Source organism: Salvelinus alpinus, chromosome 12 (genome assembly GCF_045679555.1).
Source record: "Salvelinus alpinus chromosome 12, SLU_Salpinus.1, whole genome shotgun sequence".
Classification (NCBI taxonomy): Eukaryota; Metazoa; Chordata; class Actinopteri; order Salmoniformes; family Salmonidae; genus Salvelinus; species Salvelinus alpinus.
Genome location: NC_092097.1, coordinates 37,011,014 through 37,083,102, shown reverse-complemented (window position 1 = coordinate 37,083,102; position 72,089 = coordinate 37,011,014). Strand labels below are relative to the sequence as shown.

Below are 72,089 nucleotides of genomic sequence, written 5' to 3'. Positions count from 1 at the left end.
TCTTACACCCATAGCGACTGATTGATGAAAATCTAACAAAAGCTAAGAAAAGGTACAAATACAATGTAATAATGAAGTACTAACTGAAACATAACATTCGTGTGAGACAGTTGGTAGAGCATTGCGCTTGCAACGCCAGAGTTTTGGGTTCGATTCCCACGGGGGACCAGTAAGAAAAAGTATGAAAAATGTATGCAACCACTACTGTAAGTTGCTCTGGATAAAAGCGTCTGCTAAATTACTAACATGTAAATGTATTGATTCTGACAGGGATTATAGAACAGTGAAAATAATGACTGAGTTAGAAGACTAATTTAGAAGTTCCATGCTGTCTGTGTTCCATGTCCAATTCTGAGAGAGGAAGACAGGGAACACTGAGTGGCTTGTAGAGATGGCGGAGTAATCACCTTCTTTTACGCCCTGGCTAGCTAGCGCTCGGCTGTTCATTGGTTCGCTCGCTCGCTCGCTCGCTCCTCAAATCAAATTGTATATAGATGTCATGCTAGTGAGGGCCGAGAATCCACTCTCACATAGGTATGTGGTTGCAAAGGACCTCAGTGTCTTAACACTGAAATTTGCCATGGCAGGACACTCTGACCGCAGCCCAATCCAGATATCTGGCAGTGGCTTCTGATTAAATTACATTTTCATAGAACCGGTTGTTGCAATTTCGATGAGGCTCTCTTGTTCAGATATCGGTAAGTGGACTGGAGGCAGGGCATGAAAGGGATAACAAATCCACTTGTTTGTGTCATCCGTTTCGGGAAAGTACCTGCATAATTGCGCACCCAACTCAGGTGCTTTGCTACATCAAATTTGACATTATCCGTAAGCTTGAGTTCATTTGCACACAAAAAATCATACAATGATTGAAAGACCTGTGTGTTGTCCTTGTTAAAACCTCTTAGCGCTAGGGGTCAATTTCTTTTGTTTCTGTTGAAAATAACGTGCCCAACATAAACGGACATTTTCTCTGGCCCAGATCGTAGAATATGCATATAATTTACAGATTAGGATAGAAAACACTCCAAAGTTTCCAAAACTGTCAAAATATTGTCTGTGAGTATAACAATACTTATTCTGCATGCGAAAACCTGAGAATATGTAACCCGGAAGTGATATTCTTTTTTAAAAATCTGTGTTTCCTGGCCCGCCTATCCTCCATTTAAAGGGGTATCAACCAGATTCCTTTTCCAATGGCTTCCTCAGGCTGTGACCAGGCTGTAGCCATAGTTTCAGGCTTTTATTTTGAAAAATGAACGAGTTTTTTCAAAACTAGTCAAGTGTCCTCCGAATAGTTCCTGCGCGCGCGAGAGGAGCTCCCCATTTTTCGTTTGTCTCTTATTGAATAGGTAATGGTCCGGTTGAAATATTATCGATTATGTTTGTTAAAAACAACCTGAGGATTGATTATAAAACATTTGACATGTTTCTACGACCATTACGGATACTTTTTGGAATTTGTCGAACGGAACACGGCTTTGATTTTCTGAGCATAATGCGCAACCCAAATGGCGGTTTTTGGTGATAAAAGTCATATTTATCGAACAAAAATAACATTTGTTTTGTAACTGGGAGTCTCGTGAGTGGAAACATCCGAAGATTATCAAAGGTAAGCGATTCATTTCATTGCTTTTCTGACTTTCGTGACCAAGCTAACCAAGCTAATATAAGGCTAGCTTGTTGTAGCATTGAAAGCTACACTCACAAAAGCTTGGATTTCTTTCGCTGTAAAGTATATTTTCAAAATCTGACACGATAGGTGGATTAACAAGCTAAGCTGTGTTTTGGTATATTTCACTTGTGATTGCATGATTATAAATATTTTTTGTAATATTTTTGCATTTGCCGCCCTGCCATTCTAGCGGTTGTGTAGGAAAGTGATCCCGTAAAAGGGATCCGTAGCTGAGAGAAGTTAATGCAGACAGAGAAGAGCTCCAACTTCTTAATCATAGCCTTCATTTTGTCTCGCACATTGAATATAGGTGCGGAGAGTCCCTGTAATCCTAGATTCAGATCATTCAGGCGAGAAAAAACATCACCCAGATAGGCCAGTCTTGTGAGAAACTCGTCATCATGCAAGCGATCAGACAAGTGAAAATTATGGTCAGTAAAGAAAACTTTAAGCTCGTCTCTCAATTCAAAAAAACGTGTCAATACGTTGTCCCTTGATAACCAGCGCACTTCTGTATGTTGTAAAAGCGTTACATGGTCGCTGCCCATATCACTGCATAGTGCAGAAAATACACGAGAGTTCAGGGGCCTCGATTTAACAAAGTTAACCATTTTCTCTGTAGTGTCCAAAACGTCTTTCAAGCTGTCAGGCATTCCCTTGGCAGCAAGTGCCTCTCGGTGGATGCTGCAGTGTACCCAAGAGACGTCGGGAGCAACTGCTTGCACACGCGTTACCACTCCACTATGTCTCCCTGTCATGGCTTTTGCGCCATAAGTACAGCTACCAACATGAGCAGAAGCTACATTTGGCTACATACGGACCTTTAGTGGAATTCCTGTGAGAGAGTAACGGTTAATGTGATTGGATGTTAATTATTTGACTAGGCTACCTGTATTTGTGTTGTTATTTCGCTGAACTCTAGATGGTTTAATTTTATTTTTAGCAGTGAAACGAGGCTACTCAGGTGAGAGAAAAAAACTCACCCAAATGTATAGCCCTGTTGGAAAATATAAATGCACTGTTTGAAAATGTGAAGAAAAAAATAAGTAAAAAAATAAAAAACGTATTTTTTTGTAAATACAATTCTCGTCTGTGCTAGCAAAACAGTCCTGTAGCATAGCATCCGCGTCATCTGACCACTTCTGTATTAAGCGAGTCACTGGTACTTCCTGCTTTAGTTTTTGCTTGTAAGAAGGAATCAGGAGGATATAATTATGGTCAGATTTGCCAAATGGAGGGCGGGGGAAAGCTCTGTGCATATCCCTGTGTGTGGAGTAAAGGTGGTCTAGAGTTTTTGGGCATTAGTCAGTGAGAGCTAGCAGTGTCTGGAACAGGTTGAAAGGAGAGTGACTGTTGAGGCATACTTTTCCATTGCCAAGGGTCCAGTGGGACTGGGACCTGTTCCCACAGTTGGGGCATCTGTCATGTGATCTCATGTGACCCTTAATGCCCTTGGCTGTTCACTGATTATTAGATCTGTTTGTGCAGTCTTACCAACTCCTATGCTCATTGTCGTGCCATGAGTTGCCGGGGCGGCACAAGCAGATCTGGGGCCACATTTCCCTTCCTGTCCTGCCTAGACTTTGTAGTTTGCTACAGTTTTACTCCCATTTATACCCATATTATTTTTGCGATACTTATTGGTATCGAAGTGAGAACAATGTTTCTACTTCTGGATCCTACGACACCAGCCATGACAAGACCTCTACCAAGGCTTTTCCATTCAACGAACACCTCCAAAGCCCGCTGCCACACTCATCTCCTGGCCATAGTCACAAAGCTCTTTCCCTTTCTTTTGCACTACGTGCTCATAAAGACGCACTCCAGTCTCTTTTTCTCCTCATTTAACATCTGATTTACTTAACAAAATGCACATCTCAATAGGTGGTCCAGAGATGACATAACATAGCACAAGTGGGAGGGGAGCTTCCTATTTTGTCCTCTATTGTTCTAACAAGCAGGGGGAGGCCAATGACATTAGAGGGCACCATTAGACCAACTCCTTGAACGGCCAACTATTTTGTTCACATTTTTTTTTACCCTTATGTGTGAGTACATTACTGTATTTATACTTGGAATATTGTTTTTCAACAGGAAAAGTTAAAAAAAATTGCTGAAGTGCGTCTTTAAACTACATACTTTGCATGGTCTGTACCTTGTGAATTCACAATGAAGAGATGTGTTGAATGAAGGAAATTCAACATTGACGTAAGCTTGGGGACATGTTCCTTTTGGTAGGCAAATGTATGCTTTCCTGGTGTTTGTGTTTGAAAAACAAAGCTCAATGTTGATTTTTGTTATTTAGTCATGGGATTTAGTCTGTCTCTAAGTAACCCATGAGTAACTCAGAGTAACCCATGAGTAACCCATTCTAATTCTCTAAAAGGCCATGGAAATAAAACGAATTTGTTAACACTTTACTTGAATGGGATATACATTAGGCATAGCACCTTTATAAAAACATTCATACCACCTTCATGAGTGTTGCAGATCATTCATAAGTACTTTCATAACACATTTATTCACCATCATTCATGAATACTTTTCTAAATAAAAGTCCACTTTATTTATCCAGTGTAAGCCTTCAACCAACATTTGTATTTTAGAGCCACAGTACCCAACCCCCTAAGTGATACCCTAAGAACACTTATCTTAGCAGAGAACACGATGTAGGTCTAACATGACATTTACGATTGCTGCTCCAGGCCAGAACTCCCTCTAGGCCAGGTACTGTGCTTGCTTCAGATCTGCCTTCTCACGGATTGAAAGATCACTAGAGAGGATACAAAACAGTCACTAATAACCTTACAACTTTTGTTGGTTGTATTTTGGCTATACAATGTCTTCTCAACCAGAAAACCAGTTTATCAACCAGAAAATGATGTAATTGAGACATGTTCCCAACGGATGAAAGAGAGAACACTGCGCTCACTGGGAAAGGAAATGTCATGACCATTAGGAACTTTATGGTTTTATATGACAATTATTAGACTGTGATTTGATATGGGACATTATTAGTTTGGTCTCCATGGATATAAAGATATTGTGTGGGAATTTGAAAATGGTACATGCTCCATGGATATCAGAAGTCTGCTCAGCTGTGGGGGAAAAAGTTACAATTTCTGAATAAGTTAGTTTAGGTGAACATCTGATTTTTATTTATTTTATTTAACCTTTATTTAACTAGGCAAGTCAGTTAAGAACAAATTCTTATTTAACAAGGACGGGCTACCAAAAGGCAAAAGGCCTTTTTAAAATTTTTAAATAAATACAAAATAAATATAGGACAAAACACACATCACAACAAGAGAGACAACACAACACTACATAAAGAGAGACCTAAGACAACAACATAGCAAAGCAGCAACACATGGCAACACAGCATGGTAGCAACACAACATAACAACAACATGGAAGCAACACAACATGGTAGCAGCACAAAACATGGCACAAACATTATTGGGCACAGACAACAGCACAAAGGGCAAGAAGGTAGAGACAACAATACATCACACAAACTGTCAGTAAGAGTGTCCATGATTGAGTCTTTGAATGAAGAGATAAAGGATAAAACTGTCTAGTTTGAGTGTTTGTTGCAGCTCGTTCCTGTCTCTAGCTGCAGCGAACTGAAAATACGAGCGACACAGGGATGTGTGTGCTTTAGGGGACCTTTAACAGAATGTGACTGGCAGAACGGGTGTTGTATGTGGAGGATGAGGGCTGCAGTAGATATCTCAGATAGGCCTCACTCCCCCCTAAGAGGGTTTTATAAATAAGCATCAACCAGTGGGTCTTGCGACAGGTATACGGAGATGACCAGGTTACAGAGGAGTATAGAGTGCAGTGATGTGTCCTATAAGGAGCATTGGTGGCAAATCTGAAGGCTGAAGAACATCTAGCTGCTCGAAAGCGCCCTTACCTGCCGATCTATAAATCGGTGATATCATATATTATTTTTATTTTTTCAACTAGGCAAGACAGTTAACACATTTTTATTTACAATGGCGGCCTAGGAACAGTGGGTTAACTGCCTTGTTCAGGGGCAGAACAACAGATTTTTACCTTGTCAGCTCGGGGATCTCGCAACCTTTCGGTTACTAGTCCAAAGCTCTAACCACTAGGCTACCCTGCCAACCTATGATATCATAATTTATGATGCCAATTTTCAATCGAATATTCCAACTGCAATAGTAATGTTTTAAATTGTGGTTGTGTACATGTTGCTTACTACGCATTGGGTGATAAACATTTTATATTTAGGGTTTATGGATGCAGGTTATGGAACTGCTTCAGGCATTAATAAAGATTTTTACTTTTTTCAATAATATACAGGTTACTGAAGGCTTCTCACTTTCTGTCTCAATATACATTTCGGTACCTCAGGTTGTAAGCCTAATAGCAGCTGTTAACCCCAAATTGATGAGGTGAGGCCCGGGTTGATGGTCTGGGTGGATGTTCCAATTCCCATTTCAGGTAACTGCGATAAGCCTCCCATCTGGTTTGGAGTATAGGTTCTTTGAACCAATGCCTCTGATATGAGCCACACTGTGGCAGTTCTGTGTCCCTACAGTTGTTTAAAGAATTCACCTACAGTATAGTGTGATAAATCAGACCACCGCTTTCAAGCTGCACTTCAGCACTCTATGCATTTTAATTAAACACAGTTTAGTGAGTCAGGAAGTTTGGTTTGATATGTTAGGGTAAACAAACTGCTTCATGCACATCATATAAGAGAAATATAGACATTTATCGACCCACCTCTTTCAAGCTTCACTTCAGCAATAACATCCTCCTCCAATAATACCGTGGCAGTCCTGTCTCAGGCACTGTGTGTATTTCCATGCTGTTAAACCAAAGGTTATTTTTTTCTGAGCTATCTCTTTGGTTAAATGTTTGTTATGTGCACGGCATACACAATCAAGAGGAAATACATACTATAAAATGTACACATTGTTCTGTAAAAGTCTCACCTGTCTCTGATGTGGATTTGACTGAATTCATGCTGTGCGAAGGAACACCCATAAGCCTGTGTCACCACACACACCAACACAGACACACGCACACAAACAGATTCTATTTAGCAAGTGTATCTTGCCATTGAAACTCTGTACCAAAATAATCAGAGCAAAGACCAACAGGACAGAAGAGAGGATGACTGACGAAAGACAACAGAACAGAAAAGAGGATGACTGAACGTTGACAACAGAACAGAAGAGAAAATGACTGAACGTTGACAACAGAACAGAGGAGAAAATGACTGAACGTTGACAACAGAACAGAGGAGAAGATGACTGAACGTTGACAACAGAACAGAAGAGAGGATGACTGAATGTTGACAACAGAACAGAGGAGAGGATGACTGAACATTGACAACAGAACAGAACTGACGAAAGACAACAGAACAGAAGAAAGGATGAATGACCAAAGACAACAGTACAGAGGAGAGGATGACTGACGAAATACAACAGAACAGATGAGAGGATGACTGAATGCTGACAACAGAACAGACGAGAGGATGACTGACCAAAGACAACAGAACAGAAGAGAGGATGACTGACCAAAGACAACAGAACAGAAGAGAGGATGACTGACCAAAGACAACAGAAAAGTACAACAGAAGCATCTTTATCTGTCTTGTTTTTCTCCTCCGAGAGAGGCAGAGACTTAGAGAGAGATGTGATGAAGGAGATGAGCCAGTGTGTGATAACTACACACACACACACACACACACACATGCATGCATGCATGTAGACACACGTACACACACACACGCATGCAGACACACGTACACACACACACGCATGCGTGCATGCGCACACACACACTCCTAAGTACTGGAGCAGGCAGGACAGTGTGTTTTTTTATACTAGACAGACCATTTGCTATATTTCACACACTAAGACTGGAAAGAAATGAAGGTTTGGCTGGAGATACACTGAGGCGCCAAAGGTGTTTTTAAACATCCTCAGACAGAATGTTGAATTGTCTTTTCTACACTTGGATATACACTCCACGTGTAGCCTATGTCAGGCTCTGGAAGCAGTTTGTGTCACGATCGTTGTAAAGATGAGACCAAGGTGAGTAGAGTTCCACATAATTTTAATCACAACACAAACGAGGAAAATGGCTACCTAAATATGGAATTGAATATGGAACCATATCAGGCCAACATAGACATACAAAAACCCCTAGACATACAAAAACCCCTAGACATACAAAAACCCTAGACATACAAAAACTAGCGTACCCACCCTAGTCACACCCTGACCTAACCAAAATATATAGAAAAACCGAGATATCTAAGGTCAGGGCGTGACAGTTTGGGTCAGGTTGTGCATAACTATGTTACCCTGTTGTACCTGCTGTATGGCTCTCTTTGGTTGAATTGATGATAAATTCTATTACAAAATTAAATTCTCATATGACAGCAGAAGGACACCACATGGTGATATTACAGTAGTTGTATCTATGTGATGTCATACGTGATCTATCTATTTTTTTGTGGTGGATATTACAATGGCCTGTTGTCTAGTGTTACCAAACTCCACTGAGCATAAAGCCATCGTATGGTTAATTTCAAGACATCTGCAGGTGCGTGCGTGCGTGGGCGTGTGTGTGTGCGTGCTCGTGTATGCGTGTGTGTGTGTGCGTATGTGTGTGTGCGCGCATGTGCGCGTGTCCATGCGTGTGCATGTGTGTGCATGCGTGTGCGTGCGTGTGTGTGTGTGCGTGCATGTTCGTGTGCGTATGTGTGTGTGCATGTAGCTTGGCTTCCATTTCTATTTTCCACTCATGAGAGAAGGAATCCTGTGAGCTGAGGTCTAGCAGAGGTGGTGGAAACAGACAGGGGGCAGTTATCTGTGGTGCCAGTAACACATGGCTTCATCAAGCTACATTATTATTATTATTATTATTCTAAGTTCACTGAACCAAAAACAGATGGGAGTAGAGGATAAGCTGAAGAACACAGAAACAGACCACATTTCAACTACAGTTGTCATCTGATGTGGATTCAAGAGAGAACATCTACAGGTAATTGCATCTTTAGTGCACTCCATGCCTTTGCTTAAATCCTAAACATATATTGATTATCAAACTTCTTATGGCTGAGATCCCATTAACGGGATCGATATGACAACAGCCAGTGAAAGTGCAGGGCGACAAATTCAAAACAACAGAAATCTCATAATTATAATTCCTCAAACATACAAGTATTTCACACCATTTTTAACCATTCTTGTTAATCCCACCACAGTGTCCGATTTCAAATAGGCTTTACAGTGAAAGCACCACAAACGATTATGTTAGGTGAGTGCCTATTCACAGTAAAACACAGCCATTTTTCCAGCCAAAGAGAGGAGTCACAAAAAGCAGAAATAGAGATAAATGAATCACTAACCTTTGATGATCTTCATCAGATGACACTCATAGGACTTCATGTTACACAATACATGTATGTTTTGTTCGATAAAGTTCATATTTATATCAAAAAATCTCAGTATACATTGGCGCGTTCTGTTCAATAGTTCCAAAAACATCCGGTGATTTTGCAGAGCCACATCAATTTCCAGAAATACTCATCATAAATGTTGATGAAAATACAACTATTATACATGGAACATTAGATAAACTTCTCCTTAATGCAACCGCTGTGTCAGATTTTTTTTTTTAAATACAGAAAAAGCAAACCATGCAATCATCTGAGTACGGCGCTCAGAGCCCAAAACAACCATAAAGATATCCACCATGTTGTGTAGTCAACAGAAATCAGAAATAGCATTATAAATAGTCACTTACCTTTGATGATCTTCATCAGAATGCACTCCCAGGAATCCCAGTTCCACAGTAAATGTTTGATTTGTTCGATAAAGTTCATCATTTATGTCCTTTTGTTAGCGCGTTCAGTTCACAAATCAAAATTCATGAGGCGCAGGAGCAGACGAAAAGTCAAAAAGTTCCGTTACAGTCCGTAGAAACATGTCAAACGATGTATAGAATCAATCTTTAGGATGTTTTTAACATAAATCTTCAATAATGTTACAACCGGAGAATTCCTTTGTCTATAGAAATGCAATAGAACAGAGCTCGTTCTCACGTGAACAAGCGTCACGAGCTCATGGCACTCTGCCAGACACCTGGCTCAAACATTAGGTTCTAAAGACTGTTGACATCTAGTGGAAGCCTTAGGAAGTGCAATATGACCAATATCCCACTGTGTATTCGATAGGCCAAGAGTTGAAAACCTACAAACATCAGATTTCCCACTTCCTGGGTGGATTTTTTCTCAGGTTTTTGCCTGCCATATGAGTTCTGTTATACTCAAATCAAATCAAATCAAATGTATTTATAGAGCCCTTCGTACATCAGCTGATATCTCAAAGTGCTGTACAGAAACCCAGCCTAAAACCCCAAACAGCAAGCAATGCAGGTGTAGAAGCACAGTGGCTAGGAAAAACTCCCTAGAATGGCCAAAACCTAGGAAGAAACCTAGAGAGGAACCAGGCTATGAGGGGTGGCCAGTCCTCTTCTGGCTGTGCCGGGTGGAGATTATAACAGAACATAGCCAAGATGTTCAAATGTTCATAAATGACCAGCATGGTCAAATAATAATAATCACAGTAGTTGTCGAGGGTGCAGCAAGTCAGCACCTCAGGAGTAAATGTCAGTTGGCTATTCATAGCCGATCATTAAGAGTGTCTCTACCGCTCCTGCGGTCTCTAGAGAGTTGAAAACAGCAGCTCTGGGACAGGTAGCACGTCCGGTGAACAGGTCAGGGTTCCATAGCCGCAGGCAGAACAGTTGAAACTGGAGCAGCAGCACGGCCAGGTGGACTGGGGACAGCAAGGAGTCATCATGCCAGGTCGTCCTGAGGCATGGTCCTAGGGCTCAGGTCCTCCGAGAGAGAGAGAGAGAGAAAGAGAGAATTAGAGAGAGCATACTTAAATTCACACAGGACACCGGATAAGACAGGAGAAGTACTCCAGATATAACAAACTGACCCTACCCCCCCGACACATAAACTACTGCAGCATAAATACTGGAGGCTGAGACAGGAGGGGTCAGGAGACACTGTGGCCCCATCCGATGATACCCCCGGACAGCGCCAAACAGGAAGGATATAACCCCACCCACTTTGCCACAGCCCCCACACCACTAGAGGGATACCTTCAACAACCAACTTACCATCCTGAGACAAGGCCGAGTATAGCCCACAAAGATCTCCGCCACGGCACAACCCAAGGGGGGACGCCAACAGACAGGAAGATCACGTCAGTGTCTCAACCCACTCAAGTGACGCACCCCTCCTAGGGACGGCATGAAAGAGCACCAGTAAGCCAGTGACTCAGCCCCCATAATAGGGTTAGAGGCAGAGAATCCCAGTGGAGAGAGGGGAACCGGCCAGGCAGAGACAGCAAGGGCGGTTCGTTGCTCCAGAGCCTTTCCGTTCACCTTCACACTCCTGGGCCAGACTACACTCAATCATATGACCCACTGAAGAGATGAGTCTTCAGTAAAGACTTAAAAGTTGAGACCGAGTCTGCGTCTTTCACATGGGTAGGCAGACCATTCCATAAAAATGGAGATCTATAGGAGAAAGCCCTGCCTCCAGCTGTTTGCTTAGAAATTCTAGGGACAATTAGGAGGCCTGCGTCTTGTGACCGTAGCATACGTGTAGGTATGTACGGCAGGACCAACTCGGAAAGATAGGTAGGAGCAAGCCCATGTAACGCTTTGTAGGTTAACAGTAAAACCTTGAAATCAGCCCTTGCCTTAACAGGAAGCCAGTGTAGGGAGGCTAGCACTGGAGTAATATGATAATTTTTTGGGGTTCTAGTCAGGATTCTAGCAGCCGTATTTAGCACTAACTGAAGTTTATTTAGTGCTTTATCCGGGTAGCCGAAAGTAGAGCATTGCAGTAGTCCAACCTAGAAGTAACAAAAGCATGGACCAATTTCTCTGCATCATTTTTGGACGGAAAATTTCTGATTTTTGCAATGTTACGTCGATGGAAAAAAGCTGTCCTTGAAACAGTCTTGATATGTTCGTCAAAAGAGAGATCAGGGTCCAGAGTAACGCTGAGGTCCTTCACAGTTTTATTTGAGACGACTTTACAACCATCAAGATTTATTGTCAGATTCAACAGAAGATCTCTTTGTTTCTTGGGACCTAGAACAAGCACCTCTGTTTTGTCCGAGTTTAAAAGTAGAACGTTTTCAGCCATCCACTTCCTTATGTCTGAAACACAGGCTTCTAGCGAGGGCAATTTTGGGGCTTCACCATGTTTCATTGAAATGTACAGCTGTGTGTCATCCGCATAGCAGTGAAAGTTAACATTATGTTTTCAATGACATCCCCAAGAAGTAAAATATATAGTGAAAACAATAGTGGTCCCAAAACGGAACCTTGAGGAACACCGAAATGTACAGTTGATTTGTCAGAGGACAAACCATTCACAGAGCCAAACTGATATCTTTCCGACAGATAAGATCTAAACCAGGCCAGAGCTTGTCGGTGTAGACCAATTTGGGTTTCCAATCTCTCCAAAAGAATGTGGTGATCGATGGTGTCAAAGGCAGCACTAAGGTCTAGTTGCACGAGGACAGATGCAGAGCCTCGGTCTGACGCCATTAAAAGGTAATTTACCACCTTCACATGTGCAGTCTCAATGCTATGATGGGGTCTAAAACCAGACTGAAGCATTTCGTATACATTGTTTGTCTTCAGGAAGGTAGTGAGTTGCTGCGCAACAGCTTTTTCTAAACTTTTTGAGAGGAATGGAAGATTCGATATAGGCCGATAGTTTTTTATATTTTCTGGGTCAAGGTTTGTCTTTTTCAAGAGAGGCTTTATTACTGCCACTTTTAGTGAGTTTGGTACACATCCCGTGAATAGAGAGCCGTTTATTATGTTCAACATAGGAGGGCCAAGCACATGAAGCAGTTCTTTAAGTAGTTTAGTTGGAATAGGGTCCAGTATGCAGCTTGAAGGTTTAGATGCCATGATTATTTTCATCATTGTGTCAAGAGATATAGTACTAAAACACTTGAGTGTCTCCCTTGATCCTACGTCCTGTCAGAGCTGTGCAGACTCAGGACAGCTGAGCTTTGGAGGAATACGCAAATTTAAAGAGGAGTCCGTAATTTGCTTTCTAATGATCATGATCTTTTCCTCAAAGAAGTTCATGAATTTATTACTGCTGAAGTAAAAGCCATCATCACTTGGGGAATGCTGCCTTTTAGTTAGCTTTGCGACAGTATCAAAAATAAATTTTGGATTGTTCTTATTTTCCTCAATTAAGTTGGAAAAATAGGATGATTGAGCAGCAGTGAGGGCTCTTCGATACTGCACGGTACTGTCTTTCCAAGCTAGTCGGAAGACTTCCAGTTTGGTGTGGCGCCATTTCCGTTCCAATTTTCTGGAAGCTTGCTTCAGAGCTCGGGTATTTTCTGTATACCAGGGAGCTAGTTTCTTATGACAAATGTTTTTAGTTTTTAGGGGTGCAACTGCATCTAGGGTATTGCGCAAGGTTAAATTGAGTTTCTCAGTTAGGTGGTTAACTGATTTTTGTCCTCTGACGTCCTTGGGTAGGCAGAAGGAGTCTGGAAGGGCATCAAGGAATCTTTGTGTTGTCTGAGAATTTATAGCACGACTTTTGATGCTCCTTGGTTGGGGTCTGAGCAGATTATTTGTTGCGATTACAAACGTAATAAAATGGTGGTCCGATAGTCCAGGATTATGAGGAAAAACATTAAGATCTACAACATTTATTCCATGGGACAAAACTAGGTCCAGAGTATGACTGTGGCAGTGAGTAGGTCCAGAGACATGTTGGACAAAACCCACTGAGTCGATGATGGCTCCGAAAGCCTTTTGGAGTGGGTCTGTGGACTTTTCCATGTGAATATTAAAATCACCAAAAATGTGAATATTATCTGCTATGACTACAAGGTCCGATAGGAATTAATTCCTTTCCTACACTGAAATTACCCTTGCCTAACGATTGTGTCTGAAGCTGGGCTTGCAGCACAGCTATCCTCGCCGTAAGGCGATCGTTCTCCTGTATATTATGAGTACAGCGACTGCAATTAGAAGGCATCATGTTAATGTTACTACTTAGCTTCGGCTGTTGAAGGTGCTGACGAACCATGTCCAGATAAAGCGTCCGGAGTGAAAAAGTTGAATGAAAAAAAAAGTTGGGAGGGAAAAACTAAAAATATAAATAGTAATTAAAAAGTAAAAACCGTATAGTTGTCAGGTAGCAAAGTAAGGTTGGCAACAAAACGCACAGCAACGCGTCTGCAAGTTGCAAGTTCAAGAGGAAGTGACGAGCTGAAAGACATCATTCAAACAGTTTTAGAATCTTCAGAGTGTTTTCTATCCAAATATACTGATATATGCATATCTTAGCTTCTGGGACTGAGTAGCAGGCAGTTTACTCTGGGCACCTCTGGGCACCTTATTTATCCAAGCTACTCAATACTGCCCCCAGCCATAAGAAGTTATCAAAATGTTGATTCCTGGAATGTATTTCAACCAAATATAATGTTTCATGGAGAGTGCTTTGATAGACATATTTTACAGGATGGAGAAAGTTTACTATGATAATGTTACGTGCGATATGTGATAAGACTTTTATCTGAACCAAGGTTTGTAACTTCAGCCATAAAACGATGGCACACATCCAGTGAGCATGTGATTGTAATCCAAGCCCAGGTGATTAACTCTTGAGTCTCAATCCACCAAACTCTCTATGGTGTTCACATCCTTCCTCTCTCTAATACACACACACAGGCACGTATGAACGCACACACACACACACACACACACACATGCACTCACACACACAGCGAGAGAGAGAAAGAGAGAGAGTGTGAGAGAGAAACATATATACAGTGCCTTCAGAAAGTATTCAGACTCCTTCACTTTTTCCACATTCTGTTATGTTACAGCCTTATTCTAAAATGGATCCTCCCCCAAAATACTCATCAATATACACACAATACCCCATAATGACAAAGCGAAAACAGGCTTTTAAAATGTTTTGCAAAATGTATAAACAATAAAAAACAGATATACCTTATTTACATAGGTATTCAGACCCTCAAAATAGAGCTCAGGTACATCCTGTTTCCATTGATCATCCTTTAGATGTTTCTACAACTTGACTGGAGTCCACCTGTGGTAAATTCAATTGATTGGATATGATTTGGAAAGGTCCCATAGTTGACAGTGCATGTCAGAGCAAAAAACAAGCCATGAGTTCAAAGGAATTGTCTGTAGAAATCCAAGACAGGATTGTGTCGAGGCACAGCTCTGGGAAAGGGTACCAAAACATTTCAGCAGCATTGAAGGTCCCCAAGGACACAGTGGCCTCCATCATTCTTAAATGGAAGAAGTTTAGAACCACCCAGCCTCTTCCTAGAGCAGGCCACCCGGCCAAACTGAGCAATCGGGGGAGAAGGGCCTTGGTCAGGGAGGTGACCAAGAACCCGATGGTCACTCTGATAGAGCTCTAGAGTTTCTCTGTGGAGATGGGAGAACCTTACAGAAGAACAACCATCTCTGCAGCACTCCACCAATCAGACCTTTATGGTAGTGGCCAGACGAAAGTCACTCCTCAGTAAAAGGCACCATCCATAGAGTGAAGCATGGTGGTGGAAGCATCATGCTGTGGGGATGTTTTTCAGCAGCATGGACTGAGAGACTAGTCAGGATTGAGGTAAAGATGAACGGAGAAAAGTACAGCGAGATCCTTGATGAAAACCTGTTCCAGAGCGCGCAGGACCTCAGACTGAGGCGAATGCTCACCTTGCAATTGTACTTGCAAAACACCAGTCTCAATGTCAACATGAAGAGATGCTGGCCTTCTAGGCAGAGTTCATCTGTCCATTGTCTGTGTTCTTTTGCCCATCTTAATATTTTATTTTTATTGGCCAGTCTGAGATATGGCTTTTTCTTTGCAACTCTGCCTAGAAGGCCAGCATCCCGGAGTCGCCTCTTCACTGTTGACATTGAGACTGGTGTTTTTGACGGTACTATTTAATGAAGCTGCCAGTTGTGGGCTTGTGAGGCGTCTGTTTCTCAAACTACACACTCTAATGTACTTGTCCTCTTGCTCAGTTTTGCACCGGGGCCTCCCACTCCTCTTTCTATTCTGGTTAGAGCCAGTTTGCGCTGTTCTGTGCAAGGAGTAGTACACAGTGTTGTATGAGATCAATTTCTCATTTCTCAGAACAAGAATAGACTGACGAGTTTCAGAAGAAAGGTCTTTGTTTCTGGACATTTTGAGCCTGTAATCGAACCCACAAATGCTGATGCTCCAGATACTCAACTCGTCTAAAGAACAGTTTTCAGCTGTTGTAACATAATTGCAAAAGGGTTTTCTAATGATCAATTAGCCTTTTAAAATGATAAAATTGGATTAGCTAACACAACGTGCCATTGGAACACAGGAGTGTTGGTTTTTGACAATGGGCCTCTGTATGCCTATGTAGATATTCCATAAAAAATCAGCCGTTTCCAGCTACAATAGACAATGAGTTTGAGACTGTTTTCTATTTGTGCTATCTGAGAATCTGTTTCATAATGCTGCTTCATATTGCTGTGTATTTTGTGTGTGTGTGTGTGTGTGTGTGTGTGTGTGTGTGTGTGTGTGTGTGTGTGTGTGTGTGTGTGTGTGTGTGTGTGTGTGTGTGTGTGTGTGTGTGTGTGTGTGTGTGTGTGTGTGTGTGTGTGTGTGTGTGTGTGTGTGTGTGTGTGTGTGTGTGTGTGTGAACTAGAACTTCAAACACAAATACAATTTTCTGAAATGAGTACGACAAAATGATACATACAAAAGTAAGGATGGATATTAGCAGTTCTTAGGGTGCTATGCAACCATGTCAAATGAAAATAACATGATTGGAGTGTTTCCATGGAGTAGCCTTCATGAAAATGAGACTGAATCCCAAATGGCACCATTTTCCCTATTATGGAGCCCATAGGGTTCTGGTCAAAAGTAGTGTACTATGTAGGGAATATGGTGCCATTTGGAGTACAACCTGAGTGTTTGGAATTGGCACAATATAATTCCAATTAAGTGAATTCCTGGTAAGCTTAAAACACCCATTAACTTCTTGCAACTATAGGGGGTGCTGTTCCGCATTAGCATATTTGGGTCTCCAAATTAAACTGCCTCGTGCTAAATTCTTGATCGTACAATATGCATATTATTGTTATTATTGGATAGAAAACACCTTCTAGTTTCTATAGAAGTTGGAATTTTGTCTCTGAGTGGTACAGAACAATATCTACAGCACTTTTCATGACAGGGGTCAGATTTCAGAAATTTTTACCCCTGATCTGGAGTCTGTTTTTAAGGCGACAGTGAATGCTATGAAGAAACCGACACTGCCTACGTCTTCCTCTGGGTGTCTGTACGTCATCACGTTTTGAATGGAGTCTATTGCACAATCCCAGCCCATATAAAACCACAAAACGTGGGAGGACCTTTCTCTCTCTCCGCGCGCCACAAGCAAGATGGACATCGGACCTGCCTCATTCCAAATCGTTGTTTAACTAGTTAGATTTCTCCGGTCATGTTTTCAGTCGTTATAGTTGTTAAAAACATCATAATGTAGTTAATTTGAACCGTTTTATAGCAATTTATATCCGTTTAGTGCGATTTTGAGGAATTTCTTTGTCGTGCCCTTTTTAGCTTTGGAAACGTTTCGGGGTGTCGGTCGTTGGTGGTGGACATTTCGAAGGACAGAGGACATCTATCGACCAAAAGACGTTTATAACATAGAAAGGATACATTGCCCAAGAATATGATGGAAGAACAGCTCAAAGTAAGCAATATTTAATATGATAAATCGTTGTTCTGTCGAAATATTTTAAACGCATATTTCGCCATTTTGTTTGGTATAGCTTCACTTGGCGAACCCTGTATTGAAAAGTAAGGATAATTTTAAAAATGTAAATCAGCGGTTGCATTAAGAACTAATTTGTCTTTCGATTCCTGTCAACCCTGTATTTTTTAGTCAAGTATATGATTAGCTTTCGATTAAACTAGATCACTCTGAAAGCTGACGTTCCTCATTTTGAGGCTTGAGTTGTGACTATTTCCATTGTATAACCACGGTTTTGTATGGCTAAATATGCACCTTTTCGAACAAACTGTATATGTATGTTGTAAAATGATGTTACAGGAGTGTCATCGGAAGAATTCTGAGAAGGTTAGTGAAAAAATTAATATATTTTGGCGGTGATTACGTTATAGCGCTCTTTGGCTGGAATCGATGCTCTGGTAACGTTTGCACATGTGGTATGCTAACTTATCGATTTATTGTGTTTTCGCTGAAAAACGCTTAGAAAATCTGAAATATGGTCTGAAATCACAAGAACTGGGTCTTTCCATTGCTATGCTTTGTCTATTTTTATGAAATGTTTTATGATGAGTAAATTGGTCATACACGTTGCTCTATCTAGTAATTCTAGTCGATTTGTGATGGTCGGTGCAATTGTAAACTGTGATTTCTACCTGAAATATGCACTTTTTTCTAACAACACCTATCCTATACCATAAATATGTTATCAGACTGTCATCTGAAGAGGTTTTTTATAGGTTATTGGCTATCAATATCTTAGTTTAGCCGAATTGGTGATAGCACCTGAAGGAGTAAGAAACTGATGGAGTTAGAAAAGTGGTGTATTTTGCTAACGTGTTTAGCTAATAGATTTACATATTGTGTCTTCCCTGTAAAACATTTTAAAAATCTGAAATGGTGGCTTTATTCACAAGATCTGTATCTTTCATCTGGTGTCTTGGACTTGTGATTTAATGATATTTAGATGCTACTATCTACTTGTGAAGCTATGCTAGCTATGCTAATCAGTGTGTGGGGGGGGTGGGGGGTGATCCCGGACCCGGGGTAGAGGCTCGTGAAAGGTTAACATCATAAGGGGTAGTTTTCTTAGGACCTTTTCTTCTTAACTGTTTGACTACAGAACAGAACAAAATATATGTTTTCACATACAGTATATTGACACTGGTATGGAATTGGATTTAATAATTTATTGAGGTTAAAAAACCACTGAATTTACCATTTACGTAATGAACCTGTCTGACATGAGGAGCCATAACGTGTAATTATCCTCACTTCACCTTCAATGTTAATCAATTAACTACATTCTCTATGATTGTTGGTTTAATTAACACGAATAGAGATGACTGTGACTTTAAGCTCTGCTTGCCTGGCAAACAAACAAGACCAAAGATACATGTTAAAATACAGTAATGGCTCATATCAGTGTGTTATTCCACTCTTTCAAATGAACACAAATTGGTTCTTATAACAGAGTGAAGTGTATCCATAAAGTAGCCTCCCATCAATGAAAAATAATGGTTGGAATTGGCACATTTGAATTCAAATAAAGTGGATCTGCGTTTGAGTATAGCTTGTTGCAGACTGAACCTTTCTGACATAAGAGTAGTCAAATATGTTCTCTATTGACAAGCATAGAGATGATGGTGATTTACACCTCAGGGGCCTTATGTATCAAGCGTCTTAAAGAAGGAGTGCTGATTTAGGATCAGTTTTGCATTTTAGATGGCATTTAATATGACTACATGTACAGATGGTGCATGACCCAACACTCTTTGAAAAAAAGGTACTATCTAGAACCTTAAAGGGTTCTTCTGCTGTCCCCATAGGAAAACTCTTAGAAGAACCCTTTTTGGTTGCAAATATAACCCTTTTAGTTTCAGATAGAACCCTTTTGGGTTCCATGTAGAACCCATTCTACAGATGGTTCTACACGTAACCAAAAACCTGGAACCAAAAATGATTCTCCTATGGGGACAGCCAAAGAACTCTTTTGGAACCCTTTTTTTTAAGAGTGTAGATTGAAACTCCTCTGAGACACTTGACACATATGGCCCCTATTTGGGTGGCATACAGTGGAGTGGTCTCACAACGAGACCGCCATGCAGTCTGGCTGCCTTCCTGTCCATTCTCCAGACAGACACAATCAACCCCTTGCTTGACCTTGCCAGCTAAGGTATAATTAGAACCTGATTTCAGGTCAGGTTACAGCATCGGCTAGACAAAGAACACAAATAGGGGAGGGGGTTTTAAGCTTCCCTTAAGGTACATTGGCAACCAAACAATTACATTTCCAGATACATTTTTGGATATAGCATTAGCTAGACAATGAACACTGACAGAGCGTTTTTAATAGATTCCTTAAGATACAGTACATTGGCAACCTAACAAATAAATTCCAGGTGTCCTCCATCTTTTCGTTAGACAGAATAATAGTATTGTGTTATGTTACAGTGTCTTCCATTGTATCTTGAGGAACAAGGCTGGACATTCTGTGCTAGGGACAGTACAAAACATCCTCAGCATGCTCTGAAAGATACACCATGAATAGTGCACATCCTCCAATTGTTAATTCCACATTGGTCTGATTCAACATTTTGTACTGCCATGAGATTTTTAAAAATCACAAGAAAACATTAGTAACATTCAAAGAACGTTGTACAATTTGTATTTAAAAACATGTACGTTCCGTTGTCAGCATCTTGTTAAGTGTGATACCTGATCTTAATGAGTGCTTGTTTCCTTTGAAATAGGATATGTTTGAAAAGACTAATATGAACAGCTTTGAGTTAAAGAAACATGGCATGCTAGCTTCATCCTGGTGGCACAGTGAACTAATTCCATGGATAGAGAGGTGAAGAGCAGAGGTTTGAATCTCACTGATGCCTTGCCACAACAAAAAAAGGAATGTGACTGCATGATTAATGCATAAGCAAATAAATGTGTCCTATCTGTGCTTGGAGTTAAAAACAGTTAACAGTTAATCCCCATGTACAGTTGCAAACCTTAGTCTGGCTTTTTTATGGCGGTTTTGGAATAGTGGCTTCTTCCTTGCTGAGCGGCCTTTCAGGTTATGTCGATAAGGACTCGTTTTAATGTGGATATAGATACTTTGTACCTGTTACCTCCAGCATCTTCACAAGGTCCTTTGCTGTTGTTCTGGGATTGATTTGCACTTTTCGCACCAAAATACGTTCATGTCTAGGAGACAGAACGCGTCTCCTTCCTGAGCGGTATGACGGTTGCGTGGTCCCATGATGTTTATACTTGTGTACTATTGTTTGTACAGATGAGCGTGGTACCTACAGGTGTTTGGAAATTGCTTCCAAGGATGAATCAGACTTGTGGAGGTCTCCAATTTTTTTCTGAGGTCTTGGCTGGTTTCTTTGATTTTCCCATGACGTCAAGCAAAGAGGCACTGAGTTTGAAGGTAGGCCTTGAAATACATCCACAGGTACACCTCCAACTGACTCGAATTATGTCAATTAACCTCTCAGAAGCTTCTAAAGCCATTACATAATTCTGTGGAATTTTCCAAGCTGTTTAAAGGCACAGTCAACATAGTGTATGTAAACTTCTGACCCACTGGAATTGTGATAGTGAATTTTAAGTGAAATAATCTGTCTGTAAACAATTGTTGGAAAAATGACTTGTGTCATGCATAAAGTAGATGTCCTAACCGACTTGCCAAAACTATAGTTTGTTAACGTGAAATTTGTGGAGTGGTTGAAAAATGAGTTAATGACTCCAACTTAAGTGTTTGTAAACTTCTGACTCAACTGTACATTCTCACAATGTTGATGTAACCAAATCTGCTTGCTGGGACTAGAGAAAATAAAACTGGAGTCTAGAGATTATTTTTAGCCTGGAAAGGTCAATTGAGGATCTGATTCAGACTTACGAAATCTATGACTTTTTTTATTTTTTACATGTTTTGAGTCAAGCACTTCTCAGTAGTTGGTCAATAGATTTAGGCTACTTTATGCAGGTGTGTAATGAGGTTTGGGTGTGGCTCCCATGCATGCACTGAATACATTTAATTCCACCACAGAAAACACACCCATGTGGTGGCCCACCAATTTGATCAGGGAGTTTTTGTTCAATTTGTTTTTCTGTTCATTTATCTTAAGCATCCCATTAAATACTGTGTACCTTTAATTAGAATTTGATTGACACAAGACTAAAATATAGATTATGAAGAATGTGTTCAGAATATGGAAAGATAGCCATGAAAACATATGTCTCCATTTCAGAACCCATGGGTAGATTAAAAAACACTCTGATTTTAGAGGTTATTTATGTTTAGGGATTAATCATTAATCCTACTCCATGGTAAAATAGTGTTGGACAGCCTTTACGCAAAAACAAAAATAGTGGTTTGATTCTTTACAAAGTCACCCCATTCAGTTACTCAATTGTAATGTTGGAAGTAGTGTACAATATAATCATAATATGGAGAACATTATACATTTGTATGACATAATAAATATACCCAGATTTCCCTCACTGATCATGGAACTGTGTGATGACAATGGCCACGTCTTGTGCCGTGCTTCAAGTTCAAACTAATGGTTTGCGCTCCATAATGATTTAGTAAGCCTACATGTCCCAATTTATTTTTACTACAATTTGTATTTGGCCTTCATTAAATATTATCCACTATTACTTGACCTTCCTGCAAAAACAAACAAGGACATGACAGTGTTCATAGAGGAAACAAATAAAGGTAGGCTAAATCAAACGATATAATGGAATGATACCAATGTAGGGTACACTACCAACTGAAGCGAACTAACACTAAATTGCCATACGTGGTTATTACTTTTGGTCGGAACTGAAAGTGGCTAATGATACTTAACATATAGCCTACAAATGAAAAGAAACAGGAAAAGTCAGGACATATGTTTATAACATTCTGGAGAGCAGAAAGTTTCAATTAGGCGCTACACATTTCGCTTGCGTCTCTAAATATAATCACTGCAAGTTATAAGGCCAGACAATTAAAATGATGCATAACAGCACAGCATTTCATACTTCACTGTGGTAAATTGGCATAAATACCTGTCATGTTAATATCCTTTTAAGTTTCCTACCATATGACTGGTTTCACATTGGTCTCCTGTGATAATAAGGTCAAATATATCTAAAACAATTGTAATTTAGCTCTTATCAAAACGAATTACTAATTTACCTAGCTCTTATCAATAGCTCTTATGAATTTATAAATTACAGTGCATGGATAATACTGTTATTTCTATTAGAAAAAAACAGTTTTTCCAATTGGAACTGACAGGTTCCCTCAACCTTATTCATGGTTTCCTTGCCTGTGAAGGTGGTAGAATTATTGGGGAATTAGGTCAAGGTCAGAATAGGCGCATCTGTAGGCACACCTCTACCACGCCTTGATTTCTGAGACTTCCACTCCAAATGCATAGCTGGTGTCGTGGAAAATCATTTCAAATACAACGCTTATCAGAACTTGTAAAATCAAACATGCTTTTTATTACAATTGTATAGCCAACTGGCATGTCCCCGCGGAACACACCCCGCGGAACACACACCGCTTCTCAACCCCGGTTCCAACATTTATACATAAATAGCATATGGGTCCACCCCATATGCAAATAAGCATACTTCCCCTAATTCTTCCTGCCATCATTATCTTTTTAGTTCAGGCTTCCTGCTTGTTCACGCCTACTAACGCCCATTATCTGCTTTCAGTTAAATTATAATAGTGGCCAGACCCGTGCTTGTCTTAAAAATAATATATGTCCATCTATCCTATAGGCCTATATTTAACTCAATGCCCCAGCATGTTCTCTGGTATGTCCTTATTGGAATTGGCAGACTCTATGTCTCTTCTTATCATTAGTGTCCAGTTGCCTTAGGCATATTTCTCTGGTATGTGTCTTATTGGAATTGTCAGACTATATGTCTCTTCTACCATTAGCATCCAGTTGCCTTAGGCATATTTCTCTGGTATGTGTCTGGTCAGTCTGTCAGCACAATGGAGAAAATAAGAGGGCCAGAACGTCCCTTAGTATATCTCCATTACCACAGTCTCATGATCAATGTGAACATGTGGTTCGTTACTTTAATGTTCAGCTGTCTTATGTTACTACTACACTGGCTGGCACATGCATTTCCCCATGCTTAAGTTCAAGGTTAGAATGTGAGCAGAGAGAAAAGTGAGTGAAAAAGGAATAAAGCACATCCAGCGAACTGCCAAAATAATGGAAACATTTGGGGAAATGAAGGACACAAAGTATATTGAAAGCAGATGATTCCTGAGTTAGTTAGCCCATACAAACACATTGAATATTGATTCATTTTAATTATTTATTTAACCATTATTTCATTAACTAGGCAAGTCAGCTAAGAACAAATTCTTATTTACAATGACAGCCTACCAAAAGACAAGACCTTCTGCGAGGACGGGAGATTAAAAATATAGAACAAAACACACATCACGACAACAATACATAAAGAGAGACCTAAGACAACATAGCATGGCATCAACACATAACACAGCATGGTAGCAACACAACATGGCAGCAACACAACATGGTAGCAGCACAAAACATGGTACAAACATTATTGGGCACAGAACAGCACAAAGGGCAAGAAGGTCGAGACAATAAATCACACGAAGCAGCCACAACTGTCAGTAAGAGTGTCAATGATTGAGTCTTTGAATGAAGAGATGGAGATAAAACTGTCCAGTTTGAGTGTTTTTAGCAGCTCGTACCAGTCGCTAGCTGCAGCGAACTGTAAAGAGGACCGACCCAGGGATGTGTGTGCTTTGGGGACCTTTAACAGAGATGACCAATTTACAGAGGATTATAGAGTGCAGTGATGTGTCCTATAAGGAGCATTGGTGGCAAATCTGATAGCCGAATGGTAAAGAACATCTAGCTGCTCGAGAACAGCCTTACCTGTCGATCTATAAAATACATCTCCGTAATCTAGCATAGGTAGGATGGTCATCTGAATCAGGGTTACTTTGGCAGCTGGAGTGAAAGAGGGATTACAACAGAGGAAACCAAGTTCAGATTTAACTTTAGGCCTGAGGCTTTGATTTGTGCTGAGAGAAGAACAGCGTACCGTCTAGCCATACTCCCAAGTACTTATATGAGGTAGCAACACCTCAAGCTCTAAACACTCAGAGGTAGTAATCACACCAGTGGGGAGAGGTGCATTCTTCTTACCAAACCACAGGAACTTTGTTTTGGAGGTGTTCAGAACCAGGTTAAGGGCAGAGAAAGCATGTTGGACACTAAGAAAGGTTTGTTGTAGAGCATTTAACACAAAATCTGGGGAGGGGCCATCTGAGTATTAGACTGTATCATCTGCATATAAATGGATGAGAGCTTCCCACTGCCTGAGCTATATTGTTGATGTAAATTAAGAAGAGCGTGGGGCCTAGGATCAAGCCTTGGGGTACTCCCTTGGTGACAGGCAGTGGCTGTAGATGTTCTGACTTTATACACTGCACTCTTTGAGGGAGGTAGTTAGCAACCCAGGTCAAACACCACTCAGAGACACCAATACTCCTTAGCTGGCCCACAAGAATGGAATGGTCTACCGTATCAAAAGCTTTGGCCAAGTGAATTAAAATAGCAGCACAACATTGCTTAGAATCAAGGGCAATGGTGACATCAATTAGGACTTTTAAGGTTGCAGTGACACATCCATAACCTGAGTGGAAACAAGATTGCATGACAGAGAAAATACTATAGACATCAAGGAAGCCAGTCAGTTGATTATTGACTAGTTTTTCCAACACTTTTGATAAACAGGGAAAATTTGAAATTGGCCTATAACAGTTAGGATCAGCTGATCTCCCCATTTTGTCACACCCTGATTTGGTTCACCTGTCCTTGTGAATGTCTCCACCCCCTCCAGCTGTCACTTATTATCCCCGGTGTATATATCCCTGTGTTTCTGGTCTCTCTGTGCCAGTTCGTCTTGTTTGCCAAGTCAACCAGCGTTTTTCCTTGCTCCTATTTTTCCCAGTCTCTGTTTCTAGTCCTCCAGGTTTCAACCCCGTGCCTGTCCTGACTCCGAATCCACCTGCCTGACCACTCTGCCTGTTCTGACTACCAGCCTGCCTATCCCCTTTTACTGTTTTTGGACTCGGATCTGGTTTCTCACCCCTGCCTGGCCTAACCTCAAGACTGCCTATCGTCTGGTACTGTTTGGACTCTGACCTGGTTTATGAACTCTCGACTGTCTCCGACCTGCCTTTGCCTACTCCCTTTGCTATAATAAATATCGGAGCTCTACCATCTGCCTCCTGAGTCTGCATTTGGGTCTTGCCTTGTGCCCTTAAAGGACGAACCGTGGCTGCCTTCCAAGCAATGAGAACCTCCCCAGAGAGGAGAGACAGGCTTGGTGATGATAGGGGCTCCAACCTTAAAGAATAAAGGATCTAAACCATCTGAGCCAGATGTTTTTTTGAGGTCAAGTTTAAGGAGCTCCTTTAGCACCTCAGACTCACTGACTGCCTGTAGGGAGAAACTTTGTAGCGGGGCAGAGGAAAAAGAGGGAGGGGCATCAGGGTTAGTCACCTTAGGAGTTGGAGATGAGGAAATGTTGGATGGGCAATGAGGCATGGCTGAGTCAAACATGAATCCTGACTTAATGAAGTGGTGATTAAAGAGCTCAGTCATGTACTCCTTGGCAGTAACAACCACATCAACATTAAGGGACATGGGCAGCTGTGAGGGGGAGGATTTATTCTCCAGGTCTTTAACCGTTTTCCAGAAATTCTTGGGGTTAGACAGAGAACTGCTCCTTAACTTTTTTTGGGACAGGGCACAGTATTCGGAAGTTTGGATGAATGAGATGCCCAAAGTAAACTGCCTGTTACTCAGGCCCAGAAGCTAGGATATGCATAAAATTTGTGGTATTGGATAGAGAACACTAACGTTTCCAAACTGTTAAAATAATGTCTGGGTATAACAGAACTGATATGGCAGGCAAAAACCTGAGGAAAATCCATCCAGGAAGTGGGATCTTTTTGATGTGGGTACTTTTCAATTGAATGCCTATATAGTATGTAATAGGTTAGGACCCAGATTGCAGTTCCTATGGGTTCCACTAGATGTCAACAGTCTTTAGACATTGTTTCAGGCTTGTTTTCTGAAAAATGAGGCAGAATGAGGCAGAGCTGGTTTGCGAGCGTGACAGATTGTGCGCCCTTTGTTTTTCCTTTCTATTGAATACGCTATTGTCCGGTTAAAATATTAGATTATTTAGACAACCTGAGGATTAATTATAAACATCGTTTGGCATATTTCGACGAACTTTACCGGTACTATTAGGATGTATTCTTCTGCCTGTTGTGACTGCCTTTGAGGCAGTGGATTACTGAACAAAACGGAGTTTTTGGGATATATAGAGGGACTTTATCGAACAAAACAAACATTTGTGTAACAGGGACTCTTGTGACTGCAACCAGATGAAGATCATCAAAGGTAAGTGATACATTTTCAAGCCAAGTAGAGGAGTCACGAAAGTCAGAAATAGCGAGAAAATGTTTGTATGCTTTTGTAAGCGGGGCACTGTCCTCAGATAATCGCATGGTATGCTTTCACCGTAAAGCCTTTTTGAAATCTGACATAGCAGCTGGATTAACAAGAAGTTAATCTTTAAGCCAATGTATAACATTTGTTACGAATGTTTATTATGAATATTTCTGTATTTTGAATTTGGCGCTCTGCAATTCCACCGAATGTTGTCGAGGTGGGTCACTAGTGGAACGCCTATCCCTAATTGTTACGAATCCCTTTTGCCCGACAGTCTAGGGGGGGATGGTAATGGGACCCGTAACAACTCATGCAAATTATAGTAGCGACAAAGTAAGAGTGAGAACAAAATAACCACGACAACTAATATCTACCGTCAAACACTCAGGGTTTATTTACAAAAACACGGTAAAGGGGGGAGCAGGAAAAGGGTCTGAGCTGGACCCAAGGAAAGAAATAATAAGTATTCACAAACACCCCTAAGCTAGACTAGCCTACTTCACCAACAGCTAACTAACTAACCAAAAATACAGGGGGTGGTCCGCCCAGTTCTAACTAGTGTTTATATACAAAGTATTCCTACGGGTAATGTATGCCCATGGGCGACCTGTCTGGTTACCCCCTTTTCCCACCATCAAACAAACACTCAAACACCATAACCAAAAACAATACTCACAGGTGGGGACAAAGTGACATGTAGTTGCAAACCAAACAAGAGATCTATAGACAGATGGCATTGACAGAGAGATTGAGCTCTAGAGAACACAACTGACAGGTTTTTTAAACCAAAGGAAAGGGACTGTGATTGGGTAAGGGAAAAGGAGAAGGTGTCTTCCGATTAGCGACTGATTGATGACTGATTGGGGAATGATGATTGTCACCTGTGAGTAGGGGAGAAGGAGAGAACAGAAATACACACAGGATACACACAGAATACTTGTATCCGTAACACTAATTAAAGTAGTTAACTTTGGCTTTCCGGATAGCCTGAATGCACTTATTTCTCATTTGCCTGAACGAGAGCCAGTCAGCCTGAGTATGCATGTGCCGAGCCTTTCATCAAATGGAATTCTTGAGGTGGAGTAACTCTGCAAGATCAAGGTCAAACTAGGGGCTGAACCTGTTTTTAATTCTCATTTTCTTTATGGGGTAGTGTTTGTTAACAATAACACTGAAAAAAGGAAGGTCCAAGCGTCTTCGACAGCGTGGATCAAGCTGATTCTATACCAATTTACAGAGGCCAGGTCATGAAGGAATAATTGCTCATTAAAGTTTTTTAGCAAGCATCTATGAAAAATCAGGACGGGCTGTTTCACTGAGCAGCCATCATGAACACAGTCTGTAAAACAGTGATCACTAAGGTCAATACAGAAAACACCAGACTGATACCTATCAGGATTATTTGTGAGGACATCATCAAGGTGAGTAGCCTTTTATGGGTGTTTGAAGTCATACCTTGTGGGATTGGTAATAATCTGAGAAAGATTTAGGGAGTCCCATTTGCTTTAGGACTTGGTCAGGTGGTTTAAGCATGTCCCAGGTTAGGTCACCTCGCAGGACTTAGTGTAGGGGGCCAGGAGAGAGCTAAGGGCAGGTAGGGTACAGGCCGGTGCTGATCGTGGACTATAACACCCAGCAACAGTCAACAAAGAGCTATTTGAAAGTGTAATGCTTCAAACCAGCAAATTAAATTGTATGGAGACAGACTTGGTGGAGACAACTGAACACTGAAGGTGTTCCTTGGTAAAGTTTGCCACTCCACCACCTTTGGAAGATCTGTCTTGCCGAAAAACGTTAGAACCAGAAAGGTTAACATCAGTGTTCAATTTTCTTTTCTTAACCACGTCTCAGTAATGTCCAATACATCTGGATTGGAGCTGTGAACCCAATTGACACATTTTTAGGTAATAAGCTTCTAGTGTTAACGTGCAGAAAATCCAGGCTTTTACGAGAGCAGAAGTCAGTGAAACAGATATCAGTGCACAAGTCAGAATTGGGGCTAGCAACAGTAGATGGGCCTGGGTGTACATGCACATTTCCAGATATCATCAGCAGTAATACGATCAGGGTACGGCATAGGACAGGGAGAGCTCTGCAGTGTTGATTTTTTATGACATTTGAATGTGCATCAGATTGCAACAAGATATTGTACGGCAAATTCATCAGGTTACCTGAATAGAAAGCCTTCGAGAGGTAGTTAGAATAGGATGGGAGGCCAAGAGTCTGTGTAACCAATAGAGTCAGAGTCCCAAGTATGGGAACAAACATAGTCTGTCCCACGGTTAGATAAACAAGCAAATTCATAGTCAACAAAGCACGCAGGAGTCATGAGACAAATAGCATAAAGGACAAGAAAAAAATATAACGACATTGGGCTATCCATTTTAAGTTCAAAGAGGCACTCACCCCAACAAGATTACTTGAGAGAGTAGCTAAGTCCTGTAGGCTATAAAAGTATGAGATAAAATAAATAAATTGTAGTACTAGTTCATTAAAGCGTTTCTGAGAAAGCTCACATAATAAGCTTCACAAGTTAATTAGCCTACCTAAAATTCTAGTCAGTCCAAAGTCTGCAGTGGGTGTTTGTAAGTGTGTGTGTGCTGGAGGCAAGTGAAAGCTTGGGAGAGCGGGGATGTGGTGGGGGTACCTGTACCAGACAGGGGTAGACAGGTCAGGGCAGACAGTGAACAGATCGCCAGATGGAATCCAAGCAGCAGTGCAGCAGGCAACAACGGGAGTAGGTGTCACACTCACTTGGGAGAAGCTTTTTTCGGGAGGCAGATTCCTTGTAGAAAATCCCAGCTAGCTAGCTAACATAGCTAGCAAGTCTATGTCCACCATTTTGTTTTTACAGATTCACTACATGGAATAGCGGATAGTTCTATGTTATACCGAAATGTTTTAAGGTCATACCAAGGATCATTTAGCTATTTCATTTAGAATTTAAGACCCCTTGAAAAATAAAACAAATATATAATTCATTTGCTGAAATCTTTGGGGGGACTTTCTGCTATTAGCCCATACAAACGCATTGAATAACAGATTAAAATGGAACAACAGATAATCCCCCCCAAAATAGTGTCTGTCCTATATCTTAAGACCGATATGTTCATGAGAGTCTCGCCTTTGCACAGAGGGGTCATATTAGTGTATAGCCAAAAATGTTTGGATGCTACAGACGATTTTGTGACAAGACCAATTTTCGGGACGTCTCATGGTCAGACAAACATCACTCTAGCTCTGTCACCTTTCAACGCAGATGCGGAAGTTCAACATAGGCGGATTCGGTGGATTAGAAAGATATCTCTAGCTCAGTGCCGATTTTAGCATGTAAATATTGGTGGGGCAAAAATGTTAAATGTGGGATGCATGCCAGCAAAGCCACTACACAACACAACACTAAACAATACATGAATTTCACTATACCACTGCTACACCTGGCTATCAGCTGAGCCTTGTCTGGCAGCGAAACAGTTCATTCAGCCTCATTTACAGCCTTTAAAAAAACATAGCTGATATGGATGACTTGCTTAAAAATGTGCTCTCTACTGACAATTGAGATGTACAAACTGGCACAAGGGGACTACGAGCAGATAAGAGGCAATCCGCATTTTTGATTAAGACATTAATGAGCGAGCTAGGACGGATGTAGTCAATATAACTATTTGTTCAGCACTTTTGAAATGTACAGTGTCAGAATTCAGAACATGGGCCATTCTTACAGTGTTCTCCCTGTACACCAAGTCAGAACCGCAGGATAAATAAAGGGGGCATATAAGCAGACAATGAAAGCTCTTACAATATTCGACGATTACATTTCTCAAAAACAGGTTATAGGCTACATGTGCACCACCAAGTCAGAACAGTAGGTGAAATTAAGAGGTTAAAATAGACCAACTTACTAGGGTGAGGCACATGGGCTACGAACAGCTTACTTTACAACATACACTTAGTATTACTTTCTGAGGTAGAGTATACATATCTCCCTGGCATATTACATAATTTATGCAGCAGCATAAAATACATTTTGGACTCACCACTCATTGTTGAATTTGCGATTTCAACTTGTTGTGTAATGTTTATGTCTAATGTCCGATGAGCAACGCTATGTTTTATCTATAATTTCTCATCATTATTTCTCTTCATATGACAAGGATTAAAAAGGATTTGCCAGTAGATTGTCGATTTGATTCATGATGATGACTGCGAGTATGATGTTGACATGATCAGTCCAATCAAAGTTACTGTAGATATAACGTGATTTGACATCATTTTATCTATGGCCAATGACCTTGAGCCTTCTTGGATGGGCACTTCTAATGTAACTCTATGGCAGCACCCAAAGGGCTTGAATTTTCGAAGTCTATCCTTAGACTGGCAGTGACGTAGTGTCCCCATGAGTGACAGAACACTGAGCCAATCACGGTACAACGCTCCGTATTTTCTGCTGGCTTGCCCCACCACCACAGAAAGCACTGAGCTAGGCTGAAACACCTGCATATTGGAGCTGTTTTCTTCAGTAATCCACAGGCTCAAACGCAGTCAAAACAGGAAGACAAAAAAATCTAAATTGTATCCGTAAAGTTCATAGAAACATGTCAAACGATGTTTATATTCAAACCTCAGGTTGTTTTTAGCCTAAATAATCAATACTATTTCAACCGGACAATAACGTCGTCAATATAAAATGTAAACAAGAAAAAGCTCTGTGAAACTTTATTTTTCTCAGGTTTTCGCCTGCCAAATCAGTTCTGTTAAACTCACAGACACTATTTTAACAGTTCTGGAAACTTTAGAGTGTTTCCTATCCAGAGCGTCTGCTAAATGACTTAAATGTAAATGTAAATGTAAATCTACCAGTTATATGCATATCATATCTTCTGGGCCCGAGAAACAGGCCGTTTAATTTGGGCATGCATTTCATCCAAAATTCCGAATGCTGCCCCCTACCCTAGAGAAGTTTTAACTTAATGATATATATATATATATACTGTATTTTTTTTAAACATTGTTTGCAAACTGATATGTGACACGTATTAATGCCAAGATAACATGCAAAATAGGAAAGCCCAAAACATTTTATTTTTATATTATTCTAAAAATGTGGGGCTCCACTTGTACCTTTCATGCGTAAAATATTGATAACCCATTTCGTTTTTTCTTACTGTAAAAAAAAAACTATAAATGCCCTGTGTTAATTATAGGTTGGAAAATGATATACTGTTGCTTGCATAGCCATCTAGTGACGGCTGTGAGTATCTTAGCCGGTCCTCCGTTGGGACAGAAGTGGTACCAAAAGAGCGCGTGGGCAGAGGGAGGGTCCCAGCTTGCACGACTTGGTATGCTGTGCTTGAAGCACTGCATTAGACCTCATACATGCTACAAAGACATCAAGGGGTGTGGACAAAAGCCCCTCTAGAAAATAATCTGTGTGCACTAGTTGCTGTGCATCACGTTGGAAAGGCTGTCTTTATAATATGGTAAGTACATGAATATTAATTATCTTATCTTAATGTTATAATTTTGATCATGATTATTAAGTATGATTAGAATTATTATTTGTAAGATTATGGTGAATATTATAATTAGTATATTATTAGTAGCCTATTAATATGGTTGACATTGATTTGATTGCTGAACTGATTAGTCTAGTAATTGCACATATCATACATTTATTTATTCATTTATCCATGTTTGATCTTTTAGCCACTGACTTGTAAAATGTAGGCTTCTTTTATTTGTATTTACCTAGAACATATCTCCCAGAGTCTACGCCTAATTGGGACACCTTACTATTGGATTTTACTTTGCCTTTGGTAAGCCTACCGTCCAAGAGACAAACATGTAAACAGAAAAAAAACATCTTAATGAACTTTGCAATAACGGGAAATGATAAACAAATAAACAAGGAACAGATGAGGAGCCAATCAGTCACTTCACCGATGTCTGGTACTCGATAATAGGCAGTGTTTTTGGGCTCCAGGTGAAACACACTATGCAAACAGAGCGACGGAGCATTGTATAGTTCCAACATTTTTATTTCACAAAAGCACATAGAACTACGTAGAAAACGGAGCTTGTGTAAGGTGGCGAGTTTACGCATGAATGATGGAGGACCTTCTGCGAGACCAAGACTTGTGGGCGATTATAAATGATTCACGGACCAACTCGAGTCGCGGTGGAAACGAGACCAGTACTAGGAACCAGTCCATCGTGAACCCCTTGAAGCGGAACGAGGAGGTGGCCAAAGTGGAGGTGACCGTTCTTATCCTAGTTCTGCTGCTCGCGATGGTCGGTAACATTTGCGTCCTTTTGGCTATCCATACGAGCAAGCACAGCCACTCTCGGATGTATTACTTCATGAAACACCTCAGTATTGCGGACCTGGTGGTGGCAATCTTTCAGGTCCTCCCGCAGCTTATATGGGACATTACATTCCGCTTCTACGGGCCGGACTTACTGTGCAGGCTGGTGAAGTACCTACAGGTTGTCGGGATGTTCGGGTCCACCTACATGCTTGTTCTAATGTCCATAGACAGATGCTTGGCGATATGTCAGCCGCTTCGCTCTCTGCACAAGAGGAAGGACCGTTTTTATGTGATTGCCTCTTGGATGCTTAGTCTGATTTTCAGTACCCCTCAAGTGTATATATTTTCGTTGAGGGATGTGGGCAACGGAGTTTATGACTGTTGGGGAGACTTCGTGCAACCCTGGGGCGCCAAGGCGTACATTACATGGATTAGTCTTACAATCTACATAATTCCAGTGGCTATCCTAAGTCTTTGCTATGGCCTGATAAGTTTTAAAATATGGCAAAACTTTAAAATGAAAACCAGACGGGATCAGTGTATGTCTCTGACGCCGCGGGCGTACAAAGGCGCAGCACTCTCTCGAGTGAGCAGCGTGAGGCTCATATCAAAAGCGAAGATCCGAACTGTCAAAATGACTTTTGTCATAGTCCTAGCTTATATTGTTTGCTGGACTCCTTTTTTCTTCGTACAAATGTGGTCGGCATGGGATCCTGCTGCACCCAGAGAAGGTAATTGTAAAGAGCTTTATGCATGAATTACACACTGCTTTATGCATGGATGGGTTTATCAGGAGCACGTATAAACATAGCAATACTGCATAATGTAGATCAATTGTTGGCTCCATAAGCAGGGTTGTAGGAGCGGCGCTCCCTCACATTTTTCAATTTGAGAATACACAGAGCTGGTAAAACTATTTCTGGAAAATTAATTCTGATTAATTATCACAAGAATGTCATGAAAAATAATAGAATGACAAACTAAATGGCGGTTTAGAGGTAGGTAAATTGTGGTTTCTTCCCTGTCTTCTCTGTGGCAGTGGCAAGAATTATGAATAACTATTGGATACATCTATGCACTGCAGAGGCCCGTCAGAACGTGCGTTTGCCTTGATTTTCAAAAAACTCCACGGACCCTCTCTTGCACAGTGGAACCCAAAACATTATGTGACCACTTGGTTACGTGACACCGTTCTGCCGAGGACACCCAAACCAGAAAGGCTACCGCAAGCCCAAGGAGCCTTACCCTCTCTGGAAGTTGCTGTAGCCCTGCTTGGCACATTTAGCCTATTGGCTATTGGTTGAGACCCGGAGTTCGGCTTAAATGTGTCCAAAACAGCACTAATATTTCTAACATCTCCTAGATATAGGACAGACACTTCAAAACCTTATTCCTTATGATTAATTTTTTTACTATCTTTTTTGCCATTTACTGCATAAATGTGTTATTCAATGTGTTTCCATGGGCTATAGCAGTAAAGGCCAAGTAAAGGTTTTTGTTATACCTAAAGGGCTCCTAAATTTCAAAATCAAACAGCTAAATCATCCATGGTATGACCATCTTAAAATATTTCCATGTTAGCTATATCCTGGGACTGTCCTTTCAGAACAATGAAGGGTGCTACAATAATTTAAAATAACACTCATCAAGATCTGTGAAATGCCTAATAGTTCTACTCATCATTTATTATTATAAACATTTTTACAAAATGAAGATTATCACTTCTCATAACACCTCCAAAACAAAGGTCAGGTGGTTTGGTAAGAAGAATGCCCTTCCTCCCACAGGTGTGATTACTACCTCTGACGGTTTAGAGCTTGAGGTAGTCACCTCATACGAGTACTTTGGAGTATGGCTAGACTGTGCACTGTCCTTCTCTCAGCACATATCAAAGCTGCAGGCTAAAGTTAAATCTAGACTTGGTTTCCTCTATCGTAATCCCTCCTCTTTCACCTCAGCTGCCAAACTAACCCTGATTCAGATGACCATCCTACCCATGCTAGATTACGGAGACATCATTTATAGATTGGCAGGTAAGGGTGCTCTCGAGCGGCTAGATGTTCTTTACCATTCGGCCATCAGATTTGCCACCAATGCGCCTTATCTTCTTATGGCTGAGATCCCGTTAACGGGATCGACTTGACAACAGCCAGTGAAAGTGCAGGGCGCCAAATTCAAACAACAGAAATCTCATAATTAAAAGTCCTCAAACATACAAGTATTTTACACCATTTTAACTTCTTTGGGACAGGGGGCAGTATTGAGTAGCTTGGATAAAAAGGTGCCCAGAGTAAACTGCCTGTTACTCAGTCCTAAAAGCTAGAATATGCATATTATTAGTAGAGTTGGATAGAAAACGCTCTGAAGTTTCTAAAACTGTTTTAATGATGTCTGTGAGTATAACAGAACTCATATGGCAGGCAAAAACCTGACAAAAAAATCCAACCAGGAAGTGGGAAATCTGAGGTTTGTAGGTTTGCCTATCCAATATACAGTGTCTTTGGGGTCATATTGCACTTCGTAAGGCTTCCACTAGATGTCAACAGTCTTTAGAACCTTGTTTGAGTATTATTTTTTTTATTTTCATCCCAGGCCCCAGTTCTCATGCGCCAAAACTCAACAGAGCACACCAGGATATATATATATAGTTTTTTAACACCATCTGCTATAACTTGCTCACAAAACAGTTATTCAAGAAGATCAAAATGCATAGGCTATTCCCATGATGCAGTTTCACCAGTAAAACGTGAAGAATTCAAAATTGACATTGATGATTGCCTATGTTAAAATTACGTATGCCTAAATTGGTGTTTGAGGGTATTAAACATTGAAAAATGTCTTGAGACAATAATGTGTGGGTTTGCCAGATGTTGCAACTGTAGAATGCATATTATGCATATTCTATATAATGATAGGCTATTCAAAAACTATAGCTGTCTGTACAAACTTTGAGTGAGGAAATGATAACGTTTTACACTTTCTTTTGCGCTTCCACACCTAAGAAAATAGCACCACACCACTGTCCATCAGCCTGGTCTAATAGAGTAGACGTAACATAGTATATGTCAATCTGGGACACTCAAATTAGTGTGATATGTTACATTTGGTATGGTTACATAAGAGAGAAGTTTTACAGTAGACTTAAACAAATCTACTTTGAAACAAAAGTATAGACCTCACACACATGGTTATGGGAATAAAATAAGAAGACTCATGTACCATGTCAAATATACAGTTGAAATGTATTCCATTTTGAGTTTGCATCCCAATATTACACTTCATATACAACACAGAAAACTGAAATATAAACAAACCCGTTTGACATAGAGAGCGTTTAAAAAAAATGAATGTTTATTAAATATTAAATTATGAAATATATTAATAACATTCCACCCATGAGGCCACTAGAGGGAAATCTGGTCATTTGACTGCAGGAACTATGGCAAAAACGAAAGTATGGTGATTGGGGGGGTGTATAAGGCAAACATCTAGCAACCCAAAGGATGCGTATTTGATTCTATCACGGACAAGTTTTGCGTTTGCTACTTTTAAACTACTTAGCATGTTAGCTGGGCCATTCAAGTATCTGGCGAAGGGTACCAAAAAATGTCTGCATCATTGAAGGTCCCTAAGAACACAGTGGCCTCCGTCATTCTAAAATGGAAGAAGTTTGGAACAGCCAAAACTCTTCCTAGAGCTGGCCATCTGGCCAAACTGAGCAATTGTAGTTTATCACAGTGCCATCCGTTTTGTTACTAAAGCACCTTATACCACCCACCACTGCGACCTGTATGCTCTAGTCGGCTGGCCCTCGCTGCATGTTCGTCATCAGACCCACTGGCTCCAGGTCATCTACAAGGCTATGCTAGGTAAAGCGCCGCCTTATCTCAGTTCACTGGTCACGATGGCAACACCCACCCGTAGCACGCGCTCCAGCAGGTGTATCTCACTGATCATCCCTAAAGCCAAAACCTCATTTGGCCGCCTTTCCTTCCAGTTCTCTGCTGCCTGCGACTGGAACGAATTGCAAAAATCTCTGAAGTTGGAGACTTTTATCTCCCTCAACAACTTTAAACATCTGCTATCTGAGCAGCTAACCGATCGCTGCAGCTGTACATAGTCCATCGGTATATAGCCCACCCAATTTACCTACCTCATCCCCATACTGTTTTTATTTATTTACTTTTCTGCTCTTTTGCACAACAGTATCTCTATTTGCACATGATCATCCGATGATTTATCACCCCAGTGTTAATCTGCTAAATTGTAATTATTCGCTCCTATGGCCTATTTATTGCCTACCTCCTCATGCCTTTTGCACACATTGTATATAGATTCTCTTTTTTTCCTACTATGTTATTGACTTGTTTATTGTTTACTCCATGTGTAACTCTGTGTTGTTGTCTGTTCACACTGCTATGCTTTATCTTGGCCAGGTCGCAGTTGCAAATGAGAACTTGTTCTCAACTAGCCTACCTGGTTAAATAAAGGTAAAATAAAAAAGGGCCTTTGTCAAGGAGGTGACCAAGAACCCGATGGTCAAGCTGACAGAGCTCCAGAGTTCCTCTGTGGCGATGGGAGAACCTTTCAGAAGGACAACCATCTCTGCAGCACTCCATCAATCAGGCCTTTTTGGTAGAGTGGCCAGACGGAAGCCACTCTTCAGTAAAAGGCACATGACAGCCCACTTGGAGTTTGCCAAAAGTCATCTAAAGGACTCTCAGACCATGAGAAACAAGATACTCTGGTCTGATGAAACCAGGATTGAACTCTTTGGCTTGAATGCCAAGCGTCACGTCTGGAGGAAACCTGGCACCATCCCTTTGGTGAAGCATGGTGGTGGCAGCATCATGCTCTGTGGGTGTTTTTCAGCGGCAGGGACTGGGAGGCTAGTCACGATTGAGGGAAAGATGAACGGATTAAAGTACACAGCGATCCTTGATGAAAACCTGCTCCAGAGCACTCAGGATCTCAGACTGGGGAGAAGGTTCACCTTCCAACAGGACAACAAGCCTAAGCACACCTCCAAGACAACGCAGGAGTGGATTCAGGACAAGTATCTGAATGTCCTTGAATGGCCCAGCCAGAGCCCGGACTTGAACCCAATCAAACCTTTAAGTTTGCAGTGACACATCCATAACCTGAGCGGAAACCAGATTGCATACCAGAGAGAATACTATAGACATCAAAAAAGCCAGTCAGTTGATTATTGACAAGTCTTTCCAACACTTTTGATAAACAGGGCAAAATAGAAATAGGCCTATAACAGTTAGGATCAGCTTGATTTCCCCCTTTAAAAAATTTACGAACCGTGGCTGCAATGGGAACCTCCCCAGAGAGAAGAGGCAGGTTAAAAAGGTCAGAGATAGGCTTGGCAATTACAGTGGCAGCAACGTTAAAGAAGAAAGGGTATAAACCATCTGACCCAGATGTTTTTTGGGGATCAAGTTTAAGGAGCTCCTTTAGCACCTCAGACTCAGTGACCGCCTGCAGGGAGAAACTTTGTAGTGGGGCAGGGGGAAAAGAGGGAGGAGCGTCGGGGCTAGTCGCATTAGAAGGGGTGGGAGATACAATTTTGGAGTCAAATAGGAATCCTGACTTAACTCAATAGGGGGGGGCGCTATTTCCACTTTGTAAAAAATCGTTCCCAAATTAAACTGCCTTGTACTCAATTCTTGCTCGTACAATATGCATATTATTATTACTATTGGATAGAAAACACTCTCTAGTTTCTAAAACCGTTTGAATTATATCTGTGATAAAACGGAACTCATTTTGCAGCAAACTTCCTGTCAGGAAGTGAGAAATCTGAAATCGAGGGCTCTGTTCCAGGGTCAGTTTATTAATTTGCATGGAATCTATGGGTCTACATGCACTGCATACGCCTTCCACTAGATGTCAGTAAGCAGTGAGTTGGAATGGGGTGTCTAGCTAGATCTGAGGCCGAACAAGACCTCTTGGAATCGTGGGTCTGGTCTTTTCACCGTTTGGCTTGACGCGAGAGGGACCTCTGCATTGCGCTCTGAAAAGCTTTCGTTTTAGAAGTTAGATATATCCGGCTCTGATTTTATTTGATATGTGTTAAAAACATCTTAAGGTAGTTATTGTAAACCGAGTTATATCAGTTTATATCAGTATATTGCGATTTTCGGTATTTCCTTTGTTATGCGTTATTGTGAGTTGGACACTTCCGTGCCGCATGGCCAGCTTTGTTAGCTAAATCGACAGATGAAGACGACATTCTACAACCGAACAACGATTATTCTGGAAAAAGGACACCTTGTACAAGATTCTGATGGAAGCTCATCAAATAGTAGGAACCATTTATGATATTATTTCGTATTTCTGTCAAATGTTTAGACTATATTCCGCCCAGATTTCGGGCGTTGTCTCGCTATAACGTAAGCTGTATGTCGTACTAAGGTTATTTAAAAAAATCTAACACAGCGGTTGCATTAAGAACTAGTGTATCTTTCATTTGCTGTCCAACCTGTATTTTTTTAGTAAAGTATATGATTAGTTATTTGATTAGATGATGTGAGTGTCAGAAATATATCCGGATTATTTTGTGCAGTTTGGCTAGTATTCACATTGTTCAACCACGAATTGTACCGCTAAATATGCACATTTTCGAACAAACCATATATGTATTGTGTAATATGATGTTATAGGACTGTCATCTGATGAAGGTTAGTGAAAAAATTAATATCTTTTGCTGGTTTATTCGCTAACGTGCTTTGAATGAATGCGGTTGTGTGGTAGACTATTGTAGTAAGCTAATATAATGCTATATTGTGTTTTTGCTGTAAAACACTTAAAAAATCTGAAATATTGGCTGGATTCACAAGATGTTTGTCTTTCATTTGCTGTACACCGTGTATTTTTCATAAATGTTTTATGATGAGTATTTAGGTATTTCACGTTGGTTTCTGTAGTTATTCTAGCTGCTTTGGTGAGACTTGTGATGGTGGCTGCAATGTAAAACTATGATTTATACCTGAAATATGCAAATTTTTCGAACAAAACATATGCTATACAATACATCTGTTATAAGACTGTCATCTGATGAAGTTGTTTCTTGGTTAGTGACTATTTATATCTTTATTTGGTCGAATTTGTGATAGCTACCTATGCAGTAAAAAAATGGTGAAAATATGCGGTTGGGTCTTTTGCTATCGTGGTTAGCTAATAGAAATACATATTGTGTTTTCCCTGTAAAACATTTTAAAAATCGGAAATGATGGCTGGATTCACAAGATGTATCTTTCATCTGGTGTCTTGGACTTGTGATTTCATGATATTTAGATGCTAGTATTTACTTGTGGCGCTATGCTAGGCTATGCTAGTCAGCTTTTTTACTGATGAGGGTGATCCGGGCTGAGTACCAAGTAGAAGTTAATGAAGTGGTGATTAAAAAGCTCAACCATGTGCTTCTTGTCAGTAACAACCACATCATCAACTTCAAGGGACATGGGCAGCTGTGAGGAGGAGGGTTTATTCTCCAGGTCTTTAACCATTTTCCAAAACTTCTTGGGGTTAGACCCACAGAGATAGAACTGCTCCTTAAACTAACTAACTTTGGCCTTCCGGATAGCCTGAGTGCACGTATTTCTCATTTGCCTGAATGAGAGCCAGTCACCTGAGTATGCGTGTGCCGAGCCTTTCGCCAAATGCAATTCTTGAGGTGTAGTAACTCTGCAAGATCATGGTCAAACCAGGGGCTGAACCTGTTTTTAATTCTCATTTTCTTTATGGGGGCATGTTTGTTAACAATATCACTGAAAATATCAAAAAAGAAGGTCCAAGCGTCTTCGACAGAGTGGATCAAGCTAATTCTATACCAATTTACAGAGGCCAGGTCATGAAGGAAGGCTTACTCATTAAAGTTTTTTAGCAAGCGTCTATGACAAATCAGGACAGGTCGTTTCACTGAGCAGCATTACAAACACAGGCTGTTAAACAGTGATCACTAAGGTCATTACAGAAAACATTAGACTGATACCGATCAGGATTATTTGTGAGGATAACATTGATGAGAGTATCCTTTTCTGGGTGCTTGGAGTCATATCTTGTGGGGTTGGTAATAATCTGAGAAAGATTTAGTGAGTCCCATTGCTTTAGGACTTGTTCAGGTGGTTTAAGAATGTCCTCGTTTAGGTCATCTAGCAGGACGAATTCAGACAGTGTAAGGGGCCAGGAGAGTACTAACTGAACAGTTCTCTAAGTGTGATAGGACCAGGAATTGAATCACCAGATTCAGAGTGCTAGATGTTACATACTCTAACGCCTTGTAGTTTTGTTTTTTTCACTCACAAATGAGTCCTGATTGAAACCCTCTGTAGGACTTCGGTAGATTACCTTAGGGACAGCCTTTGTTTTTTTAGTTATCTTAGTGAGTGCAACCAAGTTATGATCACTACAACCTAGTGCCACTGATACAGCTTTAGAACAATGTTCAGCCATGTTAGTAAAAATGTGATTGATTCAAGTTGATGATGTGATACCGGATCTATTAGTGAACGTTCTGGTTGGTAATGTCGTAACTTGGGTCAGGTTATATACATTGGCAACATAAATACGTTTCTTTCTCATTGGACAGTGGTGTTTAAAAAAATCTATATTCATAGCTCCCTGTCTATTGCTCCTCCTAACTCCTAGGGAGGGAGGGTGAACAATCAGTTTGTCAATCCTCAAGTATGCTATGTCACCTTGTTCTCTTGCAGCCTTCATGGCTGGTATTAGTTCCCTTTTTCTTTGTCAGACTGCATAGAGAAGTCCTCATTGATGAAGATGTAGGACCCTTTAAGGCATTTGGCTTTTTCAAGGACTGCAAGCTTATCCTTGAACCTGAGGAATCTCACTAAAATTGGCCTGGGTCTGGTTCCATTGGCACCACCATTGGCACCACCAGTGCCCCCTGGTTTTCCCAGAACAATGAGCACGTTCCAGATCAATCTGTTTATCCAATTGTAGCTCTTCAGAAAACAGCTTTCGAACTATGATATTTATGTGTCTGTAACTTTCTCACTCATCCTTTTTCACAAAGGTTGTCAAATAATATTGGTATTTTAAATTGTTCCTGTTCTGGCCCTTCACGTGATGTGCTATAGGCCGAGTGTCAAGGCTCAGGAGTAGACCCAAGTGCAGACAGTTTTGAAATATCAAAAGTTTATTACAAAAACAGGGGGGCAGGCAAACAACAGGTCACGGGCAGGCAGAGGTCAGTAGTCCAGAGCAGAGTCCAAAAGGTACAGAACGGCAAGCAGGCTCAGGCTCAGGGTCAGGGCATTTAGAGGTCAGTAATCCAGGGTGGTATGGCAAGGTACAGAACGACAGGCAGGCTCAGGGTTAGGGCAGGCAGAATGGTCAAAACTGGAAAAGCTAGAAAACAGGAACTGGAGCCAGACATGAGCACGGGAAAAACCTCTGGTATGCTTGACGAAACAAAGCGAACTGGCAACGGACAAACAGAGAACGCATGTATAAGTACAATGGGGATAATGGGGAAGATGGGCGACACCTGGAGGGGGGTGGAGACAAGAACAAAGACAGGTGAAACAGATCAGGGTGTGACACCAGAATAAATTGTTGTGAAAGCCAATTTTTGTTAATAATTTACTGTGTTACGTCTACCCCTGAGTCCAGGTTGGTTCCATACATTATGCACACACATATGCTATGTAGAGTGAAAAAGGTGAAAGAACCCCCTCTAGTGTGCCCGGCAAAATTAAGCGTCATTGCAAAACAAGTAAGGGAGGCATGGAGAGTGACATGACCTGATAAGCTGTTATCCTCCTGTTTTTTAATTTAATTTTGTTTTGGTAGTTGGGAGTTAGTTGGGGAATGTCTTGTATTAGACATGTTGTGCTCTTGTCTCTCTCCTGGTGCTATTTGTCCAGTGGTGTGTATTCAAGGATGCCAAGGAAAGCCAGACATCGACTCTCTCTGTGTTTCATAATTTTCCTTCAATTTGGAAGAGGCTGAATGCATCTCACCGGAGAAAGCATCCAAGCGAAACAGCGCCCTTCTGTCTCTGTATGTGTTGCCCATCTATCTGATGCTGTCTGGTCAAAAAGAGAATGATTAATACATTTATTTTAATAATAGCCAATCAGCGTTGAGCTAAACTGAGCGAGCCCAACTGTGAATGGTCCAGGCACACCAAAAAAAAGGGAAGCCAGTTTGGATTTGGTTTCACGCCAATCACACAGTAGTGTGGTGTTGGTAAAATCATTGGGGAAGCCCGGACATAAAAAAAGCCATATTACAACCTATGTGTTGTGATAATTGTGTTGTTTGCTCTATAACCTGTTAGTTCATATGCCTTGCCACTGTGATATTATATAGGCCTGAGGCCCAAAATAATTTCAACCCCACCTTTGCTCTCCGGTTTTGTGATGTAACAAACTCTGTACAGTGAAGTCACAAAACCGGAGAGCAAACTCTGTACGGTGAAGTCACAAAACCGGAGAGCAAACTCTGTCTGGTGAAGTCCACAAAGCATATTGCATGTAAAAAAACAAACAGTTACATTACCTACAGCATGGTCAAGCAAGTTAATTTTGGTGACTTTTTCGGACAACTAAACAACTATTGATTTAGAACCACAGAGAGTAACTGCAAGTGGCAAAGAAAACAGGAACTGCCGTCACTATTCCAGCTCCATTTCAACATCATCAAATCACCTATGCTTAGTCTAATACAGTGACAAATAAAAATACCAAAAACAATCAATGTAAGCTAAATACAATTTCGCTGTTCTGATTTACAGTTGAAGTCGGAAGTTTACATACACTTAGGTTGGAGTCATTATAACTAGTTTTTCAACTATAATATTGGCAAGTCGGTTAGGATATCTACTTTGTGCATGACAAGTCATTTTTCCAACAATTGTTTACAGACAGATTATTTCACTTATAATTCACTGTATCACAATTCCAGTGGGTCAGAAGTTTACAATACAGACTGTGCCTTTAAACAGCTTGAAAAATTCCAGAAAATTATGTCACGGCTTTGGAAGCTTCTGTTAGGCTAATTGACATAATTTGAGTCAATTGGAGGTGTACCTGTGGATGTATTTCAAGGCCTACCTTCAAACTCAGTGCCTCTTTGTTTGATATCATGGGGAAATCAAAAGAAATCTGCCAAGACCTCCAAAAAAAAAATGTGGTCCTCCACACGTCTGGTTCATCCTTGGGAGCAATTTCCAAATGCCTGAAGGTACCACGTTCATCTGTACAAACAATAGTACGCAAGTATAAACACCATGGGACCACGCAGCCGTCATACCGTTCAGGAAGGAGACGCGTTCTGTCTCTTAGAGATGAACGTTCTTTGGTGCAAAAAGTGCAAATCAATCCCATAACAACAGCAAAGGACCTTGTGAAGATGCTGGAGGAAACAAGTACAAAAATATCTATATCCACAGTTAAACGAGTCCTATATCGACATAACCTGAAAGGTCGCTCAGCAAGGAAGAAGCAACCTCTCCAAAACCGCCATAAAAAAGCCAGACTATGGTTTGCAACTGCAAATGGGAACAAAGATCATACTTTTTGGAGGAATGTCCTCTGGTCTGATGAAACAAAAATAGAAATGTTTGGCCATAATGACCATCGTTATGTTTGGAGGATAAAGGGGGTGGCTTGCAAGCCGAAGAACACCATCCCAACCGTGAAGCACAGGGATGGCAACATCATGTTGTGTGGTGCTTTGCTGCAGGAGGGACTGGTGCACTTCACAAAATAGATGGCATCATGAGGGAGGAAAATTTTATGGATATATTGAAGCAACATCTCAAGACATCAGTCAGGAAGTTAAAGCTTGGTCGCAAATGGTTCTTCCAAATGGACAATGACCCCAAGCATACTTCCAAAGTTGTGGCAAAATGGCAACAAAGGCAAGGTATTGGAGTGGCCATCACAAAGCCCTGACCTCAATCCTATAGAACATTTGTGGACGGAACTGAAAAAGTGTGTGCGAGCAAGGTGGCCTACAAACCTGACTCAGTTACACCAGCTCTGTCAGGAGGAATGGGCCAAAATTCACCCAACTGATTGTGGGAAGCTTGTGCAAGGTTACCTGAAACATTTGACCCAAGTTAAACAATTTAAAGGCAATGCTACCAAATACTAATTGAGTGTATGTAAACTTCTGACCCACTGGGAATGTGATGAAAGAAATAAAAGCTGAAATAAATCATTCTCTCTAGTATTATTCTGACATTGCAGATTCTTAAAATAAAGTGGTCATCCTAACTGACCTTAGACAGGGAATTTTTACTAAGATTAAATGTCAGGAATTGTGAAAAACTGAGTTTAAATGTATTTGGCTAAGGTGTAACAGTATAACTTTTGTCCGTCCCCTCACCCCGACCCGGGCGTGAACCAGGGACCCTCTGCACACATCAACAACAGTCACCCACGAAGCATCGTTACCCATAGCTCCACAAAAGCCACGGCCCTTGGAGAGCAAGGGAACCACTACTTCAAGGTCTCAAAGCGAGTCACGTCACCGATTGAAACGCTATTAGCGCGCACCACCGCTAACTAGCTAGCCATTTCACATCGGTTACATATGTAAACTTCCGACTTCAACTGTATGTGCATGTGTAGAAAAAAACATGTTCACTCCCCCTACTTGTAAAGAAACACAAATGCCATCCTCTTTCGCGTTGACAAAATGGTCTATGACTCTGTCACATAGTATATGATTTTCGTTTTTGTTGTCCTAGACTACTTGGCTAAAATGCTTGCTCACTAGCCTAACTTCCTTTCATGGGCAACGATGAGCCAGCTAATTAACATTAGCCTACTACATCTATCTACATTTTGAACTTACATTCTCTCATGCCAGGGGCAGAATATAAGAATTTATGGTTGGATTAGAATCGCCCTTATAATCATTGGCCAGTACAGAGAATTAAGTAAAACCACAAGTCCAAATCCCTATCTCCATCCATGGCCAATTTAGGATGGGCAAATTTTAGCTAGCTAGCCACCGGAGGACAACGTCACAACGACAGATGTATATACACTTTAAGTATGTTCACTTCACCTGCTCTGCAAAAAAATGCAGTATATAGTACAGTTGTTGTATATACAAAAAGTCCAAATACAGTCAGTATTTTGATACAGATATCGTATATGTTTTTGGGTATATCACATACACTACATGACCAGAAGTCTGTGGACACCTGCTCGTTGAACATCTCATTCCAAAATCATGGGCATTAATATGGAGTTGGTCCCCGCTTTGGTGCTATAACAGACTCCACTCTTCTGTGAAGGCTTTCCACTAGATGTTGGAGCATTGCTGCGGGGACTTGCTTTCATTCAACCACAAGAGCATTAGTGAGGTTGGGCTCTTACAGTTGGCAGTATGCATTCTGGCAGAAATTTGACGAACTGACTTGTTGGAAAGGTGGCATCCTATGACGGTGTCACGTTGAAAGTCACTAAGCTCTTCATTGAGGCCATTCTCCCACCAATGTTTGTCTATGGAGATTGCATGTCTGTGTGCTCAATTTTATACACCTCTCAGCAACGGGTGGGGCTGAAATAGCCGAATCCATTCATTTGAAGCGGTGTCCACATACTTTATATATATATAGTATATCACTGGAATGGCCCAAACAAAAACCATCAAGCTCAAAGTTGATATATGATGTTGTTACAATCCATAAATACACCTCAAAATGGAAACAACCAAATGAGGCGAAGAGTAGGAGAAAGTAGCAGTTATACATTTCAAAGCCCTGCAGGGCCTTTCTAGAGCTAAGGATGGTAAATGTACTGTGACATCAAAGTGTTCCTTCCACTCTCTCACCTTATGGGGTCCTAGGGGGCCTTGTGTCCTGATTTGTGTCTTTTCTGTATAATAACATGATTTGCTCCTCTTATCTTAAGCGTTCCTCTTTTAAAGGGGAGCTCAGGGGAGTCCATCTGCTCCAGACCACATTTCAACCATCGCTTTGTGTTGCTAGCCACTGCAGCAGGAGCCAGCCATTGGACAATGGATCCCAATGGAGCTATATCATCAAATACTCAGAAAAATTTCATTTCAAAAGCCTTATGGACTTGGAAGGAAGTCAGCCTTCGGACCTCTGGGTATGGGGAAGGCTAGGAGCAACTCAGGTTTTGAATCAGCAACAAAAGAGTGTTTGAAAGTTTTATCCCCCTCTTTTGTTCACCCACTCATCATTAAGATGGGATTTCATAATATTTGAAATATTTTCACATACTTCGACTGTGATATGTGGTTATCTCACCTAGCTATTTTAAGGTGAATTCACTAACCATAGGGCACTCTGGATAAGAGCATCTCTGCTAAATGACGAAAAAAGTGAAAGTATGCTTGATTCAAATAAAGTTGATTGATTTTTTTTATTTTATATAGCCCTTCGTACATCAGCTAATATCTCGAAGTGCTGTACAGAAACCCAGCCTAAAACCCCAAACAGCAAGCAATGCAGGTGTAGAAGCACGGTGGCTAGGAAAAACTCCCTAGAAAGGCCAAAACCTAGGAAGAAACCTAGAGAGGAACCAGGCTATGAGGGGTGGCCAGTCCTCTTCTGGCTGTGCCGGGTGGAGATTATAACAGAACATGGCCAAGATGTTCAAAATGTTCATAAGTGACAAGCATGGTCAAATAGTAATCAGGAATAAATGTCAGTTGGCTTTTCATAGCCGATCATTAAGAGTTGAAAACAGCAGGTCTGGGAAAGGTAGGGGTTCCATAACCGCAGGCAGAACAGTTGAAACTGGAACAGCAGCAAGGCCAGGTGGACTGGGGACAGCAAGGAGTCATCATGCCCGGTAGTCCTGACGTATGGTCCTAGGGCTCAGGTTCTCCGAGAGAGAGAAAGAAAGAGAGGAGAGAATTAGAGAGAGCATACTTAAATTCACACAGGACACTGGATAAGACAGGAGAAGTACTCCAGATATAACCAACTGACCCTAGCCCCCCGACACATAAACTACTGCAGCATAAATACTGGAGGCTGAGACAGGAGGGGTCAGGAGACACTGTGGCCCCATCCGATGATACCCCCGGACAGGGCCAAACAGGAAGGATATAACCCCACCCACTTTGCCAAAGCACAGCCCCCGCACCACTAGAGGGATATCTTCAACCACCAACTTACAATCCTGAGACAAGGCCGAGTATAGCCCACAAAGATCTCCACCACAGCACAAACCAAGGGGGGGGCGCCAACCCAGACAGGAAGATCACGTCAGTAACTCAACCCACTCAAGTGATTGAGCTTGCATGTTATAATGAACCAATAGTAAAATCCCAAAATGCGAACCCAGCCCACTTGGCACTACAGGCAGGCTAAAGCAAACCCTCATTTACATTACATTTAAGTCATTTAGCAAACGCTCTTATCCAGAGCGACTTACAAATTGGTGCATTCACCTTATGATATCCAGTGGAACAACCACTTTACAATAGTGCATCTAACTCTTTTAAGGGGGGGGGTTAGAAGGATTACTTTATCCTATCCTAGGTATTCCTTAAAGAGGTGGGGTTTCAGGTGTCTCCGGAAGGTGGTGATTGACTCCGCTGACCTGGCGTCGTGAGGGAGTTTGTTCCACCATTGGGGTGCCAGAGCAGCGAACAGTTTTGACTGGGCTGAGCGGGAACTGTACTTCCTCAGAGGTAGGGAGGCGAGCAGGCCAGAGGTGGATGAACGCAGTGCCCTTGTGGGGGGAGGATTCAGGAGGGAGGAGAAGGTGGCAAAGAGCTTCCTAGGGTTAGAGGCAGATGCTTGGAATTTAGAGTGGTAGAAAGTGGCTTTAGCAGCAGAGACAGAAGAGGAGAATGTAGAGAGGAGGGAGTGAAAGGATGCCAGGTCCGCAGGGAGGCGAGTTTTCCTCCATTTCCGCTCGGCTGCCTGGAGCCCTGTTCTGTGAGCTCGCAATGAGTCGTCGAGCCACGGAGCAGGAGGGGAGGACCGAGCCGGCCTGGAGGATAGGGGACATAGAGAGTCAAAGGATGCAGAAAGGGAGGAGAGGAGGATTGAGGAGGCAGAATCAGGAGATAGGTTGGAGAAGGTTTGAGCAGAGGGAAGAGATGATAGGATGGAAGAGGAGAGAGTAGCGGGGGAGAGAGAGCGAAGGTTGGGACGGCGCGATACCATCCGAGTAGGGGCAGTGTGGGAAGTGTTGGATGAGAGCGAGAGGGAAAAGGATACAAGGTAGTGGTCGGAGACTTGGAGGGGAGTTGCAATGAGATTAGTGGAAGAACAGCATCTAGTAAAGATGAGGTCAAGCGTATTGCCTGCCTTGTGAGTAGGGGGGGAAGGTGAGAGGGTGAGGTCAAAAGAGGAGAGGAGTGGAAAGAAGGAGGCAGAGAGGAATGAGTCAAAGGTAGACGTGGGGAGGTTAAAGTCACCCAGAACTGTGAGAGGTGAGCCATCCTCAGGAAAGGAACTTTAAGGCGTCAAGCTCATTGATGAACTCTCCAAGGGAACCTGGAGGGCGATAAATGATAAGGATGTTAAGCTTGAAAGGGCTGGTAACTGTGACAGCATGGAATTCAAAGGAGGCGATAGACAGATGGGTCAGGGGAGAAAGAGAGAATGTCCACATGGGAGAGATGAGGATCCCAGTGCCACCACCCCGCTGACCAGAAGCTCTCGGGGTGTGCGAGAACACGTGGGCAGACAAGGAGAGAGCAGTAGGAGTAGCAGTGTTATCTGTGGTAATCCATGTTTCCGTCAGTGCCAAGAAGTCGAGGGACTGGAGGGAAGCATAGGCTGAGATGAACTCTGCCTTGTTGGCCGCAGATCGGCAGTTCCAGAGGCTGCCGGAGACCTGGAACTCCACGTGGGTCGTGCGCGCTGGGACCACCAGGTTAGAGTGGCAGCGGCCACGCGGTGTGAAGCGTTTGTATGGTCTGTGCAGAGAGGAGAGAAGAGGGATAGACAGACACATAGTTGACAGGCTACAGAAGAGGCTACGCTAATGCAAAGGAGATTGGAATGACAAGTGGACTACACGTCTCGAATGTTCAGAAAGTTAAGCTTACGTTGCAAAAAATCTTATTGACTAAAATGATACAGTACTGCTGGCTGGTGAAGTAGGCTAGCTAGCAGTGGCTGCGTTGTTTTTTTAAACCCTCAACGTATTAAAACGTTTCAAAACATTTTTGAACATCTTGTGGTTATTATGGCCATACCTTAGGCCTTCAATCCATAAGTGATATAGATGGCATCTGGTGCAATTCATTGCACCAGTCTGCCTGAGCTGTTACCATGAGCCTATTTGACAGCTTAACTCTGAACGCCTGTCAGGGCCACTAATGTGGAGGAGGGCAGTGGATATATGACTCTGTCGTTTGGCGTGTGATTCATTCTCTGGATGGTGAGACAACACCATGAGCTAATCCACGCTTCATAATGTCCATGGACTTCTATGCTAGACTATGCTGCAATACAAGGCCTGTGTCTTTGCACAAATTAAGATCCATGAACTTTCTTTCTTTCTTTTTCTGTCTCTCTCTCTCTCTCTCCCTCGCTCTGTATCTCACACACACACACAAACACACACACCCACACTGCAGATTCATTATCTCAAGTCAAGTGGAGGTGGCACAACACAATATTAATTGGCTGAAGGAATAACACTGACACACTGAGTGTAATTGAATTAGATCAAAACATCAGAGAAACCTGACAAGAGCCTCTCACTGTGCATATTAATATATGATTAGGAGAAACCTATTAAGACATGGGTACATGCATGTCTTACCATGCTGACTTATAATTGACATCTGGCTGTTCAGGTCTCAACTGTCCTATCAGATTGTCAGTTCATTGAGTCCTATTCATAGAAATAAACACTCTTAGAAAAAAGGGTTCCCAAAAGAGTTCTTCAGCTGTCCCCATAAGATAACCCTTTTTGGTTCCAGGTAGAACCCTTTTGGAATCCATGTAGAACCCATGGAACCCAAAACGGTTCTCTGTGGAACCAAAAAGGTTCTACCTGGAATCAAAAACGGTTCTTCAAAGGGTTCTCCTATGGGGAGAGTAATGTAGGCATTCTATTTCTCAAGTTGTACTGTAGGATAGGTACTGCTGCAATCTTCTTTAGGATCAAATCCCTTCAATACCAGATATAGTTTTCCTTTGAGGCCTTGTGTCCTATATGTCTTTATAGCATAATGTATATTCAACAGTCTGTAAAATGAAGGAGAGGCTATGGAGAGAGAGACAGAAAGAGAGAGAGAGAGAGAGAAGCTGTTAGCAGGTCTCATCTTCAACCCAGGCTCTGATCATAACTCATGCAGACAGGGAGTTGGAGGGAAGATGTACACTCACTTTATCACCCTCACATACAGTACTGTATAGGGAGTGGAAACTGCCATTATTCTTTCTATAATTCCTTCGCTTATTTAGGTGTTATTTACGTTATATGCTGAGGAAACTAAAGAGTTGAAAGTTCTCTGATGATGGTGTATTAAATTGCAAGCCCACTTGATGCATTTGCTAGGGTCCATTATTATGTTATTTAACTTTAACTCCAATTTTATAAATGTATGCACTTTTCCCCCAGAGACCAAAAATGATTTATTACTTGCTGATCTTTTCATGAATTAAATAACACTCACTTCATCAGACTAGTTTATTGGTACGTACAACAGCTTACTGGTACATACAGTGCCTTCGGAAAGTATTCAGACCCCTTGACTTTTTCCACATTGTTACGTTACAGCCTTATTCTAAAAAGGATTAAAGAAAACCATTTTCCTCAGCAATCTACACACAATACCTCATATTGACGAAGCAAAAACTTGTTTTTATAAAATTTTGCTAATTAATAAAAAATAAAAACAGCCTCTAAAAATGGAAACGGCGACAGTCACTTGTTTTATTCTTGATTATGATTGATTTGTTTGATTGATTAATTGATAAATTAAAAACAGAAATACCTTAACTTAATTAAGGCTAGCGGAACCCCTCGACAACATCCGCTGAAATGGCAGAGCGCAAAATTCAAAAATATTTTTTTGAAATATTTAACTTTCATTCATTCACAAGGGCAATAAACCAAATGAAAGCTTAACTTCTTGTTAACCTCTGACGAGCCTCAACCCCGGATCCGGGATCACCCCCCACCCCCCCCCCCACACTGATTAGCATCGCTAGCATAGCGTCACAATTAAATAGTAGCATCTAAATATCATTAAATCACAAGTCCAAGACACCTAATGAAAGATACAGATCTTGTGAATAAAGCCACCATTTCAGATTTTTAAAATGTTTTACAGGGAAGACACAATATGTAAATCTATTAGCTAAACACGTTAGCAAAATACACAATTTCTTTGTCCACCATTTTTTCTCTCCACCAGTAGCTATCACCAATTCGGCTAAACTAAGATATTGATAGCCACTAACCAAGAAAAAACCTCATCAGATGACAGTCTGATAACATATTTATGGTATAGGATAGGTTTTGTTAGAAAATGTGCATATTTCAGGTATAAATCATAGTTTGCCATTGCAGCCACCATCACAAATCTCACCAAAGCGACTAGAATTACTACAGAGAGCAACGTGTATTACCAATTTACTCATCATAAAACATTTCTTAAAAATAGACAAAGCATAGCATTGGAAAGACACAGATCTTGTGAATTCAGACAATATTTCAGATTTTCTAAGTGTTTTACGGCGAAAACACAATAAATCGTTATATTAGCATACCACATATGCAAACGTTACCCCAGCATGAATTCAAGCTAAAGAGAGCGATATCGTTATCATCGCCAAAATATATTAATTTTTTCACTAACCTTCTCAGAATTCTTCCGATGACACTCCAGTAACATCATTTTACAACATACATATACAACATACATCTCCATAGCATTTACAGGGACCTTTAAACTGACTCCAGATCAGGGGCCAGGATGTCTGAAATCTGACTCCCTATCATGAAAAGTGCTGTAGATTGAGTTCTGTACCACTCAGAGACAAAATTCCAACGGCTATAGAAACTAGAGAGTGTTTTCTATCCAATAATAACAATAATATGCATATTGTACGAGCAAGAATTTATTAGGAAGCCGTTTAATCTGTTGAGCAAATTATGCTAATGCGAAACAGCACCCCCTATAGTGGCAAGAAGTTAATCTAGCCATCGTGTTCGATTTCAAAAATGCTTTACAGCGAAAGCACACCATTCGATTATGTTAGGTCAGCGCCTAGTCACAGAAAAACATACAGCCATTTTCCAGCCAAAGAGAGGAGTCACAAAAAGCAGAAATAGAGATAAAATGAATCACTAACCTTTGCTGATCTTCATCAGATGGCACTCATAGGACTTCAAGTTACACAATACATGTATGTTTTGTTCGATAAAGTCCATATAATTTATCCAAAAATCTCAGTTCACATTGGTGCGTTATGTTCAGTAATGTTGTGCCTCGAAAACATCCGGCGAATTTGCAGAGAGCCACATCAATTTACAGAAATACTCATCATAAACTTTGATAAAAGATACAAGTGTTATGCATAGAATTAAAGATATACTTCTCCTTAATGCAACCGCTATGTCAGATTTCAAAAAAGCTTTACGGAAAAAAGCACACCATGCAATAATCTGAGTACAGCGCCAAGCCACAAAAACAAGCCATACAGATACCCGCCATGTTGTGGAGTCAGTAAAAGTCAGAAATAGCCTTATAAATATTCACTTACCTTTGATGATCTTCATCAGAATGCAGTCCCAGGAATCCCAGTTCCACAATAAATGTTAGTTTTGTTCGATAAAGTTCATCTTTATGTCCAAATACCTATTTTTTTTGTTAGGGCGTTTAGTTCACCAATCGAAATTCACAAGGCGCGGGCAAGTCCAGACTAAAAGTCCAAAAAGTTCTATTACAGTTCGTAGAAACATGTCAAACGATGTATAGAATCAATCTTTAGGATAATTTTATCAGAAATCTTCAGTAATCTTTCAACCGGGCAATTCCTTTGTCTTTAGAAATGAAAAGGAACGCACCTCGCGCGAGACATAGCTCATGGCATTCTGCCAGACACCTGGTTCAAACAGCTCTTATTCGCTCCCCCTTCATAGTAGATGCCTGAAACAAGGTTCTAAAGACGGTAGACATCTAGTGGAAGTCTTAGGAAGTGCAATATGACCCCATAGAGACTGTATATTCGAAAGGCAATGACTTGAAAAAATACAAACCTTAGATTTCCCACTTCCTGGTTGGATTTTTCTCAGGTTTTCGCCTGTCATATGAGTTCTGTTATACTCACAGACATCATTCAAACAGTTTTAGAAACTTCAGCGTGTTTTCTATCCAGAATCTACTAATAATATGCATATATTAGATTCTGGGCCTCAGTAGCAGGCAGTTTACTCTGGGCACGCTTTTCATCCGAACGTGAAAATGCTGCCCCCTATCCCAAACAGGTTTTAAGTCTCTGAAAACGGAAATGGCGACAGTGACTTGTTTATTCTTGATTATGATTGATAAGTATTCAGACCATTTGCTATGAGACTCGAAATTGAACTCAGGTGCATCCTGTTCCCATTGATCATCCTTGAGATGTTTGTAAAACTTGATTGGAGTCCACCTGTGGTAAATTCAATTGATTGGAAATGATTTGGAAAGGCACACACTTGTCTATATAAGGTCCCACAGTTGACAGTGCATATCAGAGCAAAAACCAAGCCATGAGTTCAAAGGAATTGTCTGTAGAGCTTTGAGACAGGATTGTGTTGAGGCACAGATCTTGGGAAGTGTACCAAATTATTTCTGCAGCATTGAAGGTCCCTAAGAACACAGTGGCCTCCATCATTCTTAAATGGAAGAAGTTTGGAACCACCTGGACTCCTCCTAGAGCTGGCTACCCGGCCTAACTGAACAATCGGGGGAGAAGGGCCTTAGTCAGGGAGGTGACCAAGAACCCGATGGTCACTCTGACAGAGCTCTATAGTTCTTCTGGAGATGGGAGAACCTTCCAGAAGGACAACCATATCTGCAGCTCTCCACCAATCAGACCTTTATGGTAGAGTGGCCAGACGGAAGCCACTCCTCAGTAAACGCACAACAGCCCACTTGGAGTCTGCCCAAAGGTACCTAAAGACACTCAGACCATAAGAAAGAAGATTCTCTGGTCTGATGAAACCAAGATTGAACTCTTTGGCCTGAATGCCAAGTGTCATGTCTGGAGGAAACCTGGCACCATCTCTACGGTGAAGCATGCTGGTGGCAGCATAAAAGCTTTGGGGATGTTTTCAGCGGCAGGGACTGGGAGACTAGTCAGGATCGAGGGAAAGATGAACGGATTAAAGTACAGAGAGATCCTTGATGAAAACCTGCTCCAGAGCGCTCAGGACATCAGACTGGGGCGAAGCTTCACCTTACAACAAGACAACAACCCTGAGCAAACAGCCAAGACAACACAGGAGTCGCTTCGGGACAAGTCTCTGAATGTCCTTGAGTGGCCTAGCCAGAGCCCGGACTTGAACCCAATTGAACATCTCTGAAAATAATTTTAAAAATAGCTGTGCAGCAACACTCCCCATCCAACGTGATAGAGCTTGAGAGGATCTGCAGAGAAGAATTGGAGAAACTCCTCAAATACAGGTGTGCAAGCTTGTAGCGTCATACCCAAGAAGACTCGAGGCTGTAATTGCTGCCAAAGGTGCTTCAACAAAGTCCTGTCTGAATACTTATGTAAATGTGATATTTCAATTGTTGCTTTGTCATTATGGGGTATTGTGTGTGGATTGATGAGGGGGGAAAAACAATTTAATCAAATTTACAATAAGGATGTAACATAATAACATTTGGAAAAAGTCAAGGAGTCTGAATACTTTCCGAATGCTCTGTACAATTGAAGGCAATAGACAACTTAGGAAACGGCCTGTGGCATCGATATTAGTCAAAATTGACTACAAAGTGTAAATAGGATAATTTTGGTCATAAATTCAGTCTCATCCAAAACAGAGATTTGTTAGTGAGTTTATCATGATTTACTGTTGAGGGTTGGGTTTTGATTTTGACAATGCTCACTTGTCCACTTAGGGATACAAAGCTGCGTTGATTGTGTTTTTCCATTCCTACCGCAGAACACACGATAGACCTGGCCATCAGAGCAGAGGATCTGACTTTGTTTACATAAGACATTATGTTGCACATGTTTTAACTTGTAAATACTGCACCAAACTTGCGGAAGTAGTACTGGCTTTGTTCCTATGGTGTCTCATGGGGGACAAACATCAGGAACTGCCACATCGAACAACATCCCCCCCCCCCCCCCCCCCAAGACTGAATTGAAATTAACCTTTTTCTTTTTTTGTCCATCGACCTTCATGGTTCCATCTATATCTCTGTTCCCATATGGCAGTTGGGGTTTCCCTTTCCTTTCCTCTGTTCCACCAATATGTAAGACACACCACAGCCAGGCCAGGGATCACTATGATTTGTTGATTTGTTTTGTTCTAGAAAGCCAGCTGTTTTCAGCTGCTGCTCTCCGATAGGAGATTAAAGGGTCCCACCTTTCACCAAGAATAGGAGCAAGACAAGTTTCATTGGGACATAGGACAGATGCAGGCCCAATTCATGGTCGGACAGTAGGCCAGAGACTTTTAATATGTGGAAATGTAAATGTGCAACGTGTGCTAACTTTCCGGTTGTCTGTACTGCATGTAATATATTGTGTGTTTGTGTATTTGTGCTGACGTCACAAAATAAATGTCCATGTAAATGGACAATAAAATATATATCATACTATATCTAAGAGCAGAGGCATATGGAAGGAGAGAGAGAGAGAGAGAGCTAGAGAGAGATGGAGGAGGTTCCATCTCAAACCTATGCCAATTATGTTCACTTTAAACTCATTTAGTGAAATGTCAGATCGCCAGTAGGGATTCATCTAATGGCTTCAAAGGTCACAGTACATACACACACCGTCCTTCCCGGATCAGTGTCCTATTGAGTTTGTTTTTGTTTCACACAGTAAACATTGCTTCGTTGGGTACTACATTCATGTAGTGCAAGAAGAATGGTGTTTTTGACTAAACCGGAACTCTGGTTATCAGGTTTGGTTGAATAGTGCCCCAGATGCCTGGAGAGAAGAATGTCAGATGATAGTTTGCTGTTTGTGAATAACAAGATGATTGTTGTGCATGAATGCCTGCCAAAGTATAGCAGTTTATCGAAAACAGATTGTTATTGTTCCTTCAAGTTTGGAAGTTTGAATGCACATCAAACTTGACAATCAATCAATTGCTATTGAAATGAACTACGGTGCAAAGATTGCACTGTACCAATTTGCAGTCAAGGCAACAAGTATATATTTCGGACAAGGAGAAATATTTGTACTTTCTATACTGTAGGTACCATATTGTGTTTTGGCGTTGGTTAAAGCTGTGATAGACTTATTGTATCTACAATGTATATTGAAAGTTGTCTGCAGTTGAAAATGACAGTATTCAGGAAGCTTTCTATTTGACTTCAATGTCTCTTTCCTTCTCTCTCTCTATCCTAGACGTGGCGTTTATCATTGCCATGCTACTGGCCAGCCTGAACAGCTGCTGTAACCCGTGGATCTATATGTTCTTCGCTGGCCACCTGTTTCATGACCTGATGAGGTGCTTTGTCTGCTGCTCCTCACAGTACCTGAAGGCCTCACGGTGCGGAGGATTTGACCACCAGCAGAGCCGCAGGAGCATTTCCACCTACGTCGTCAAGGACCATAGTAGTCAGAGGAGCGTCACTCAGACCTCCAGCACATGAGGAGTGAGGACCATGGAGGAGATGAGTTGGGGTGGGACAGGTTCTCCCTACCCCCGAAAGCCATTCTTTATACCAGTCAGAGGAGCATCACACAGCCCTTCAGTTCATGAGGACCATGGGAACACCAGAAGAGGCCTGGTGTGAGGTACTCTCTAACCTTCAATGACCTTCTCCATCACACAGACTCTAGAGGAGGACCATGAGAGGAGAGGGGGTTGGTTGGGGACTCTCTACCCCCTAATGGACTCAAGCCCTATTCGCACTGGACTAGTATTACATAGAACGTCAGTTATGTAATTATTACCCTAGAATGTCTGTTTTTCCAGTGGACGATTCAGACAGGATTAGTTTTACCATATGCCCCCTGTATTTTTTTTTCTCATTCAGATTTGAGCGTTATGATGGAAGCCTGGAGGCTGTTCTAGGCATGAAGATATTTTAACTTGTCTAGGGATAGGTCTCTTTCAGGGTATCTGGCCACCCTCAGTTCGAAAGTCCAAATAATATCAATAAGAACCATGAACTGTGTGCAGATATATAATTAACTAACATCTTTGACAATTTATTATTGTTGGCACAATATCATCTGGGCACAGGGAAAGTTGATATATGACAAAACAGGTCATTCATCTGTAGGCTACGTGCATAGCACTTTGTTTAAAGCATACATTTGTTCCCATGTTCTTCCTAAACTGCGTGCAGCACTTATTAAACTCTGTAATATCCCTCAAACACAGGAATGTCGATTCACACGGGATAAGTAGATTTTTGGGGTTGGAATAATAACCTCCCCACCAAGTAAAAATGACTGGCATGGCAGATTCAGACTGGACTAAATGTATGTTGTTTTGTACTCGTGCATTTAATTACATTACTCTACCTCCCCCAGTGAAACGAATCCTGTCTGAATAGGGCTTTAGACCTTCACCACACAGACCTTCACTACACAGACCTTCACCAAACATACCTTCACCATCATCCAGGGAAGTGGTGGGCCTGGGCCAGGTACCAGCCAGAGGAGCATCACACAGACCTCCAGCACATGATGACCATGGAGAGAGGTTGAGTTGGGTGTTCTCTAAACCTAATAGACCTTCTTCATGTAAGGTTGGAGGTGGGACAGGTACTCTCTAATCCTGAAAGACCTTCATCCAAGGCTGCAGAGTTGGGTGGGACAGGTACCCTGTAAGCTCAAAAGAGACCTTCTGCGTGCAAAGATCTGCAGTGGGGTTGGCCAGGTACTCTCTACTCCTGGCACAAACCTTCATCGTGTAAAGAACAGGAGTGGGTGGCCAGATAACCCTGTAAGAAACCTTGAAAGAGACCCTCAACATTTTAGGGACAGGACTGGGGTGGCCAGATACCCTGAAAGAGACCTTAAAAGAGACCCTCAACATTTTAAGGGACTGGGGTGGCCAGATAACCCTGTAAGAAACCTTGAAAGAGACCCTCAACATTTGAGGGACAGGACTGGGGTGGCCAGAGACCTTAAAAGAGACCCTCAACATTTAAGGGACTGGGGTGGCCAGATAACCTGAAAGAGACCTTAAAGGAGACCCTCAACATTTAAGGGACAGAACTGGGGTGGCCAGATATCTTAAGAGACACTTACATCATGCAAGGCCCCACAGAAGGTTGTCCAGGATGTACCCTCTAACCCTCACATAGGTCACCATGTAACACCCAGAGGAGGAATCCATTACGTAACTCTCCACTCCACACAAAATACTCAAGCCCTGGAAGTGGGTTATCTTAACATGGTCATTTTGGGGGTGAACTTGTGTCTCTATCTCCATGGCACACGCTTTCACGGCCACCCACTAGTGATTTCACTATATCCATCGTGTCCCTCTAGAATAGATTATCACCCCCCCCCCCACACACACACACACACACACTTAATTAAGCTCCTACTGTAGTCACACTCTCCAGCACTTTACCCGAAATCCCTCTCAAATGTAAATTGTATGTGGAATAGATATATTTTGTCCTTAGGTTCTGTCAAGTTATGGTATACCTTTGAGGCACAGATATACATTTCCGGATTTATTTCAGTTTTACAGAATATACAGATGTGGATCAGGTTGTCAGTCAGTGTGTACCATAACTCAAATGATTTATTCTTTACCTGTATGTCTTTTTCAGGAAAAGACATACAGGCGCAACCTTTTCCCCTCCTGCCTCTTCCCCAGCAAAAAGGTTGTATTGGATTCTTATTATGTTTTCTAACACTTGATATACAATTTGTTTGTACACACAGCTCTGTGACTCTGAATATTTCTCAGGTCTAGGTAGAGAGCAGAGTTTTTTTGCAGAGCTTGTTCACAACAAGCTGACCTTTCAGTCACCACAATAACAACATGGGAAATAGAAATAGAATGAAGTTTCACAAACCTATTATCTTGGTGACCTTACTGCTCAGTCAGGGATATTGCATTGTTATTGATCTCTACACAGAGAGATGTTAGATTATATTGCCTATATCTTCAAACCTTGGAGGGGATATTAAAGACTTTATTGTTTATTGACTTTATTGTTATTTGTCTAAGGCTGTGTGTCCCAAATGGCACCCTATTCCCTACAGTGCACTACTTTTGACCAGGGCCTATAGGGTTCCGGTCAAAAGTAGTGCGCTATATAAGGAATAAGGTGCCATAAAGTGTCTTTGATAGACAAATAACAATTAAGTATCTTTGATATCCCCAAAGCTACAGACATACTGTAGCTTTGTAAAATAAGAAAATGTGGACTAAATTTGAAATGTGCTCCAACACTATTGACTGTGTCTTTCTTCTTTATCGTTGTGTAGGTGATTAGATCAACGCAGATGTTCATTTGTGTACATATGTATCCTCTCATTCACATTCACCTTTCCGATTTATACCTTACAGTGTTCACAATATATTCAGAAAGTAAAGATTATCCCTTTGTATCAACAATTTCTTTGAATGTAAGTATATTAAATGTATCACTAATGTATGATAAAAAATAAAACATTTGTGTCTGCAAAATGTTCAGTTATGCATAGAGGAGCTTGGTCCATCCATACTAAATCATTTAAGCAGTCAGATTGATGTCAGTATAATTATGAAAGGTGTCACATCTGTGAAGGTCTTGGATTACTCAAGTCCTCTCAATGTCTATGATTCAGATCAAGTCACTCCCTGTGAGGGAGCTGAGAACAACAAGCAGAGGATGGAAAACTTGCCCTGTAGTTCCTTCTAGTGGCCAGAAAGGTTTGTAGGTCTTTCAAAAAAGTGTGGTTACAGTCAGAAGGTATAACCCAGACACGTCACAGAGGCTATAAGCATCCATTGAAGCGTCAGTTTAGAATGTTTTCTCATCACCAAATATGATATTCGCAGGTAGTGGGAGAATATGGAACTAGGTGAAACTTTTTATGTTCCCAAAACTAGAATCTGTTACGAACACAGCGCAAGTGTTATAGACTTGACACTTTGCCAAAGTTTTAAAAAATGGCATTGTTTAGGAGTGCATGGTCGAATTGAGTTTGTGCACACACGCACTTCACGACGAGGCGTTCCCTAACGGAAATATGCAAATATATGGTACAACGCAGCAATAGGATCTCGCTAACTCGTGCTTGGCTTTGCCCACCCCCTTGCTTGTTCTGCCCACTATGCATTATTTTATCCTACTACAAACGACACAGACAAACTATCTTGGGTTAATTATAAATATCTTTCAGTGGGCTTTCTCTGTAGCTGGTACGTGTTCACCAGGGCACGTAACGGAACATGCTTTAAAGCATTTTGCAATGTAAATCTAAAATTAAGGTTTCCTATTGGACAAGGTTAGGTAGTCACTCCCTGTTTCAATCCATTTTCTTCCATTTGATGCCTAATGAACACGACCCTGGTGGCGGTTATAACCTTTGTGTTTACAGACCCATGTCTGGAGTGTACCTTGGAGTGATGACACTTTTTTTATGTTTAACGTAGAGGATTTAATGGTGTATCTTTAGATCAGATAACAGAATATTCCTCCTCCTTTGTTGATACGTTAGTTGGGTTGAATAAAACCAAACTTGGCATCTTTATACAAGTAATCTCTAGATCATCAGATTCTTCTTTGACTTGGATAAACATGCTGTGAATTCCTATATATTGCAATTCCATATCACACACACATGCAGTTGAAGTCGGAGGTTTACATACAGTACACCTTAGCCAAATACATTTAAACTCAGTTTTTCACAATTCCTGACATTTAATCCAAGTAAAAATTCTCTGTCTTTGGCCAGTTAGGATCACCACTTCAATTTAAGAATGTGAAATGTCAGAATAATAATAAAGATTTATTTGTTTCAGCTTTTATTTCTTTAATCACATTCCGAGTGGGTCAGAAGTTTACATACACTCAATTAGTATTTGGTAGCATTGCTGTTAAATTGTTAAACTTGGTCAAACGTTTCGGGTAGCTTTCCACAAGCTTCCCACAATAAGTTGGGTGAAATTTGGCCCATTCCTCCTGACAGAGCTGGTGTAACTGAATCAGGTTTGTAGGCCTCCTTGATCGCACATGCTTTTTCAGTGCTGCCCACACATTGAGTTCAGGGCTTTGTGATGGCCACTCCAATACCTTGAATTTGTTGTCCTTAAGCCATTTTGCCACAACTTTGGAAGTGTGCTTGGGGTCATTGTCCATTTGGATGAACCTGACTGATGTCTTGAGATGTTGCTTCAAAATATCCATATAATTTTCCTACCTCATGATGCCATCTATTTTGTGAAGTGCACCAGTCCCTCCCGCAGCAAATCACACCCACAACATAATGCTGCCACCCCCGTTCTTCACGGTTGGGATGGTGTTCTTCGGCTTGCAAGCCTCCCCCTTTTTCCTCCAAACATTACGCTGGTCATTATGGCCAAACAGTTCTATTTTTGTTTAATCAGATCAGAGGACATTTCTCCAAAAAGTACGATCTTTGTCCCCATGTGCAGTTGCAAACCGTAGTCTGGCTTTTTTATGTCGGTTTTGGAGCAGTGGCTTCTTCCTTGCTGAGCGACCTTTCAGGTTATGTCGATATAGGACTCGTTTTAATGTGGATATAGATCCTTTTGTACCTGTTTCCTCCAGCATCTTCACAAGGTCCTTTGCTGTTGTTCTGAGATTGATTTGCACTTTTTGCACAAAAGTACGTTCATCTCTAGGAGACAGACCACATCTCCTTCCTGAGCGGTATGACGGCTGCATGGTCCCATGGTGTTTATACTTGCATACTATTGTTTGTACAGATGAACGTGGTACCTTCAGGCGTTTGGAAATTGCTCCCAAGGATAAACCAGACTTGTGGAGGGTCTACAATGTATTTTCTGAGGTCTTGGCTGATTTCTTTTGATTTTCCCATGATGTCAAGCAAAGAGACACTGAGTTTGAAGGTAGGCCTTGAAATACATCCACAGGTACACCTCCAATTGACTCAAAATGTCAATTAGCCTAACAGAAGCTTCTAAAGCCATTACATCATATTCTGGAATTTTCCAAGCTGTTTAAAGGCACAGTCAACTTAGTGTATGTAAACTTCTGACCCACTGGAATTGTGATACAGTGAAATAATCTGTCTGTAAACAATTGTTGGAAAAATGAGTGTGTCATGCACAAAGTAGATGTCCTAACCGACTTGCCAAAGCTATAGTTTGTTAACAAGACATTTGTGGAGTGGATGAAAAATGAGTTTTAATGACTCCAACCTAAGTGTAGGTAAACTTACGACTTCAACTGTAGATACTGTACATTACATATAACCTTCACTACTGGCACTGAGACATGTTTGTGTAGATCCATCTGGCCTCACCCTTGCCTGAGCATACCGGGAATTCTTTCACTGAATATTTCCATATCAGTTACATACATTACTGTAGGAAGATTGTCACAACGAGCGCTAAAGACAGACATCACATATACCTGGAACAATAAACAAGTCATTTATTGTAGCATCAACATGTGAAAAATGGCCATGGAATAGAGCATGGAATATACTTAAGTATCAAATCAATCAAGCATGGATGAGTGTTGTTCGTAGTGTACCATGTTGTATAGACCATGGATTACCCCCCATCTATGGCACCCAGATGTGCGCACTCTTCTTCTTGTCTTCTGATTGAACACAATAATCTCTATCTATCACAAACTCCGTTTGAAAGATGGGTCAGACCAAGGCCCAGCATCAGCAGTCAGACAGGAGGCCAGGGAAGTAGCCTACGTGGCATACTGCAGAGCACTCCATTCTGGCACCTCTGGCCTCCTGTTCTTCTCACCCCACAGGAGGTCTGCTCCCGCTCAGCCAATGGTGGAACCAGCTTTCCCCTGATGCTAGGACAGCAAAGTCCCTGCCCATCTTCCGAAAAAATGTCTGAAACCCTTCCTCTACAAAGACCATATTAAATAAGACATCTCAGTCCCCCCCCCCCCCCCCCCCCCCCAAAAAAAAAAAACATACAGTTGTATTTTCCTACTAGCACTGAATTTGCTGATAACTTCTTTATTGAGGAAAAATGTACTACGACTGTGATATGTGGTTGTCTCAGCTAGCTATCTTAAGATGAATGCACTAACTGTAAATTAATGTAGCTGAGAGCATCTGCTCTAAAATGGGTGTAGAGCAGCCACTTCCTCCCTGTTCCATTCCCATGCTTCTGAACCCTACACCTCCTTCCGTAGCACCACCCGAACACTTGAGAATATTTTCGCCAGGGCTTCGAACAGGGGGTCACAGAAGGTGTGAATGGCCAGGGAGTAGATACGGCTCAGACACTGGGACTCGATCAGACAGCTTTTAATGCATGGCACAACGGCCCAGATGTGGCAGAAGGAGAGGCAAGCGAATAGGAAGCCCCACAGCAGAGCCACTGGGATCCCCAAAATGGCTGATAGGATGCGGTAGCACCAGTACTTGGACACAGTGAAGGTGGTGTAACTGGCCTTCCACACCCCGTCCAGACTGTGAGTCCCATCAGGCTCAGCGATCACATCCTCAAAGTCCACCTGCAGGGGGAGACAGAGAGGCCATTACTGTAATTGATAAAAGGGTCCAGCTTCTGACACCAACTGCAATGAGACAGGACACCATTATGTTAGCTTCAGGAATATCTCTACTAAGTTATAACCTAATATCTTATGCAACACATTATGGGTATTGTAGTACATTATGCTACAACCATCAGCAGCTGGACTTTCTTTTAGCTCAGTTAAAAACTGCTATATTATATTGCCTGAAACCTCACTGTCCCAAGCAAATACTGTATAAGGCAATTGGATACATTCCTACAACATGAACAGATAAACGTTCTCTTTCTAACAACCCGCCTGTTTTGAAGTCACAGATCTAATTAAAGGAACATAATTTGTAAGCAGCAGTCCATCTGACACCACTACCAATAAATATAAATACAGTTACTGTATATATACAGAGGGCCATAAAATCCATAAAAAACATAAAAGCCATAAAAACCATAAAAACCATTAAAACTGTAAAAGCCTAATTATTCATTAGCAAATCAAAGAATACCAGAGAAAACCATCAAAGACATTATGTAAAAACATGTATTAGAACAAATTCCATGATGGCAGTTTTGGCAGATAAACATTCCGTTCCACTGCCATTCATACCCTTGCGTTTGCCTTCCCAGAAATAGAACCACTATCTGTAGCTGGGTTAGTAAAGAGCTACAGGGATACAGGCTGTTTCAGGGAACATTTGATGGTCACAATAGTAACCCAAAGGATAGCACTTCTGGTGCATGTGCGAGCACACACACACACACACACACACACACACACACACACACACACACACACACACACACACACACACACACACACACACACACACACACACACACACACACACACACACACACACTTAAATGTAATATAGCCTACCTTCACTACATCCTCGTTGACTTGCTTGGGGTCTCTGTTGATCAGGTCAATCTCTTTATGATGTCCGTTTGCCTGAAACCTCTGTTCATAACCATTGTTGATGTCAGCCATGGTTGCGGTCATATGCTAATCAAAGGAGAGGGGCAGAGAGGTACGAGGCAGAGTAGAGGGGTCCGAGAAGAGCGGTCTCAGTAAGGCTGGTAGTTATCCTTATCCACCAGCTGTAGTGGTCAAAGAAGCAGTGTGGGGAGTGGGACAGGGAGTGGCTGTACCCAGGCTTCTGGATTTCCCCTCACTGTGATGTCACTCCTGGAATGCCAGCAGCACCCAGCAGGCAGCTGCCCCTAGTTGTCCTGTCAAACTGTAACCACTGTAGCCATAGCATAGCACAAACACACAAACACATAGCCTACAGTTACACACATGCTTTGTTGACTACAACACATTCTTGTTAATTATCGCTTATAAACATCTTGTAAACACACCAACGAATGAACACACACACACACACACGTTATTTTACTATCCTTGTGGGGACCAAACAATTTATTCCCATTCAAAATCCTATTTTCCCTAACCTCAAACCCTAAACCTTAACCCCTAACCTAACACTAATTGTAACCTTAACCCTCAACCTAACCCCTAAGCCTTAAAGATAATTTTTCCTTGTGGGGACTGGCAAAATGTTCCCACTTGTCCTAATTTTCCTTATTTTACTATTCTTGTGAGGACTTCTGTTCCCCACGATGATAGTAAAACCAAACCACCCACACACACCAGTAAGGCCCATTCTCTATCAACACTCATGCCATACCTCACACTGGGACCCTAAGCATTTCTTAAAGGAAAAAGCAGACCTATGTTGCATTACACACATCCCTGATGGTTCACCACAGTAATTACTGTAGCCCAATATAGTGTGAAGATCACAGAAGTCTGCTAAGGGTATAATAATAGCCGGATTCGGAGCAAATGAAATGGCATCAAACATATTTGATGAATTTGATTCCATTCCACTTGTTCTGGTCCAGCCATTACCACTAGCCTGTTCTCCCCAATTAAGGTGCCACCAACCATATAGCAATGCTCAGATATAGACAAGTGAGGTCCGTACAGAGAATTGGATGACACTTGCCATGATGCAGCTATATATAATGCCTTATGATAAACTACAAAGATATGTTCTGGTTAGTCCCTCCATGGAGAGACTTGTCATATATGATTGAGCAGGTGGATCTGCTGATGGGACAGAGAACTGTGCAAAGATCTGAGACTGACATGTAGACCTAAGCATTTTGAGTTTGTGATACATTTACTACCACACGTTAAGTTGAGAGTGGACGGTGGTGATAAACAGCATCAACATGATTTCTCTTCTAGCGTTAACCCCATAAAACCTGAGACTCACCTAAAATAACGCAACTTGGCAGGAGATGTAGCATGCTGATGACATTGGAATATATCATACATGGCTAACTTTTTTTTCTTGTCACAAGCCTGTATTTCCATAGCAACCACAAATGGAAAGTACAATGGAAACCTGTGTGTCCATAGCAACCACAAAATACTGCAATGCATATACGGTATATAGTAAGTAATCATCATGATATTAAATTCCCCACCTCCCAACTATTGGCTTAAAAACCTCTTAAGGATCCAAGCCTTTTTTCCAATTTTCGCCTAAAATGACATACCTAAATCTAACTGCCTGTAGCTCAAGACCTGAAGCAATGATATGCATATTCTTGATACCATTTGAAAGGAAACACTTTGAAGTTTGTGGAAATGTGAAATTAATGGAGTAGAATATAACCAATTAGATCTGGTAGAAGATAATACAAAGAAAAAAACATGCATTAAAAAAAAAAATATGTACCATCATCTTTGAAATGCAAGAGAAATGCCATAATGTATTATTCCAGCCCAGGCACAATTTAGATTTTGGCCACCTTGATTTAGGAACAATAATCGAATTCAGCCATTTTAGGCCAATATTAGTTTTCTTTAAATTAACACTTTTTATCTCCAAATTCATTGTAAGTATTGTGCAATATACAGTTATCAAATGGTAGAATGACTTTACTTATGAAATGGTTTAAAACAAAACAAAATTCAACCATAGTTTCCTCTGGTTCTTTATCATGTCCATGGGGTTGGGTAAGAGGATATTTAGTTTTTTTAAAGTGGTACATTAAAATCCAAACGTTTGATATATTCCTTCTCACCCATGGTGACCTGATTATGTAAAATCAGCTTTTCTCATGATAACATTCAGTACAGGACAAACTCCTCGCCTCATAGAGGAGGTCTTGAGTGGTACCACTGAGTACTGTCAAGCAAATCACATTCAGACCAGTTGTGTGTGTGAAACACGATTCACTTCAAATACAGGGAGTTTGCCTGTGCTTGTTTAATTAATTGAAGTGCCCCATTTCCTATTCTGGGAAGGCAGGGGCCTTTCCAGGGAGGAAGAGAGCAGCGTCCAGACCCTGAGCTGTGAAGTGAAGATGAAATGAGGTACTAGATGTTAGCATAAGAATTGCTGATGACATAATCAGGTCACAATACAATAACAAGAACCCATCTATTTGAAACGTATTACTGTACTGAGTACAACATTGATATTGAGAAAAGTTGTGTCTCTTAGAAGAATAGGGGATATTTCAATTGAATGGTTTTGTATATGAAAACAAGTCTGATATTGCTGCATATTGATCAAAATCTTTAACACTTTATTTTAGATATCGTACAATCCAATTTTCATCAGAATATATATGATAAAAGTACAGCTATAGTAAACTTTAATGTTCTACTATACCACAAAAAATTGTGGAGGCACATTTTGAACTGTGTGGTCAGGTTTTATTGAAATAACACTATACACCAGTGCTGTCTGAATAATACTGAATGTGCTCATCAAACATGGGAATCATCTGACACTATCACATGAGAAAAGGACAACTCAAAGCACAGTTCAAGTGCATACCAGATACATCATTACCCTAAATGAGTGTGAATCTTTTACACATTCCCCTTTTCACCTTCACTTCTGACGACATCTTAGATAAGTAACCAATCACCTTGTTGGAGATTGTTTAAAAAAAGTATCCAGTCTTGATCAATCACACTGATCTCAGTTCAGTTGTAAGATCCCATGATCCACCAAAAAGCCTGTAGTTGTGCCCCTGGTCTGATTCTAGAGCATCCTACAAATACTTTGCCCAGGCCTGATAGTCTCCCAAGAGGACATTCCATAGTAGGGTAACATTGGGAACAATCCCATTTTCCAAATCCTGATTTTGTGTGAAGGTCCAATATTCTGTCATTCCTGAGTCAGGCGAAGTCTGATTCCATCGTAGCACCTTGCTGCACTAGTGAGGAGTGGGCGGACACCAATGTCCAGTACGATGCTCCATAGGCTCTGCAGCCAGTATGTGATTATAAGGATATGATGCACGAATGGGCTAATGAACCTTTCAGGATTAGATAGACAATACAGGGAGTAAGAGAAGAGAAGAGTTTCAAAATGGTAACTTATGGTTCACCCACTGGGCACAGATGTCATTTCAACGTCTATTTCATGTTGGTTCAACGTCATTTCATTGAAATGACGTGTAAACAACGTTGATTCAACCAGTGTATGCCCAGCTGGCATGTATTGTATTCAGTGAACAGTGAACTCATATTATAGACGTACCATATGTGTAGGAAGCTGAGGATGGCGAAGATCAGTCCAGTGATGATGGACACAGGGACGGCCAGCAGGACGGTCACTATGCGGTAGATCCAGACCCTGGTGACCTCGAACAGGGCGTTGCTCCAGATCCACACTTTGTCTCCGCTACGTACTGACGCCGGCTCTGCTATCACATCCTCAAAGCTCACCTAGAGGCAGAGACATAATCTTGGGGTGATTGTTTACAGACAGACAGTTTGTTTTTGACACTCAAAGGAAAATATAGATAAACTGCAGTCAATAACATGACCACAAGAGGGCAGTGCAAGTATACCAAAAACAACTGGGACATGCCACATGTCTATAGAAATATAATACTCTTCAGATTTGTTTGATCGTTTTAGTAATTATGTTTGACTAATTGTGTTAAGACAGATAATCTGCTTGACAAAACAGCACCTTATATCAAGCTTGTGACAGTGTTACCCATTTCAGGGTACAATCCTGAAAGCACAAAGAACTAATTCATGAAGTCATTCAAATTGACAAAAATGTATAAACACAAAAAATGTCGTCTGGTTAGCAGATAGCTCCTGTTTTTATGGGTTGATGCATTGATGTGAGGTTGTGTGAAATACCTTCAAACACTCGTTGACTCCTCGAGGGTCTCTCTCATTCAGGAGGGGCTTGGTGTCACTAAGATCCACTAACGGGGACACAGCTTCCACCTCATCCATCCTGTCCCCCAGTTCAGCCTTCCATAGCAGCTGAGGCTCCTCATGGTCCTCATACAGGTCTGCATCAAGGTCTTCATCATCAGTGTCTCCCAGGTCAATTTTTGTCTCCACTGGATCTGTCTTCCTCATCATGGTGCCTTTTCAAGGGAACAAATAATGTTTTTAGAATGGATTTCAATTAAATACAAAAATGATTCAAATATGGGAGTGTAGAGAGTAACAGGACCAGAAAGACTCACTCTGCCTACACACATACCTACACACTCACACCACACTGTCAAACTGTGACACTTTCAGACAGAGGGTGGCCACCAGGCTGTTCACATGGGTGTGGCTAGCAGCAATGGGTTATATTGGGAAAGTGAGACTGGCCTAGTTGGAATTTTCACTACCCCAAACCCAGGGAGAGAGAAGAGGGGATAAGGTAAGGGGAGAGGGGAGAGACCCTCCCTGCTGCAGGATATACATACCTAGAGAGAAGACTATATACAGACTGCTCCTATGATCATACAGTGATCTACCCTGCCCATCTGATCCAATAGAGACAACTCAGATTGGGAACTCTACAGGATACTTTGGAACGTTTCCTACAGTGGGACTAAACTGTGATATGAATGTCATAGTGATATGGCAACATGATCTCACAAACACACTTCAATACGGACACCTAAAATAGATAGGTTACTCATTGTTGTGAGTAATTGACTTGGTGATGATTAGCCTGCCGTGCACTCTGTGGCTTATTAGAAGTAGTAACTTTACCTGGCCCAGGTCCCACAGGAACGTAATGCAAACCAGTCCAGGATAGTATTCATTAGTGCACACTGTAAAAAAATGCTTTGCAACGGAAAATGAAAACAATTATTCTTAATTTACAAGTTCAGATATTTCCTCCCTGTTTCAGCCCGTTTGCTCCCATTTTGTCCCTAATGAACAGCCACAAAACCAACATGTGCGCAACTATGGGGCAAAACTTAGATTGTTGACTAAATGTTAACTATATTTAGTCTCCAATGTTTATTGAAAACATATATGCATTTGCACAATGAGCACTTGTTGTCTCTCAAATACATCATTTTTGTCACGCCCTGACCATAGAGAGTCTCTTTATTCTCTATTTGGTTAGGTCAGGGTGTGACTAGGGTGGGCAATCTATGTTGTATTTCTATGTTGGCCTGGTATGGTTCCCAATCAGAGGCAGCTGTCTATCGTTGTCTCTGATTGGGGATCATACTTAGGCAGTCTTTTTTCCACCTTAGTTTGTGGGATCTTGATTTTGTATAGTTGCTGTGTAGCCTGCAGAACTTTACGTTCGTTTTGTATTTTGTTGTTTTTCGGTGTTCATTTTACTAAAAGTAAGATATTCGCCTACCACGCTGCACCTTGGTCTCCTCATTCAAATGACAAACGTAACAGAAGATCCCACCACCAAAGGACCAAGCAGCGTGGCCAGGAGGAGCAGGGATCCTGGGCCCGGGAGAAAAGGGAGTGGAGGACATCATGGACATGGGAGGAGGTTATGGCAGGGGACAAGACCCTGCCATGGAAGCAGGCGGAGGCAGCGAAGGAGGATCAATGACGACTCCGGGGTTCGCAACCACGACGGAAGCCCGAGAGGCAGCCC

The 72,089-nt window shown here is 41.4% G+C and overlaps 3 protein-coding genes across 4 annotated transcripts; 1 reads left to right on the top strand and 2 right to left on the bottom strand.

Moving 5' to 3' along the window:
- Nucleotides 1-32,405: 32,405 nt before the first annotated feature.
- On the top strand, nt 32,406-61,083 carry LOC139536036 (isotocin receptor-like). Its single transcript, XM_071336140.1, has 3 exons — nt 32,406-32,551; nt 32,824-34,110; nt 57,900-61,083. The coding sequence occupies exons 2-3, from the start codon at nt 33,177-33,179 to the stop codon at nt 58,145-58,147; spliced, it is 1,182 nt and encodes a 393-aa protein (XP_071192241.1). The 5' UTR covers nt 32,406-32,551; nt 32,824-33,176; the 3' UTR covers nt 58,148-61,083.
- Nucleotides 61,084-64,079: 2,996 nt separating this feature from the next.
- On the bottom strand, nt 64,080-69,838 carry LOC139536038 (caveolin-3-like). Its single transcript, XM_071336143.1, has 3 exons — nt 69,750-69,838; nt 66,053-66,422; nt 64,080-65,155 (listed from the first exon to the last, which is right to left on the bottom strand). The coding sequence occupies exons 2-3, from the start codon at nt 66,173-66,175 to the stop codon at nt 64,814-64,816; spliced, it is 465 nt and encodes a 154-aa protein (XP_071192244.1). The 5' UTR covers nt 66,176-66,422; nt 69,750-69,838; the 3' UTR covers nt 64,080-64,813.
- LOC139536037 (caveolin-2-like) lies at nt 68,764-70,793 on the bottom strand. Of its 2 annotated transcripts, none has more exons than XM_071336142.1 (4): nt 70,722-70,793; nt 70,367-70,602; nt 69,750-69,937; nt 68,764-69,525 (listed from the first exon to the last, which is right to left on the bottom strand). In XM_071336142.1, the coding sequence occupies exons 2-4, from the start codon at nt 70,595-70,597 to the stop codon at nt 69,375-69,377; spliced, it is 570 nt and encodes a 189-aa protein (XP_071192243.1). In that variant the 5' UTR covers nt 70,598-70,602; nt 70,722-70,793; the 3' UTR covers nt 68,764-69,374. The 2 variants fall into 2 exon arrangements, with proteins under 2 accessions (XP_071192243.1, XP_071192242.1); XM_071336141.1 differs by having other exon boundaries at nt 70,705-70,773.
- Nucleotides 70,794-72,089: the final 1,296 nt, after the last annotated feature.

Coding starts and splice junctions, on each gene's coding strand:
- LOC139536036 (XM_071336140.1), top strand. CDS start 33,177: ATGATGGAGGACCTTCTGCGAGACCAAGACTTGTGGGCGATTATAAAT. Junction 34,111..57,899: donor TCCTGCTGCACCCAGAGAAG/GTAATTGTAAAG, acceptor TCTCTATCCTAG/ACGTGGCGTTTATCATTGCC.
- LOC139536038 (XM_071336143.1), bottom strand. CDS start 66,175: ATGACCGCAACCATGGCTGACATCAACAATGGTTATGAACAGAGGTTT. Junction 65,156..66,052: donor TCAACGAGGATGTAGTGAAG/GTAGGCTATATT, acceptor CTCCCCCTGCAG/GTGGACTTTGAGGATGTGAT.
- LOC139536037 (XM_071336142.1), bottom strand. CDS start 70,597: ATGATGAGGAAGACAGATCCAGTGGAGACAAAAATTGACCTGGGAGAC. Junction 69,938..70,366: donor GAGTCAACGAGTGTTTGAAG/GTATTTCACACA, acceptor CTCTGCCTCTAG/GTGAGCTTTGAGGATGTGAT. Junction 69,526..69,749: donor CTCAGCTTCCTACACATATG/GTACGTCTATAA, acceptor TAATCCTGAAAG/GTTCATTAGCCCATTCGTGC.